Source organism: Temnothorax nylanderi, unplaced genomic scaffold, assembly GCF_030848795.1.
Source record: "Temnothorax nylanderi isolate EJ_2023f unplaced genomic scaffold, tnyl_v1.0 TNYL_tig0543_pilon, whole genome shotgun sequence".
NCBI classification, from domain to species: domain Eukaryota; kingdom Metazoa; phylum Arthropoda; class Insecta; order Hymenoptera; family Formicidae; genus Temnothorax; species Temnothorax nylanderi.
In genome coordinates, this window is record NW_027249605.1 from 28,539 (window position 1) to 100,627 (window position 72,089).

General features: G+C 36.0%; 2 protein-coding genes and 2 long non-coding RNA genes across 4 annotated transcripts; 2 read left to right on the top strand and 2 right to left on the bottom strand.

Annotated features, from left to right (window-relative positions):
* The first annotated feature begins 25,929 nt into the window (after nt 1-25,929).
* On the top strand, nt 25,930-26,345 carry LOC139783800 (uncharacterized). Its single transcript, XR_011721385.1, has 2 exons — nt 25,930-26,073; nt 26,216-26,345. It is a non-coding gene; the product is annotated as an uncharacterized lncRNA (long non-coding RNA).
* A 2,066-nt stretch (nt 26,346-28,411) lies between these two features.
* Nucleotides 28,412-50,150, bottom strand: LOC139783798 (15-hydroxyprostaglandin dehydrogenase [NAD(+)]-like). The gene is made up of 6 exons (XM_071722958.1): nt 49,946-50,150; nt 49,745-49,871; nt 30,819-30,925; nt 30,345-30,518; nt 29,468-29,637; nt 28,412-29,121 (listed from the first exon to the last, which is right to left on the bottom strand). Exons 1-6 carry the CDS (start codon nt 50,039-50,041, stop codon nt 28,998-29,000), a joined length of 798 nt encoding a protein of 265 aa, XP_071579059.1. The 5' UTR covers nt 50,042-50,150; the 3' UTR covers nt 28,412-28,997.
* LOC139783799 (uncharacterized) lies at nt 32,558-35,010 on the top strand. The gene is made up of 4 exons (XR_011721384.1): nt 32,558-32,921; nt 33,394-33,480; nt 33,700-33,803; nt 34,823-35,010. It is a non-coding gene; the product is annotated as an uncharacterized lncRNA (long non-coding RNA).
* Nucleotides 50,151-63,813: 13,663 nt separating the features above from the next.
* Nucleotides 63,814-64,152, bottom strand: LOC139783801 (lectizyme-like). Its single transcript, XM_071722960.1, has one exon. The coding sequence runs from the start codon at nt 64,150-64,152 to the stop codon at nt 63,814-63,816; it is 339 nt and encodes a 112-aa protein (XP_071579061.1).
* Nucleotides 64,153-72,089: the final 7,937 nt, after the last annotated feature.

Consider the following 72,089-nt stretch of genomic DNA (forward strand, 5'->3'; position numbering starts at 1 on the left):
CACCTTCCCCTACTTGTGTTATTTATTTGCCTTCTATTAAATTAACATAAAAATTAGAATGTACAAATTGGGACGTGTAAAATGTGTTAAATTTAAAATTGTTTACTTTATACGAAAGCATATACAGCTTACCTTTTTTAATAGTATTTTTAAGTAGTATTAATAGTATTTTAATAGTGGTTATTATTTGTATCTGTGGGTTCGTTGTTTCCTCCGTTGTTTCTTCCGTTGTTTCCTCCGTTGTTTCCTTCGTTGTTTCCTCCGTTGTTTCCTCCGTTGTTTACTCTGTTGTTTCCTCCGTTGTTTCGTCCGTTGTTTCCTCCGTTGTTTCCTCTGTTGTTTCCTCCGTTGTTTCCTCTGTTGTTTCCTCCGTTGTTTCCTCCGTTGTTTTTTCCGTTGTTTCCTCCGTTGTTTCCTCTGTTATTTCCTCCGTTATTTTCGTTGTTTCCTCTGTTTTCCTTGCCTTTGCAAGTGAATGGATTGTTGCCTTTAGGAAAAAGCACATAAGGCTTAAATTGCTCTGGGTTCTCTAAAATCGAAAAATTTATAAGTAATAATATAAATGCTTTTATGATATAAAATTGCATAAGAAAAAAGAAAGAAAAAAGAGAGGGACGCATTTATTTATATTCTAGAGTAGGGGGGGGGGGAGCAGGGTCAAAAGTAACACGGAATGAACGTAACAAACGCAATTACTTAAAACCTATTATTCTTGTACAAATCTATCCGCTGCTAATCATCGTCTTTTGAATGCCTCTCTCGCCTCAGTAGCGTTCAAAACTCAGTGTTGAAAGATTATGCGTTTATTGCGTCGACGCAAAAAAAAAGAAAAAACACGACCAAAGTAAGTAATTTGTGTTTTTTCAATTTCTCAATATTTTATTGGAAATTTGATTTGTCCCCTTATTTATTGTCTATAAATCAATAATTATTCCTTTAAGTAGTTTGGTACATGAAAACAATATTTGGAAGTTAGTTTTTTAAATAAAAATCAATATTTGACCAATTCTAGCAGTCAGGATAAAAACCCCGACACGAAAGTAATCATTGTTATTGGTGTTGATTTCCATTCATTTATATTATACATATATGTTTTTTTTTTATAAAAATACTCTTATTATTAATTTAGAATGACGAATATACGAAAGAGGTAAACGAACAGAGGTTTAGCAACGCCCGAAATATATAAATTGCGACAAAAGAAGTCCATGATGCTTGAACTAATAACAAATTTTATTATGTATTTGCCATAATTATCTCTCTGAGTAGTGACTTCTTTCTTAATTTTGTAGCAGATACTAAAGTATTCCATACTTTTCTTTTATTAATTTCTAATTTTTTTAGTCTATATTAATATCGATCTCAAGGTCTTAGAAATTTGTTACCTTTCAAATTTTTACTATTTACAGGTATAGGTAATTACCTAATCTTAACTTAAAAATAGTTTATGTTATAAAGAAGAAATTTCTTGTTACGTTAAAAACTTTCTTTAATTTTAGGTTTGTATACTTTTATGTTTGAAATAATTAAAAATGCCCAGACGTATTATAATTATTTGAGAGAAAAGTATTCTTGTCTTGAAGCAATTATCAAGACTGAAATGAAACGTTTTGCTACATTGATTTTGTTTGTTTCTATTTTATTTTACCCTGTTACAATCAACTCTGAGTCTTGTTACAACTGGCCCTAAAGTTAGGGACAATTGTAACAAATCTCGATCTTCATAGAATTTGATTTTTCTACTTAATTATAAAATGTGATTAGATTTTATCCACCCTATAATGTAGGCAAAGAATGTGTTTACCATATGAAAGAGAAAAAGTTTATATGCAAACAAGCAAATGGAAAATATCGATGCAAATAAAACAAAATGTTACTTACCTTTGGTAACTACCCAGGGCTTCGGTTCGGGTTTTGAAGTCATTTTTAAATGTGTACTGTAAACATGATAAACATATCTTATTAGTTAATGTATGCAATAAATATCTGTACAGTTCAACGACTAGTAATAAACAAAACAAAAAACGGACAAGTATACGCGAATAATAAATATTTAACAATGCATTTAACATTTAATGTTTGCCATAGAAATTGCGTTTCGCACACCTCTACTGGTATTTTCAACGAGTGGAAAATCACGGTCGCGACCAAAACCATTCGCGCGAACATGGAGAAAATTTAAAAGGGCACAATATCCGCCCGTCGTTAAGAGTCGCAATTGAAATTTCGTTTTGTTACTACGAAAAATAAAACTGCCCGCAAGGACGATGCAGTATGGATACGTAGAGCGCGAATGTGTATACATACAAATAGATTGATATTTAACATTAGATTCAAGAACAGAAATGTTCAGCATTGTATTTTGTAATTTTACAAGTTTCTGAGTCGTATAAAAAAATATATCGTACAATATTTGTAAAAGAGTTATTATTTTTAAAGTAACAATTTTATTAATATCTCGCCCGCAAATTAATTCATATGTATTGTCAAAGATACACGAGACTTCTCGCTGAATTCACGCGTGGATTCTCTTTTCGCGAGAAATGACACGCCTCAATGAGCCACCACTTTGAATCGCCTTGCGCGCACACACGAAAGGAGGGTACGCGTGGCGAGAAATACACCGACAACCATCAGCGTCCCTTATATCCAGTATAGAACGCGTTAACGAGCTTTTACACGTAAAGTGACACCGACCATTTCGGAACGCCACGTTTTGCGAGAGGAGCGTTCCCGGGGCGAGAATATGTTTCAGGTATTCATAAAGGCGGCTCGTTAATTACGCCCGACGTCTTAAAGTAACTAACTCCAATGGGCCCCCGGATTTGCCCGGGTCGCGACGGTTCCCATGGTCAGTTAATGTAATTTCAGTTTGTCCTCTGATTTTCCCCTTTGCCCCTTGCGCAATTACGAGAGAGCGCTTCTCCTGGCGATTTTCTACCTCTCATGGATTCAACGCGATATTCCTGTTAGCCGAACCCGAACGAGCGGATTGGTTCGAATATAATAAAGATAAGTAAGAGTAATTCAAATGTCTCCCTCGCATATCGGTAAGCACACAACAAAATGTATTTCAATAGAATATTTTACCAGAAGCAGTTTTGTCGCCCTTATAAAAAATGCATAATTCCCGTTGTGCATTTTAGTACGCGATATAGCAAACTCAAATACGCGTAATAGTATTTGCAGAAACACGTACATAAAATCGCTTTTTAATTATATTCCTTGGGATTAACGTCGGAGAATGCCATTAAAAAGTGCTCGTCAACGAGCTTATTGCTCCGAACGTTATTCGCGCGAATAACGTTCGGAGCAATAAGCTCGTTGACGAGCACTTTTTAATGGCATTCTCCGACGTTAATCCCAAGGAATATAATTAAAAAGCGATTTTATTTGTGGAAAGGGGGGAGGTGCTCCAATGCAACTCATACAAACGAAACTGGCGTAATATTTGCAGTACGCAGCAACAAACGAGAATTCCACTGATTGCAAAGCCAATAGAATTTTTTTGAGCAAAAATAAACTGCGACACCGACACTCGAGAGATACCGAGACGCGATATAATACAGTCGAAGAACCTCATAGACTATAGAGCGAAGCGTCGCGTTCTCGAAAAGACGCAACGCATAAAATATTCGATAATCCCTCTTATTAAAACCGAATAAAAACAATTTTATATTTCGCAAAAATTATAAATAAACTCATAAGGGGAAGCCGCGTACTTGGGGTCACCGAATTGAAAAACGTTTTTAGTATAGTACTCTACCAGAAGAGTACTTGATCAAAGGAATAGGGCGCAACGCTCAGCCTTTTCCGAGAAAAAAAATGTAAGTGCACGATTACTATATACGTTGTCGACCCAAGTTCAATTTCTGTCCCTCGCACTTTTATTTAATTTTTTTATGCAATAACTGTTTATTTGTGTAAAATAAAATTAATGTAAGCAACAATTTTGTTTTCTCTTTTAAATTCGCATTTTCAAAGGGCAATTTTTAAAAAATTTAAAAAGAATTGCCTTTCGAAAATGCGAATTTAAAAGAGAAAACAAAATTGTTGGTTACATTATCTTTATTTTACACGAATAAACAGTTATTGCATGAAAAAATTAAAAAAAAGTGCGAGGGACAGAAATTGTGTGTGTGAACTCGGTCGACAACGTAGTAATCGTGCACTTACATTTTTTTTTCTCGGAAATGACTGAGCGTTGCGCCCTACCTTTGCTCAAGTACTCTTCTGGTAGAGTACTATACTATGTAAAAACGTTTTTCAATTCAGTGACCCCAAGTACGCGGCTTCCCCTTGTCAGTAATGACCATTAAGATATTCTATGTCCATTCTATGACACCTATCTTCCAAATATACGTTTGCTTCAAAAATATAAAAATTTATACGTTTAAATATTAATACACTAATTACTATTACTATGGCTCGAATCCGGCGCAGTAGAGTAGAAAATGACCCGGAAAATTATGACAATTAGAACCACCATTTTCTATCCTGCTGACCGTAACGAGAACCTTTCAATGGAATTCTCGTTGTGCTGTAATTAAATATTACACCGGTTTCGTTCGTATGAGTTGCATTGGAGCATTTCCCCATTCCTTTTCACCACACAAATAAAATCGCCTTTTAATTATATTCCTCGGGATTAACGTCGGAGTGCCATTGAAAAGTGATAATATACATACACACACACATGGACATTTTGTAAAAATGTGATTTTTCGACGTTTTAGAACATTCTGAACACATTAACATAGAAAACAAAAAAAATTTTTTTACGAAAACAAAGCTTCCTCTATGAAGAAGCAATAACAATAATAACGCGAATAGTTTATAATGTAGTCGTTTAAATTGTCCACGCAACAATTTTGTCCCGACAAACTTGATACCGGGAATAGTATATATTGTGCACCAAGGGGAGAAAGTAGCGTTTTTCAGACGAGTGTGAAGTTTGCCGCCGAACAATATTTGCACGATATTTTTCACAACATTTTTTTGGAAAGTTCGACTTCCATGCCTAGAGAAGGGCGAGAGTGGCCAATTTCACGCCAGGGCTTACTTTCCTCCCTAAGGCAGAAAGTACCCGAGTCGAAATTTTACTCCTTCTTTCGACCTCTTATTTTCCACATCTAAGGTTCTGGAGGATTTTGATAGGTTCTATATTGTATTGTACTTAGCTCCTACTTTGTGCCTCAAATAGGCAGTAAACGAACTGTTTCCCATTTTGAGGTTTAAAAGAGGAGTTATCGGTAAAACCTTCTAAAACCCTCTAGATCCTACACTGATCCTACACTGATCCTACACTGATAGAAAAATGTAGTAAATTTTAATTAATGTTTTCTCCAATAGTTCTTATAAAGTATTTTTTTTAATTCCGTTAATATTTTTCGAATGAAAAAAATATTCATCCAATTGAAACAAATTTTCTAAACCTAATAAAATATTTACTGAATTCAAAAGAATACTTTATTAGGACTATTGGAGAAAACATTTATTGAAATTTAGTACATTTTACTATCAATGTATTTTATTAAAATAACTAATTGTAATTGTGTAAGAAAGCCATGTAGGTGTAATGGAAACCATTATGTTGTAATGGAAAAAATTGTGACAGATAATCTATTAATGATTCAAGGAAACAATTTTATGTATGATAGCAACACTTTTCTACACAAATGCCATTTAACAAATAATATTGTACTAATTCCTGTAAACAATATTACAACAATTTGTGTTCTTATGAATATTAATAACCAAATGTATGTGGGTATTCCTGTCAACCAACAAGAGCTTGAATAAATAAATACCGGTCCATATTCAATTATCGTAAATTTATTAATATTTAAATATATGAAGATAAGTAATTATAAGAAGTAATAACAAAAATAAAGATGTTTTGTAATAGTTTTGTATATATTTAAAATTTCCTACCTTTAGTTGCACATATACGCATGCGTACACATACATACACACACATTCTTCTCATTTTATTTTGAATTATTAATTTTAATAAATAAAGAAAAAAGAGAGAAAGAGGGAAAAATAGTATAGAAAAATACAATTTTATATAAATAATCATTTATACGTCATATATAAAATTATTTTTTTCAGTTATCAATAATATAACTATTATTAACATAATAAAATTCCTTTTAATTTTGTTTTTACTATTTTTGATTAAATTAATAAGTAGAGAGGACCGTTATTATAAACATTTATTATAAACGTTATTATAAACGTTTAATAATCATATATAATATTTAATCGAAAATATAATAAACCTATAATAATAAAAATAAACTAAATAAAAATAACAGTTCTAGGTTGACATCAAAACAGATTAAGAAAACGTTAGGAACATTAAAGTAGGAGCATGATTTCTTAATTCAAACAGAATTGTCAGATTCTAAATAGGAGCCAGAGGTTGAAGACTTTGAAGAGGTTCAAAATAGGGTGATGTGACTGCTTAAAGTATCAAAGTAGGTGTTAGGTCGAACATTTTGGTCAAAAGTAGGTGTTAGATTGAACATTGAGGTCGAAAATAGGAGAAAAATTTCGACTCGGGCGAGCTTTCGATTGCAACTGTCTGATTAAGATTAGTGCAAGTCAATACTGAGATCTCGAAGTCTCACATGTCAAAAATGTAAATTTTCTCGACGAGATCTCAGCAAGAGTTTCAGATTCAGTCATATGCGCGGATACGCGCGTTTGCACTCACTCACACAAAGCCAGTTTGTCCTTCGAAAAGCGGAGTTTACAATGATAATTTATAGCGTGAAATTTAAGTTTTAAGTCTTAAGAAGCCGTTAGAAATTGATAAATCGCAGTCGAGTATTCTTTTCACATTCGACTGTGAATTGTCAATTTCTTAGGGTCCAAACATTTTTGAAGTGATTTTATACTAAAGGCAAAACACAAGTCTCTTTTGTCAGATACATAAAAGAAATCGAAAGAAAAACAGTAGGCGGGTCTCTTAAGGAACAGTCAATTTTTCATTTATAATTCCCACGGGAATAAAAAAACAAATTGCAACAGTTCCGGCCTATATACACGGAGAAAAAGTTACGGTTGCTACAACAGAATAATAATGTTAATTTTCGCTCATCCATACAAAAGGGTTATGGAAACCATAGTACTCTGGAAGTGACCTATATGGTTGCCCTAACCTTAGTGAGGGTAGCTACTATATGGATGTTGCAACCATAATATATGGATGTTACAACCATAATGATTATGTGTAGGTACTAATGCTAAATATAAAAAAATTATTTATTTCGAAATTTTATTACTATTTTTTAACTAAATTTGTTTCTTAAGATGCAGTCTATGATTATAAATATTTTCTCGTATTTGAAAAAATACACTTACCTTGGTGGGATTCGAACTCGGGACCTCTGGATCGTGAGCCAACTGCCTTACGTGGTAGACTACTTCTTAATTTAATGTAAGTGTTATATATAGTCTACATATGTCATAATCAGCGCAAATATATAATTTTTCAAAAATCATCTTAAGGGGATCCTGCAGTGACAGACGAACTTCCTCGATGTCGATAATGTCAACCTTTCTAATTTTGTTTTCCCTATATCTGTCTTTGTCTAACGAAATGACATCTGTCCTTGTTTGATTGCTCGCCATCTCTTGCAAGATTCGACAACTACTGTTGCTGCTCTTCTTGTCAGTCTGCATCCGTATTTGCAGTACTAAAATAAAATTCACATTTTTCTTTTATTGTACGCATTGAATCTTACTTCTACTTGCACGATATTATTCCTACATGTTTTCCTAAGGCTAGGAGACAAACATTATGTATGTATAAACTGCAGAATTTTTGTTTTAACCAAATATTGTCGTCAGGTGACAGCTGTATGTGCCCAAATAAGTAACATTTTTAATTTTTTGGTGTTTTTTTATATAAAATCGCGTTTGCTAGCCTAGATTTTTGTGCGTACTTTAATTCTGTAAAAGATTTTTGCAATTCTATAAAGCCAATTAAAAGATTTATGTGAAAACGATAATGTCGGTAAATCATACGGCTGCAGGATCCCCTTAAGAAACAAATTCAGTTTAAAAAGAGTAATAAAATTTTGAATTGGATATATGATATAATATTTCTTAATGTCGGGTGAATGTCAGAAACCAGTGTCGGCTCATTACGAAATTTTGTGTTCGTAAATATATTTATGAAAAAAGTATATTTATAAAGTTAAAACATCCTTATCAAATTCTTATCAAATCCACTTTATTCTATGCAGAAATTCTTTTGCGCGCGCAATGGAACTAAACTCTCAATCAGTGATTCAGTGCTGTACCGTGCAGCTATATCTTATGGATCTCTCAACCATAATATTTGTGCTGCAGACTACATAAGAGAGATAGCAATAATCCTTTGGTTGAGGCAACCATATACGAGGGTATTGTAACCGAATGTCACGTATCGTAAGAACTACGGTTATGAAAACTGTATAAATGAGCATATCTTAACAGCTACATTCAATGTAATATCAATTTAACTTGAATTCACATACATTTCTTTTTCAATCATAGAGAATGTTGTTGTAACAACCGTAGCAATTTTCTCCGTGTACACATGTAACTTTACCCCGTGGAAGGCGGTAGGGGGGAAAGAACAAAGAGGGGCAGGGGTGGTACTGAGAATTTAATAATTAACGACGCGTGCAACGATGAAGCGTACTCGCTGCACAACGCAAACGGGCGTCGCACGCGCTCGGCTCCGCAATAAAGCTCGCAATATCATAAAGAGCCAACGTTTATGACGTGCATAATTTTTATGTAAATCCGTGTAATTTACCGGCGATCATATGCGCACTGTAAACTGTACTGTGATGTTTACGGTGATCTTTCAATACGCACGGTCGCGTTTTATCAGCTCCAACTCAAGTTCTCGTCCTCGTCAAATTTATCAAGTCTTTCTGATTCCGTGAATTCGACAATTAATTAAATTAATTGTATCTCTTTTATTGTTATACTATATCAGTAATATTATAACCATTGTGACCATGTTGAAGCTTGTCGTCTCAAGTAATTGTTATGAAATAGTGTTATGCGTTCTCTTTTAAATTCTTATATGTTTCTGTATCTATTCTTATTATTCTTATATTATTTATGAAATATCTGCCATCTGTTAACTATAATTAGAGAATAAAAGATTCGGAATAAGCACTCGATTTGATTTCGTGAAACAGATTCGAGAAAAACAGACCAGAACAGACTCTGAAATTTGCTGCGATAAATAATAGACGTTTCCGAGGGTTTTCTTTCTCACTTATCATTCATACATAAATACATCCTTAAGAACGTACTTGGATATGAATACAGTTTTCTGACTGATCATATATTCACGGGAAGTATCGTTATCCAAATATAAATATAATATATCGTCTCACGATCTGTAAAATCTAACGCTGCGATACTTTTTAAATCAGGGTAATAGATATTTTTACTGCAAATATTTTCTTGAACACACTTGAGCGATTATTGATATTATACTGATAATATTACGCCTTTATATAATTTGATAGTTAAAAATTGCTTTCGCAATTATCACTTTTTAATTTTAAATTCTAAATCATATCTGTTTTGAAGTTTTTCAGTAAATAAAGAAATAAATAAATTAGTTTTCAATAAATAAATAACTTAGGTAATATAAGTAACAAGTTCGACTATAGATAATTAACGATCAGCTTTTTTCTGATGAATCTTTTTTGTTGCAAGCATGTTATATGTTTCACGTTTGAATATAGAAGATATGAGAATTGATGAGAAAATAAAGCAAACATGTAGGTTTTGAAATTATTAATGTCGGTAGTACGACTTATTCTTATATAATATTTGAGGATTCCATGATATTTATTAACAAACATTTCAAGACTTTTGCTGGCGACAAAATAAAGATTCGAGCTTAATTTGAAATTCCCAAAGTAACATGATATAATTTTATATTAATGATATTCAGGAACCCTTCTGTAAGTCACAACATCTCGTTGGCGTGGCTAACGGGTTATTCTCGCCACTTAATATTAGCTTAATCGAACAAGTTTGCCGAGGTAAGTGGAAGGAGCCCCAGTACTATTTTAATTTCTTATTGAAAACAATTGCTCGGATAAGCCGCATGTTTAATCGAGAGAATGTCAAATCGGTCCTCCTTTCCAGTTCCAAATTCTAAATAATTTCCGTCGAATGCGTGGATTTTCTAGCTAATCCACTGCAATTTGAAGAACTATGTGACGCATCATGTGTTTGCGGTACGTACACACATAAAAAAGGCAGAGACCACATGAGCTTCCATCGCGCATCGGTATCAGTAATAAGGAACGTTTATACAACGGCCCTTGTGCTCGAAAACAGAATAGTCGTAATGACTAAAGTTAGTCACGAAAACCGGTCTCTCCCAAAATTGCTGACCGTGTCGAACGCGAAGCGGGATTAAGTCATGATCGGAAGGATAGGTATAGAAAGCCAACAAAGGCATCGGCAGCCTTAAGTATCTGTTGGAAGTTAACTAGTAGATATCTAAAAACTAAACACAAGAAACCAACAAATATATTCTATATCCAATATAATCCAATAAATTGTCCAATGTATTGTTCTAATTCCCATGTGTAATATAGGAACGTAGACTAGAGAAGCCGGTCTGCCGGAAAGAATGAATCGGTATTTAGAGAAAAAAATATTTATTTTTACGAACTTAAGAACACGATAATCTGAACCTTTCGCCTCACAAAACGATCTACATAGAATTGCCTCTCAGAAAGCTAGATATATTGTATATCGTCCAATGAATTGTTCTAATTCCCATGTGCAATATAGGAATGTAGAGCAGTCGAAGCCGGTTTACTGGAAAGAATAAATCGGTATTTAGGAAAAAAAAGATTTATTGTAACGAACTTAAGAAAACTCAGCTCGAGTCAATGAATCGAAAACGCTAACACACTCGATCAATTTACGGCTTATTGTCTTTCTTAGATCTTATTTTAATGCCATCTGGATTATAATTATTAGATCGAACCCCACAGTAATATTTATAAGTTTGTTTATAATTTTTTAAATAGATGTAACGGATACATATTTTTATCCTAATAGTTAGATAATACATAGAGAAAGTTGCCCCAGTACCGGACACTTAAACCTTTCGTCAGTTTCGTGGAAAACCTGTTAATAAACAGTTTTGTGGAAAACTTGTAAAAAAAAAATCCTGAGGATAAAGGACAACATGAGTAATAAGATGGTACAATAATAATATCGAGATAACTTGTTTTTAATAGCATGATTTTAAGTTTTAAAAAGTAGTTGAAATGATGTCGTTCAAAAAACTGTTCCCAGTACTGGACACATTATTTAAAATACAAAAAAATTAGTAAAAGTCAACACACATGCAAAAATTCAATTAAGGGAGATTACTTCATAGTCATTGCTTACAATGTTCACACACAAAGTGAACTATATTGTTGCTGAAAATTCAGGATACCGCTTGATAAATCCGCAATAAAATTTATTTCTTGCAATTTTCTTCCTTTTGTTGAACTGGTGTGGTAATTTAAAGTGCTTAGCAAGATCATAGGCTATAGGGTTAAAAGTTTGATTTTATTCATGGGTAAGAAACAATTGTACAGATATTTGAGATATTTAACGAGTTTATTTTCCAACTCATCGTTGAACGTTTTTTTTTTAATCTATCCATTAAAAATGTCATTTGAATTATTTCTCCCTTTTTAGGAGCATAAATGGTCTGTCAAAGAGCTTTTGAAGACAGAAAAGTGTCCAGCTGCTTTTCTAACACTGAATTTTCGTCTCAGCACACCATCAAGCCTTTTCATACTGTCTGGATCCCATTTTCCTTTTTTGGGTGCTGCTAACAAAGGTAGTGTGTCCGACACTGGGGCCACGTGAGAGATTAAAAAAAAGTTGTTACGTTAATCTCTTATTAACGTTCAAACAGCTATTTTGACATACGCTTCAAGGCTCAAAGGCATTCATTTATCACTTCTAAAATATTTCCCGCAGTTTCCTGGTAAAAAAAAGTATTATTTCCTTCTTCTTTCAACTTCAAATAAGGTAACAAAGCATATTTTAGAGGTTCCCATTGAAGGCAAAAAATGACGATTTTTACACTCCCTCCTTTGTTTAACTCACCTGAAGAGACTCAACAAATAGTATAAAAGTTAACTGCGTAACGCAAATAACAGGTAACGCGCACTTTACAACAAATTTCTTAACAATGGCAAGGACATATCTCAAGTGGAACGAACTACTACACTCTTTTGCGTTTCTCTCACGATGTATACCTAATCATCAGTTGCTATTATCTATAGTAGAAATGTGCAAACATATATCATACTGTCTAGTGGGGACAGTCCGGGGCTGGGGCAACTTCCCCTATAGATATTATATTAAAAAAGTATTCTTAGATCTTTCAACGCATGTTTAGTTCTTCAAATATTAATCAATAAAAATGTGCAAAAAGCTTTTAAGAATGTTCTGGCTATACAATCCCAGGCAAAAGTTACTTTAATTTAAAATTGGGTAAAATTCTATGCTTTTGTGAGTTAAGACGTACACCATATGTGCTCGTATCGTGTAAAGGACTTAAATAATGCTAATGATATTTGGCACTACAAATAAATATATTTGCAAATTTTTCAAATTTTGTGATTTTCAGCAAAAAACTTTTGGACGTAAATTTCACCTGAAGCAAATTGTAAGAAACGACAAAACGTTACGTATATTAATAATAATATTTTATGTATACAGACATTGAATAATACTTAAAAACGCATAAGATGTGTAAAAAAATGTCATTGACATAATATTTATATCTTTCTAGCCCTGTGTATCATAACTTATTTTCGGAATTTTGCATTGCTTTTTCATTAATAACTTGAGAACGCGTTAGTAAATTAATATCAATTTTTTTTAGAAACGTTGCTTAGTATTTTATTTACTCACAAACAAAGTTTCAGAATATTGTCAATGGTGCTTCCTTATAATTTTGTTTATATTTAAGTGAAAATGTGCTGCTATTCCATAAAAACTCATGCAAAATTAAACATTAAATAACTTGTGTGTACCGATTAGAGAATCAATTTTAGGTTTTGCACACATGTTCATGATAATATATAGAAACCTTAATATTAAATTTTCAGGATATTATCAATGTTAGAAAGTTAGTTAGCGCCAGAATATCCTTAAAGCGTCACAGAAAGTTACATGGAATTTAAATTAAAATTGATGAAGTTTCGATATTAATTTATATAAGCTTTGAATCGACTTGTCGAGCGCGATACGATTTCTTCACGAGAGATGTTGTTAGACTTATTTAATAACCTCTTCTGTTCGCTAAGTTTGCATCACGATGTGGTTGATAAATATTAAATTCAAACCATATTCCTCGATCGAAATAACGATTTCCACATAGTGTTCTATTTTCCTGATAAACTTACGGTAGCAAGTGAATGTACATGTAACGCATTATTTCTTTCAAATATTTCATACAAAAAATATTCCAATGTATAATAAGTTTTTCTCTAGAAAAAAATATTTTGTATCTTGTATCTATTGATATCATAAATTTAATACCTACGTAAAAAACGCCTTTTTTAAATTATTTTAGTTGATCTCATATAAATGCTGAAGTTTGATTCGCTATTGTCAGCTGCCTCCTATTGACAGTAATTCGCTATTGTCAGCTGCCTCCTCTTGACAGTAGTCTTGATATTAGTAGATGCATATATCCGTTAGGTACATATTTAATTACTTTATTAAACTACTCTATTCCTGTTTTTGATGAGTCTTTATAATTAAGAAAATTCTGTGTACATATTTCATTCGGCAAACACTTGATAGACGCTTTAATGACCTTACCAATTATTGTTACGCTATGCTAGATACTTATTTTGATACCAAATGTCGTTAGCTTCCGTTCTCGATGATCTCTCGAGGTAGTCGAATCACGATTATACATTTCTAGCACGTGGTGAGGTACATTTACCAAAAATAATTGTTACGAACAATTCCATCTAATCTCTACATAATTCTAATATATAAGGTAAGTCACACTAGAAATAGAATACATCTCCCCAAATATGTCTCGCTTTGAAAATATAGCACATTATAAATTAAAACGAGATTTTAAAGAACGAAAATGACAAATATATACTCCAATACTTATACTCCTCGAATGGTCCCGTATTACATTGCGATTATGGTGTCCAATTTTCCTTCTACTCCTATCGAAAGAATCAATCTTCAATGCAGACAACAAAGCAGTATTGCATTTAAAATATGCAAAAATGGTAACTGAAAATGTCACGCAACATTTGGAATCTCAATGGAGTCAGTGCAACGAGCTTGCAAAAGTGGACCATATCGCAATACCGGATTTTTATCACGAAAGCATAAATAATTTGGGACTTGTCTTTTATAGGTAATACATATAATTACGAAAAGAAGTAGTTTCCATAAACGTTTCTATGCGCGTCAAGTTTCTTTACTTTACTTTGACTTTCAGTCTGTTTTATATGACATAGATTAGAATTTGCGTAAAATCACAATACAGTCACAGAAAAGAAAAATAAAATAGTAAATAATTATTTCTTTATTTTATAGCTATGTTACGTCTCTAATATATCTATTATAAAAACATTTTTGTAATATATATCGAAAATAATTAATTAGACGTATGTAGTTATTTTCAAAATTGTTTCTTTCTCTAATTTAAATTTGTCTTAGTAATACTTGGCTAGTTAAATTAATTCCATATCTATTTTTAAACAGTATAAATTTTATTTTATGCTGTATAAGTGTATCTATACATTTTTAAATAATTTTTATGTATTTGACAAACAATTTATAAGGTAATTTTTTCATCACATTTTCAAATAATTTTTAGAGAAGCAGCTCTAATCTATAATGAAAAATTAGATCCTGTTATACGCAAAATAGATGTGGCGCGATTAGTAGGACGTGAAGTAGCGCATCAATTAATGCTTTAATAATCCGGCCAACTCTTCCTCATTGTCCCACTTTTGGTTGAAGGAGGGCATTTTTACGTTATATGCAGCAGATGCCCTCAACAAGGTAAAGTTCTCAATTATTTTGTATTGGATCTACTAGATAATTATTTTTATTGATACTGCTTAACCTATACATGGAAACTTACGTAAAGCTTAACAATATCCCGAGCACTAAGCGATCAATTTTAATCATGTTTAGTTTCAAATTTTACAGATCCCAGAAGTTTTTAAATCTGTTGAGTTCGATCCTTATTTATTTCTTGCTAAGAGATGTGTGTGTGTGTGTGTGTGTGTGTGTGTGTGTGTGTGTGTGTGTGTGTGTGTGTGTGTGTGAGCTTGGAAATAACTTGAATAACTTTAATTAAATCTATGTACCAATTTTTTTTCCAATCTATCTTAAAAAATATGCTGCACCTTTCGTCTAATACATTTTTCCTCACAGCAATTTCTTCAAAAGTTACAAGCATTTTTGGATTTTTGTATGCTTCAGAATTATAACGCTTTTCAACTTTTTCAAAATGTTAAAATGTTTAAGTTTAAAGTGTTAAGAATGACTTTCCCAATTAGCTATTTCCATTTAAAACAATATATTTAAAAAAAACAAAGATTTTTCCAAGTGATTTCAACGTTGTTTAGTAAATGGAGCTGACAGTACTAACATTAATTCACTTTTATTTTTTTACTACTACATCAAAGGTAAAACTTTGCAAGTGCAATTAAACAATTGTCTATAGATTCTTGAAAACAACTAACAAAAGTAACTGACATAAAAAAATGAGAAAGTATATATAGTAGTTATAAGCATATTTATCTTTGCATCCTTAATTCCAATCCTCAATTAATTTTTCTATAAAAATAGAGAAGAACATATATTCTTATACAGGGTGTTCGATTGATGTATATCATAAAAAATTGCATATTCTACATAAAAAACTGAGTCGAAAAATCCTTCATCATTTTTAGGTATTTTCAATATTAAGAGAAATGTTGCAAGTTGAGGTTTAACTAATTTCTCAAATCATGTACCCAAATTAGGTGCCTGCACTGTAAATCCAAGTGTGTTATTTCTACACGCATAAACGTCTAAAAATGATATTAACTGAAACTTGTTTTACATGTTTTGTTGCGTATTAAGTTAACACGTTGAATCATAATAAATAAATTAAAAGTTAATACGTTCAACCGTATTAAATGACGTGATTTAAAACGGTAAGAAATGTGTAAAAAGAGCTTAGGTTAAAATAACACACTTGGATTTGCAGTGATGTGTCTGCATATTCCGTAAATAAGAAAGATATCGCCTAGAAATCTTAAATAAATATTATACTTTTATACAACTTTGAAGCCAATAGACCACTGCTTAAAATGTGGTAATAAACTGTGATATATAGAATAAATTTTATTACGTTTAAATTTTTTTAAATAAAGCAAATTCTACACAAGTATGTAGGCTTAGGGTAAATAGAGGAATCTACAGTCCTTTTATCGAATTTCTGAGCGCGTGGCGCGTAAACCGTATATAGCGCTTAATTTGAGAAATTATTCAAACTTCAACTTACAATATCTCGCTTAATAATAAAGATATCCAAAAACTGTACATAACTTTTTAATTCAGTTTTTTTTTACGTAGAATATGCGAATTTTATGACATACATATATCTCAATCAAACACCCTTTATAATTCTTCTATAAGTTAAACTTGCAATTTATTTTTATGTAAGAGAAGTTAGCTAATTTATAGACACCGCTATAATAAATTTATTTGAAATATATTTAATCTTTTTTATGACGTGTGCATGCATTATTGTAGCTCCCGCAATATTACGTATGTTGCAACATGCATTGGGTGATGAGGTCTTTTGGAAAGGTATTGAGATATTCCTTAATAATCGAGAATATAAAAAGTAAGTAATATATAATATCTTTCTATAGACATAAATTTAAATAGGTGTTATAATTTAAAATGTTATAATATAAAATATATATTTTCATATTATATTTGGTCCTGTTACTTTATTCTATTGCTCTCTTTATTCCTGAATCTTATATATTATTTGGTTTATTATCCGTTAGTAATATTATCTTTCTTCTGTCATAATCAGTTGATTGCTGCCATTATGTTTATCATCTCTGCTTCTATTTTGAGCTGCCTTCTCAGAAACTTCTTAGTTCATTTTGTTACTATCTTTTTAAATCCAAATTTCTTTTTATACATTAAATTATACATTACAACTACTTTTTAATACATTACAATAAATTTTTCTGCTTTATTTTTTTTTCTCTTTTCTTGTAAGTAAACATTATTCTTATTATTTTTTCTATTTTTATACATATCACTATTTTATGCGTTGTCTTCCGATCTACATATATATGATAATTGTATCTCTATATGTTATCGATATTTTCTTCTTTCTCTGTTGTTATGTAACAGCGATCATCTTTTGAACAATTGTTTTCTTTCTTCTTGTTTTTTTTTATTTCTCGCTTTATTATGTCCACTTCTTGCATAATGTTTATTTTATTTAGTTTATCTTTAATTTTTTTAAACTATATTTTTTACTTCTTTATTTATATATCTTATAATCTGATTATTATAAATAGTTATGATACTTTTTTCAGTTTTTCAAATTTCGATGATTTATGGGCCGATATGCAACTCTCTTTACATGAATCGATTAATAACTTCAAATTTGATATAAAAAGTATGATGAATCCTTGGACACAACTAAAGCATCATCCTGTGCTAAACGTTACACAATTCGAACCCACTTTCGTGAAAATCTCCCTTAAAAGTGCACTGAATGAGACGGAAATACCTTTAACATTTACAACCCAAGATAATTCCAACTTTACTAACACGCGTCCTCATTTTTTCTTGACACACCATACCTCTACCGGCTTTTACACTCTTCTTCCTTTAAAATCAAGTAGTTGGATAATAATGAACATACAACAAGCCGGTTAATGTGATATAAATATAATTAAATTTATTTTCTTAACTTACTCTTGGATTAATTTTTATATGCAAATTAAGCTTAAAGTTCTTGAAACACTATTTAAGTCTTTATTGTCATTTAAAATAATTACACATAGTATTTTAGTTAATAATTTATAATACGTGCGCTATTAATTGAAATATAAACAAGTTCGTTTGATATTATATTTATTTTAAACTTTGAATACTGACTCAGTAAAGACCTTTCTTATTAAAATGCGTTTTATGTAATTAGCATGTAAACAAAACTTATTTAATGTATGGTAGGGTATTATCGTGTCAATTATGACGCTATTAATTGGAACCGGATTGTCCATTATTTAAATACATCAAACGAATATATGTATAAGAATACATGTGCTTAATCGTGCTCAACTTATCGACGATGCATTTTACTTTCTGATGAATGGTAACCTTTCTTTGTCCACTTTCTTGGAACTAACGAAATATCTACAACGAGAAACAGACTTTGTAGTATGGTATCCCATGATCAAAGCTCTTGAATATATGTCTGGTTTCTTCTTATTCGAAAAAACTGCACACCTAAAGGTATATAACAATAAATATTGTAAAAAAATTTTTACGAGACACTACATTTCTTTGCGTTACACAAAAAAATGCAATCTTCTTTAAGAATTAAATATATATAGCAATAATTAGATACACATAAATAAGGACATTTAATTATACTGTCTTTATAATATTAGCTTTAAGAGAATATAAATACACACCTTAGCTTTATTTAAACGTTAAATATTATTTACATGTCATACACACATAATGCTACTAAAATTTGTATTATATAATGTTATTTATTTTTTTCTGCAACATATTGTATAAACATATTGTATAAACAACAAACTGCACATATTTTGTATAAACATACATAAATATTCTACATATTTTATTTACACATATAATGTATACCTATATACACGTTTCATAAATACATACAATATTATGTTCAAATTCCGTTATTAGACACTTTTTGTAAATTAATTATTTTATGATCTTTTTTTAGGTACACATGCGGGACATCTTGCATGAGCTTCTTAGCAATATAACATATACCAAAAAATCTGATGAAGAACCTCATGACCTTGTTAAATGCTTAAGGCAAGAAGCTGCGAAATGGGCATGTGTTTTCAATGATAGCACTTGCAAATTTGCTGCCGCTGTTGAACTGACGCTGCATTTGGATGTTATTGAAAGGTACAACATTTCAATAATTTCAATAATTTCAATAATTTTATAATAATATTTTCTTATATTTACGCGCGCGATGATATATTTGATATAACAAACACGATCACAAACTATGCAACCTTGAAATACGTATTATCTACATTTTATTATTCTTTCTTAGTATTGTGCAGAGCATTTTGCCAGGATTAAAGAAAGGTACATATTATAATGGGTGAATAATGATGTTTGGTGATATTTGATACATGGGTGCCCTTACAAAAATATTTCACCGCTTTTACACCTCATATAGATCGTTTTTAGCCCGTTTTTAGCCCGTTTTATCATTTTTGTGCCCGTTTCTTGCACTCTCAAGCACGCGCAGTCTACTGCGAAAGAACATGATGAGTATACGCGAGTATGCGTATGAGTATTTTTGAGTAGATTGTCCGTTTTTAATACTCGTTTTTCAATCGATGAGTGACAACACGTTAATACGTTCCTTTTTTACTCACAAGGATGAGGACGAAGTAGGTTGTCCGTTTTCAATACTCATTTTTCAGTTGATGAGTGACAATACGTTAGTACGTTCCTTTTTTACTCACAAGAAAATATCCGCGGATTTCGCCCGATTTTAACCCTTATGGTACATACAGGGGGATTTCGAGTCAGCTCGATTTCTATCCATCAAAATTTCTCATAAATTCTGAAAGACTCCCACTCCATATCTCTCCTTATCTCTAAATTGAAGTACATTTATTCTACAAACTTAAAAACCTTTTTAAAGTGTACCGTAAGGCTATTTAATGTTTTAGTACTTACACTATTTATCCTTCACTAATAGATAAGTGGTACGATGTAATATTTAAATATTCGCGAGAAATTTGCATTGAACGTTTCTATAAGTGCAATATCCCGTGTAGAAATTTGTTAGGGATGGCATTACATAACATAAGGCCCCGATCATTAGTTATTAGGGATGCCATAAGAAAGGTTTCCTTATTTTAACCTAATGAGGTCCCGATCATTATTTATTAGGGATTCCATAAGAAAGGTTTCCTTATTTTTATCTAATAAGGCCCTTGTAAGGATTTGATAAGGATGTTTTAACTTTATAAATATATTTACGAACACAAAATTTCGTAATAACCCGGCACTGGTTTCTGACATTCACACGACATTAAGAAATATTATATCATATGTCCAATTCAAAATTTTATTACTCTTTTTAAACTGAATTTGTTTCTTAAGATAATTTTTGAAAAATTATATATTTGCGCTGGTTATGACATATGTAGATTATATATAACACTTACATTAAATTAAGAAGTAGTCTACCACGTAAGGCAGTTGGCTCACGATCCAGAGGTTCCGAGTTCGAATCCCACCAAGGTAAGTGTGTTTTTATATGTGTTTTTAAATACGAGAAAATATTTATAATCATAGACTGCATCTTAAGAAACAAATTTAGTTAAAAAATAGTAATAAAATTTCAAAATAAATAATTTTTTTTATGTCGGGTGAATATCGGAAATCAGTGTCGGGTCGATACTGGCTCGATACTGGCACGTAGCATTGGACCGATGTCGCACACAGCACGTATTTACCACTCAAAAATACTCATAAGAATACGTTATTACTACTCGGATATACTCGTACGCAATCCGCTTTAACCACTCGTTTTTAAGCAAAAGTGCCCCTTTGCGCCCCAAAAACGGGTCGTACTCATTGAACCAAATGCACGTTTTTACTACTCAAACTGACCGTTCTCGCGGTCCAAAAACGGTCCAAAAACGGTGAAAAATTTTTATAAGGGAGATAATAACAAGAGAGAAAGAGAAATTATTATCACTATTAATTTTAACTCTACGTTTGATACTCAAGAGAAGCTGTATAGGGAACTGTGTAGAAGATGAATTTTATGAACTTTTGTACTTGTTTTCTAATTTTTTTTAGATATTCATCTTTGTATGTAACACATATAAATAGTATTTAATTATAATTATTCTATATAATATATATATAGTTGTATTTCGTTAGATTCCAATAGTTTCGATAATTCATTATTATATATATTGTTGATAAATTTGTTTTAGGCACATGTGGCTCTGAATAAATTTCGGGAACATAATGATGTGCCTATATCAATTGTTCAACAAAAAATAGATGCACGCTGGTCTGAAGTTGAGAATCAGCTGAAGCATTTTTCAAAATCTTATTATGAATTAATGGACAATAATAGTGACATATATCTACTTTTATTGCAGATAATATTTCATACGAAAAAATTCTGCCCATTTCAATAAATATTCAGTATAAGAGACATTTATATTATTCTGAAACATTTTTGACAATAAAACGTTATACGTAATTATTAATTAACTCGGACATAAAATTTCACAAATTATCGTGCTTTTAAAAGCACAGTAATGTAAAGTAAACGTATATAAGATTAAAGTAAACTTTATATCAAATTAAATTTCATAGAGATATAATTCATGATTTTCATTAACTGTAATCCTTTGCTTGAGAGAAATGCGTTTATACGTATACACACCTCTCGTGGTTTCCGGAAACAGCCCGTCACGAGGCGAACCAATCTCCTTGGCTACTCTGGACCATGACTGCTTTATTATACTTCTCTCGTCTGTCGAACGATTTTTACCAGCTAGTGTACCAGTGAGTTAATAAAAAATTTACCTTGGTTTTTTATTCAACGCAAAATATATACGTGTTTCTTAAAAAAAGGAAATGTTTCAGAAATACTGTAGAATTAATAGAAAGTAGACACGTTATTGTTCTTTGTGAAATTTAAAATCAAAACATCAAACACCTAAGAATAGATAAAATGTGTCCATAATTAGAGAAACGTAATAAAACGTCACGATTCTAAGAAATGCTGTCATTTAGTAGTAATTACGTAATTATGGTGATTTAACGATTGTACAAAGGGATTATTATAAAGTTTATTTGCTCGATCTCCGAATAATAATTATGACGTATAATTCGTAATCTACGTACCCTATTAATTTTGCTTTTATTGTAATTTAATCTCTCGTTTATTCGAAGCATGCTCCTGTCGCTGACAAGAAGAGACCGGGAAGTCCTCTGTCGGTTTTCGAGGTCGAAGACCCGAAGCAATGTTTTCTCGCGCATTTCATGACGCCACTGGAGCCTCTGGACCCGCTAATGGAGTCTCCAGTGTTTCGTTTGTTGGTCCTACAACTCGACACCACCGCGGAACTAGTCGCCGAGATAGCACCCTCCACGTCGCAAAACATTTTACTTACGAATATGAAGAGGAACGGTACGTAAAATCAAGTTGTGCAGAGACGGCGAGGTAACGACGACGAGTATTTTTAAGATCGTTTAGCCGAGTTTCCGTGTGTTTCAGCGGATTTCCCGTTCATCACGTATTATCTAATAAATAAGCAGAACACGGACCCCGCAGATTTTTACAACGAAGTGCAATGCGCGGCCCTAACGTAAGTTCGATCCCCGAGGTCTCAGATATGCGGCCAGTCACACGTTAGATTTGTTCAACAAGGTAGCGACCGTCGCGAGACCGCCGTTCGAACCACTCGGTGGAAGACCGTCTATTCCGTCCACCGGCTACGTAGTGCCGATTTTTTAAGTTTTCGAGGGCGACAACGGTCTCAAATTCGAACAAAACTGGCTCTATTGGACAGGTAAGCGTCCGTGCATCTATCATTTTTTAGCCCAAGTTTTACTTTGAGATCTTACTGTTAAATAATATCTTATGATACAATTTTTTGTTTTAATTTCTCAACTTTAGTTACGGAATACCGGACCAACATTTGTATTTATTTTCAAAATACTTTCGCTAATTACACAATACATATACATATATAAATACTATAGATATACATTTCATATAAAGAAACTTTCTCTTTTGCTTTTTTTACATCACTTTGTTTCAAAAGATATAAAATTATTGAAAAATATGTATGAATGAAAGAGCTATGAAAAAATTAGATTAAATTGGCACATTGTAAAAATAAATACAACTAGCTTTTTCGCCCGCGCTTTGCGCGGGCTCAAAAGCTCTTCCTTCTTTTCCCCGAATAATAATATTTACCAAAAAAAAAATTTTTTTAAGAGACCTTTTTTAGACAACTTTGTATGAGGGCCCTTTGTCTCCGGGCTCAGAGCCCTTCCCAAAACCCTCTACGATCTAAGTTAGAGTATTATGAGATAGTATACCAAATTTGGTTGTTCTAATTTGAAAACTGTAAGAGTAGAATAATAATATCACAAATTAAATTGATCATCAAATTTTAAACGCATCAATAACTGATGCTAATATACATTCTTTCCCAGCAGACCTTTTCCCCTCGCTTCGACCCTTTCTCAAAACCCTCTATGGGCTAATTTATTAGACAGTAGACGATGGGTTTTCCCCGAATAATAATATTTACCCCGAAAAAAGAGATTTTTTTAAGACAATTTTGTATGAAAGCCCTTTTTTATTTTTTTATATTTGTTTTTATTTTCCTATATTAATTTATTCTTCATCGACATCATCCCCGAAAAATTAGACAAATTTTGATACCGGTTTCCAGAAAATCGGTCCATTAATAAATTAGTAGTTCGCGTTCAGACAGACAGACATTAGAAAAATTTTGGAACCGGTTTCCCAAAACCGATTTCCCAAAATAACATTTTTTTGAAAAATGAAACTTTTTTTTGAAAAAAGGAACCATAAAAATTACGTATATTTCCCGAAAAATTTCGGAACCGATTTCCAAAAAATTGTTAACAAAAAAAATAATACACATTATTGCTATCCCCAGAAAATTCTACCCTCTCTATTATTTTCATGAATGCGGGATATCTTTTTAAACATATATTTACCCTGTTTCATATATAATTCAATTAAGCAAACATATATATGTCGTAGGCAAATGGTTATTTTAGGAAAATAGCTTCTGACTAGGCAAATGCTATCTGCCTGGCCAAATAGCTTTCACTATTTATTCTTGCTATTTTCCTAGTCAAATGCTATTTTCCTAGGCAGATGCTATTTGACTGAACCGCTGTTAGGCAAATGGTATTCCGCGAAGCATGCATTGGTGCACTTCAGTGACGCGCTTTAAATAGTTAAATACTTTTAAAGCGCGTCACTAACCTACATAGGTTAGTGACGCGCTTTAAACAGTTAAATACTGTTAAAGCGCGTCACTAATCTATACGCCGAAGGCGTGTCCTAAAATCAGTGAGAAGTTGTCGCGGGGCATGTTCATGGTCGCTACATCTCGTCGGTATGACAGGAATCATAACCTAATTCCTGTCAACTTTAACGATTAATATCTCGCTTCGCGGGGCAGAGCGACACTTTTTTCTGCCAGATTCTTTTGTTTCGTGCAAAAACGCGTCGAATAAGCCTAATTTCATCGATTTCTGTGCTGGGGTAGCTAAACTGAAGAATTACCCACCAATGCATGCTTCGCGGAATACCATTTGTCTAACAGCGGTTCAGTCAAATAGCATCTGCCTAGGAAAATAGCATTTGACTAGGAAAATAGCAAGAATAAATGATGAAAGCTATTTGGCCAGGCAAATAGCATTTGCCTAGTCAGAAGCTATTTTCCTAAAATAACCATTTGCCTACGACATATATACGAGTTGTCAAAAATAGAATGAAATAAGTCAAGTAATAAAATTGTTACTATTATCTATACTGTTGTTATTATTATCAAACGATATTATTTATTATTTGACAGTGTAAAATTGTAATGCATATATTAAAATTACATTAGGGCTAGAATATAAACCAGACCCACAAGAATGAGAGCAATTCCAAGATCTCAAGACGAGAATTAACCAGATCTTACAGGGCGGAATTAAGGAGTCTGGATTACTGATTGAAATCAAAGTAAGAAAAGAAAAGAAAAAAAAAGAAAAGAAAAGAAAGGGGGGCCTCTGCTTTTGTCTACGAGATCAATTCTAGGGCTAGAATATAAACCAGAGCCACAAGAATGAGAGCAATTCCAGATCTTAAGACGAGAATTAACCTTGCAGAGCCCCTTGTACTACCACGATCAATGTCGATCTTCCAATATGGCGTCCCAAATGAGAATATCGGAAGGGCCCTGCTCGCTGGACCGGACTCCTCGCCTCAATCCTCCCTCAAGCTCTCCTTTTCCTGGCGGTGAGCTCTCCTTGGGAAGTCGAATCTCGCTCGGTTGGTCTCCAGAATACGTGCCGCTTAGCTCAATCAGTTACGAAAGAAGGAAAACGTACTCGTCTCGTCCGAAGAAACGCAGCAAGAGCGGCCATGACTCTGAACAAGAGCGAGGAAGGAGGTGGGGGCGCGTTGAAAGTGGCGACTCACGTGTCGCGCCATCTGAATGAAACGCCCTAAACATCGCTTGGTATTTGGCGTCAATTTGTTCTTAAGTTTTGTTACCAAAATTTGCTCAATATTTGGCATCAATTTGGCGTTAGGTTTAGTCAACAAACTTTAACAGCAATTTGGTGCCAATTTGTTATCAGGTACTACTAAGCTTTGCTCGATATTTGGTATCAATTTGGCGTCAATTGTGTACGCATGTTTTGATACGTATTTGCTAGCAGTTTGTCGACAACATTTGATAAAACAAATTTTGATGCAAATTTGTACCATTTCTGAAACCAAAATTTGTAGCAAGTATTTGGCATTATTTGTTCGAACAGATTTGGCTATCTGGGTATAATACACACTGTGTTACTATTATAGAATAGCTGTTAATCCACCGCTATCAGAAATTGTGTTTTTTATATATCTCGAAACTCGGCTTTGAAACTATAAACTACTGATGATTTCATCTTTTGTACAGTCAATCTTTTTCTAATTGCACAGGTGAGTAAAAGTACATACATCGTATTTACATCAATATATATGCTGTTGAAATTTTATGAGATTACTCATTTTCTTATTCCTAAGAAAATGAGTTTACGGTCGAATGTATTGTATATATATTGTTTAAATAACTGTTTAACAGGACATGAGTGACAATAAAAGAAAACGAAAGCAAGAGCTAACACGACTACGGGTGAAGCGGCATAGAAAACATAAAGCTTATTGTAGTACATCTGAAAATGGAAATAAATCTGACAGTTCATCTGCTTCAATGGCTTCTCCTGCTGCTGCTTCAATCTCAAATGAGCAAGAATTCTTTATGGACATCGAACAATTTGATTCATATGATGAAAACACTGCAGTGAACAATAATAATGAAAATTTAAACTTAACGCAGGATTCCATGAACAATATAAATGATGAGAATATTCTCAGTGACAGTATTGGGGACAATGATCAAGCTGATTTCGAAATGGATGAACACAGTAACACAGATGAAATGGATGAACATAGTAACACAGATGAAATGGATGAACACAGTAACACAGATAAAATGGATGAACACAGTAACACAGATGAAAATATAGATTTATTAGAAGCCAGTATAGATAATGAGGATGAATTCTATGAATATAACGATGAATTTGATGAGATCACAGAGCTACGAACTTGGGCATTGTTTGGAAATCCTACTATACTCACACACGACTTGATGAATTATTGCGTATCCTGAGGACTCGTTTACTTCCAAATTTACCAAAATCTTCTAAAACTTTTTTAAAAACAGCTTTTCTTTATCCTGATAATGTCCTGAATATTATGCCTAAAAGGGTCCTCATGAATTCGGCTGACATGGTCCTTATTAGGTAAATGAAATCCGGTCCTGAACATGCAATGCGTTACACATCTTGTCAGGACCATGTCAGGTGACTTTACCAGGGCCAGATTATGTATTATGGCACACCTGATCCGGACCTGTTCAGACAGTAACTGAAATTTCTACTCGGGTGGTAAAGTCACCTGACCCGGTCCTGACAAGATGTGTAACGCATTGCACGTTCACGACCGGATTTCATTTACCTAATAAGAACCATGTCAGCCGAATTTATGAGGACTCTTTTAGGCATAATATTCAGGACATTATCAGGATAAAGAAAATGGGCCCTTATAGGGCAAGATATAAAGGCACTATCAGGACCTCAAATGACTATTATTAATTGTACTATTTTAATATTATATAATGAAAGAAGACGAATTGTACTTTCTACAATAATAATATTAGTCAAATAAAAAAGGCCCTCGATGTTTTATTATAGATATTATATTAATAATATCAGATTAATTGACCTTTGAAAATTTGTGTATTATGCCCGTATCAGACTACGGATTGGGATTGAGATTGGATTGAATTTGACCAATTAGAGCAAAGTTCACTAAACTTGAAGTTAGTTTTCTTTATTCTGATTGATTAAATTTCAATCCAATCTCAATCCCAATCCGTAGTCTGATACGGGCTTTAGGGGATACTCAAAAAGGTCCTGATTATTGCTTTATCAGGCGCGCCAGGTTAGAATATCTAATTATTTTTTAGGACAAACTGGCAAGGTCCTGACTGGTGCCGTATATATAACCAGGCATGCTTGATACGGCACCAGTCAGGACCTTAGCCAGTTTGCTTTAAAAAAATAATTTACTTTTTAAAATATATATTTTAAGGGCAACATAAAAAGGTCCTATTAAGATACTGATCTGGCATGCCGTAGTCAGGCATGCCTCATTCATATCTGATCAGGGCCGTACATGACAATAGGCACGCCTGTATAAATTTCTACTCGGGTAATTGTGCTGTATCGATTCGAAGCACATCTCACTAAAGGGGCTCTAGTTTCGTCAGTTTTATGAATTCGACGATAACACTTTGGGAATATATTCTTAAAACCTTATACTATTTATTTATGCGCAAGAAAAAAAATCGATTTTTTTACCAATCAAACTGGAATCCCCCCAACAAGGAAAATTTATCGGTGTTGGAAAGTTTATAGTTATGCATATTACAAAACTATAAAGACAAATTATTATTCCCTTTAAGTATAATAGCCATACAATTTTATTAATGCATTCTATATTTATATTACAGTAATTTGTTTAAAGTTAATTTATATTAAGATAATTTTTCAAATTTATTGTTATTGTTGGGAAGAGAAATATAATGTTGTGTAGAATAAACCGCATAATGTTAAAAGCAAATCAAATAATTACTTATCAACATGTATACACGTATATGACATTTGGGTATTTAATAAAAGTATTTGTCTTCTACTAAAAATTTTAAGTAGAATATGTGACATTTTCGTTATTTTATTTTCTTTATGTCATTTTATTTATTTATGCTCAACCTGAATTGCATTTGCAATTATTATATGTATAATAGCATAAAATGTCACCAAACCAAACTATTCTTTGGAAGAATATAATACATACACTTTTTAAGAATTGCGAAATTTATTATAAATTTAGTTATTAATATAGATTAATATCTTATTAATATAGACAGAACGTGTAATAATTGTTACGGTAGAGTTTATTTAAAGCATGTGCTATGTTTTACTATATAACTTTGATTTATTAATTTTATTTTCACACTTTGCTATTATTGTTTTCCGTTATTTAAAGTAAAAATTAATTTCTCTTTTGCGTTGCAAGCAGGAACTAAGGCGTTACAACTTTAATAGAAATGTTACTAAAACAAATTATTACTAGAATTACTATTAGAGTTATTTATTTATTTATTTTATAGTACTGTCATATATTGATGTAGCAGGCGCATTATTTCGTGATTCAACTATAGGTTTCTCTTCTATCTTTCGCATATGTGACTCAAACTGTTCGTATAAAGTTTCCGGCGTGTTTGAAGAATTTCACATCTAAGCGGCATCGTAATGCGGTAATTTGATCGAATATGCTGGCTCATTACGATCAATAACCCAAATCGATCCGTTTTTACCCTTTTGAATCGCCATAACTGTAGACTGTGCCACATGCACAACACTGCAACAAATGCGTTAGGTTCCCGACAAGATTTTGATACAATTTTCTTATTACTATGCTATAATAATATAATAATGATAATGTTAGTCATTTTTGTATCTTTCTCTTATTATAGGTATATAGGATATTCACATGTGCGTGTTTTCAGTGCTAAAGGCAATATTAATAATAAAACAATCAAAAAGTGCATTTGATAAGAAGAACGGCATTCCTGTCAGTCAAAAAGTAATAATTCTAATCTTAATTATAATTACAATTATAATTATAAATTTGTAGCAAACGTGGTTGCTGTGCTAATTATAGGTATCATATGTGACCGTTCTCATTGTGTGTTTTGTATACTTACGATTGAGGGTTATGAATAACTTTGTATCCCTCATCTATATTCTCTAAGAATTTAATATAATCTTCGTCGATAAAATCGAGACATCTGCTTACATCAGGCACGGCTATTGCCGTTTCTGTGAAACCAGGACATATTGTTAGAATGCGAACTCCTGTTTTGACATAAGATTTCTGAAAAAAGATATTAGGGAGTTTTTGCAATACCGTCTTTCAGGTACGGTAAACGTTATCTGAATTGTTCAGATACATTTACTCTGTATCTGAACAATTCAGATACGATTGCCGTATTTGAAAAACGGTATTGCAAAAACTCCCTATTAATTTAATAAGACTTTTTATTATGACAGAGGGCATGTATTATTCTCATGATAAAGTATTTTAGTGGTATGTATAAAGATTATAATTATAAAGCTAAAAGAAAGAATACAACAGTCGTATATAAATATGTCTATAAGATGTTCTTTAATCCTTCGAGGCCACACTGGGTGGCGGACCCAGACAGAAATTCAGGTCCGATATTTTTAAGATAGGCTTTATAATCAGTGTGCCTCCACCTAGGATCCCTAGTTTGAGTCCCTCTCTCGAAGGTCCGTACATACAGTAGAAAGGCTTTAAGCCATGTCAGTTATGTATTCACCCAGTGTGGCCGGGGCGTATTAAAAAAAAGGTGTGGCCTCGGAGGGTTAAATATCCTTTATGGCTTTAACAAAATTAGAATATCTTCGAAACTTCTTTACAATTTTTTCTATTATTTGTACGCATGATTTTTTATGCTTCCTTTTGGAAGAATTAAAAGAAAATATAGTCATTGTAAAAGCCTATCTATATATTAGTAATATTGCAAGAGTGAGGATTCATATTGTATAAATATAAATTACCTCAAGACTGGAGCCAAATCCGACGACAGCATATTTAGAAGAACAGTACACCGGACATGGACAGAAAGGCCCCAACCCAGCAATAGACGCTATATTTACTATGGTACCCCCTTTGCCACCTTTATGTTTGCCCATATAATCTAAGGCCAATAGCGAACCGCGAATTACCGCTATCTATAGAAATAAAATGTGTAAATAATATTTACGCATTATTTAATATATACGAGTACATATATTTGTGATTTAAAAAATTGCATGTCATGTTTATATAAATACGAACAATATATGTATATAATACATGCTAATGTATTTATTTATAATAAATAAATCAGTCACTCTATGAAATATATTATATTCCAAAATTCTTATTTAATGATAATCTATATTTCCGATTAACATTCTTAAGAAGCAAATCTTAATAAAATTGGTAAATAATTCAATTAATCGGTTGAAGTTTAATGTTTTATTACTCACGACATTAACAGCAAACGTTTGCTCGAAACAACGCTCATTACATATTCCAGCATTGTTAACAAGTATGTCAAGACCATTGAAAGCCTTAATAACTTGCTTGAAGGTTTCTGACGATAAAAATAATCGGTTAGTGTATTTAATGCTTTAATTTAATGGATATCTCATGTTCAAAAATGTAAAATAAAAAATGTAGGGGAGACCGGGGCTAGACCGTTAGTTTTTTTTCGGTGCCGATTTTTAACAACAAAATAAATAATTGTAGTTAAATGTGGTATACCACTGTAAAGAGTGAACCTTTAGCTACAAAATTTATACAGGAATTTTTTATCTACGGCGCTTTGTTTAACCGGTATAGAGCAAAAACGACAACGGTGCAAAAATTGAAATCTCAAAAATGCCGGGGTTAATCCGTTACACTGCATTTTAAATACATATACGTACATCTAATCCTGAAAAATGATAGGATACATTTTAATAATTGTTTTTTAAGAGAAAAATATAAAAATTTATTAAAAAATTTTATGCGAAACATTATTAAAAAATAATTGTTTTACCTATTCCATAAAACAATTTAGGCACGTGAATACAGAGGTTAACCAAATCATAAACTCCCCAACGGCACGTCACATTGTCAACGCGGGCAACTACGGGGAACACGCGTGACGGCGCACAGTGCAGTGGGGCCAAATCCTAAAAAGCTGGTCAAAAGTCGAAAACGTTTTTCAATTTGGATGAAACTCAGTACCCGGAAGTTTTTGGGCTCGCTGATTACGAATCCGAAGTCAAAATTTGAAAAATCAAAATGGATGGTTTTAAATATAGACGATTTGTATAGAAAAAACGTTTTATTTAGGCTAAGATTTAAATTCTGTCCTTTTCAATGATCATTAATTAAAACTCGATTTCTAAATAACAATAGAAAAATGAAAGATTAAGAATGCTGTCAAAATTCTAATATCTAAATATAAAATTATTATAAAAAAAATTTTTAATGTTATTTATTACATCAACATTAAATTTCTTATTAAATATGTAATTGTTCATGAAGGAAGAAAGTGAAATAAAAAGTGAGAACTGCAAAATAAATATATCCCACATAGCACGTAATATTACAGAAATATTGCAGTAATATTGCAATATAGTAGAAATATTACGTATTACAATGAAATATTTCAGAAATATTACTGATGTATTATACGTTTTTAAATAATATTGAAATATTACAGTAATATTGCTGCAATATATTGTTGAAATATAATACTTTAAGTAGCAAAATAATGTCAAATGACATTTTAATGACATCTTATTAACGTCATTAAGACGTTATTAAGGTATCACACAATCATACGTACGTATTGCACAGATAATATATACCAGTTAAAGAATTTTGGACTGAAAGAAAGAAAAATCTGAATCAAAAATGTGATGGAATCAAAAGACTGACTTGTACTTTCGGGGAATAAAAGTGATTAAGACAAATTTTATAAGTGGTATTTAATTTTATAACTTGTTATTTGTTTTGTAATAATAAAAGGTAATTATATATACAATTAATTTTTAATTAAGAGCCAGTAAGTAAATTGATAATAAAATAAATGGATAAAATTTAAAATTCATATTTCTTATATAATCAATATTAAACTTTTCAAATTACGAGTTTGTCACACGGATAAACAGAACGTTTCTGTGTGCGTAAGTGGAGGGAAGAACGCTAGTGTGTGTGGCTATGCGCTTGGTCGCAGCACCGACCCCCACCATTCCCGGTCTTCTCTCGCTGTCTCTTGCAGGAGTCGGTTGGCGAGCTCGATCGTGTTCGGACGTGTTTTGTCCGAAAGCAAATTTTTTTCAAAGTATTGCGACTGTTACTGTCTGCATTGTTTAACTATCAGTACCTTGTATCGGCGCCTTTCGAGGCCTACAACCTTTGTAATTACGCCGCTTGCGGCTTATAAGACTAGTGGTTCGCCCTGGCCGTTTTTAGAGCAGCACTACTGCTTGAAGGCCATCATTACATAAGAAGAAGAAGCTGTCTCTTGCATGGCTCCGTGGGACCACGCAATCACGTAGTACGACACCGCACAGAAACAATCGTTTTAATTTCAGGTAATTTTTCTTTATTTAATAAATATTGTTCACACAAATATTTTTAAAAGTATTTTCGTATAATTATTACTAATATGTACATTGTACATATATATTTGGCGATTTGTCGTTAAATCCAAAAATAGAGATTACGTGGCATGGTCTGCAAAAACCAAAAACCACGTTTATATCATAAAAATCATTTCAATGACCATCTTAAAATACATATATTTGCCTTTGTAACCTTATTGAACGAGTTTCTAATGAAATTATTTATTAACGGCTTTATTCTTAAATCTTGATGCTAACTTAACCTCAAAATTTTTAACAGTTTAATCCAACTGGAGCCCTCAGTTGCAGATACGTGATAGAAATATGCCGATCCCAAATCTTCTAAAAAGCAGTTTAATCATTAATTAAGTGATTTAACCATGATTATTTAACCATTTACGTGATTTTATAATAATTATTGTTCTTATACTATATATTACAGTATTGCTTTCCATCAGTGGATGTTCATGCAGTCCAGAGCAGCATCAAGTAGTTTGATAGAAGAGCAAAAGATTTATTTATTAGATACGTAAGTAAGAAAAAGTTAAATTTGATATAAACCATGCTTTCCAATATTAAAATCGTCAATACTGAAAATCCAAAGTATACGTGTAACATTTATAACTACAGATTTTCAGTATACATAGATAGTGAATATCGGAATACAGATTCATACTTAACCTACTTTTATGTTTAAAATATATAATTAGATGTAAATAATAATTACTGTTTTTGTATTATGTTGCAGTGTTACGTTGCTTTCCATCAGTAGAAGTTCACGCAGAGCAGCACCAAGCAGTTTGATTTCTATCAAACTCTTCTGAGCGACAGCTTTATTTATTAGATACATAAGTAAGAAAAATTTAAACTTGGTATAAACTGCGTTCCAATATTTTAATATCCAGTACTGAAAATCTAAAGTGTATGTATAACATTAACCATAGATTTTCAGTATAGACAGTGAATATTGGAACACGTCATACTTAACCCCGTACTCTTATGTTTGAATATGTAATTATGTATGAAATAAACAGGGTGATTTATTTCGTGTGCCAATCATCTCCGCTCTAATTATCTCAGAAAGTATTGATTTATTGGAAAAATGTTTTGGATAAAAGTTGGAGGGTTCAAGGAGGACCAATAGACAATTTTATTAGATTTTGAGTCCGGGACCTGTGTTAAGCCTAATAGGATCCAAGTCAAATTATTTAAATATAAATCCCTTTTTTATTGTATCATCTTTTTCTACTAATTAATATGAACAACTTTTGTTTGAAACATTTTTTTATTTGCCTTATACTTTTTGAGATATTCAAGGAAAACTTGGTTTCAAAAATATACTGTTGCAATAGTATTCTAATTTCTTTAAATAATTGTGTACACATGAAAGCTTCAAGGAAATGTATACACAAATATTTAAAGAAATTGGGGTATTATTGCAATAGCATATTCTTGAGACCATATTAAGTCAAAAAGTCTTGTATCATTTTTCCCTCCGACAAGCATTTATCAAGATATCATAAGCTAAATATTAAAAAAATTACCAAATTTTTCTTGAATATCTCAAAAAGTATAAGACAAATAAAAAATGTTTCAGACAAAAGTTGTTTATATTAATTAGTAGAAAAAGATGATGTAATAAAAAATTGGAGTTTTTATTTAAAAAATTTGACTTGGACCCTACTGGGCTCAACATGGGTTCCAGACTCAAAATCTAAGATCATCCATTATTCCTCTATGAACCTTCCAACTTTTATCTGAAACATTTTTCCAATAAACCAATACTTTAGGAGATAATTGGCACACAAAATAAAACTCACCTTGTATAATCAGATATAAATAATAATTACAGTTATTGTATTATGTTATAGTGTTACGTAACTCTTTATCAGTGGAAATTCATACAGTGCAGAGCAGAGCAGTGCAGAGCATGGAGCAGTTTTGAAGAAGAAAGAGATAGAAAGATAATATCAATATTATTTTCTTAATATTATATGTAATACTATTATTAAAAATAACAATTTGATAAAATTTAATAAAATTTATTAAAATGGTATAATTTTTAGCAATATTAAATAAATATTGTCTAATATTACACAAATAATATTATTGCGTTAACAATATCAATATTATTTTAATATTGTATGTAACAATACTATTAAAAATAATTTAATAAAATTTAATAAAAATTATTAAAATGGTTAAATTCCTAGCAATATTGTATAAATATCACGCAAATATTACAGTAATATTACCGTAATATTACTGATATATATTACAGTAATATTACTGATATTCATTTGCGCGGACATTTTAATATTACCGAGATATCTCAGTAATATTACTGCAATATTTCTGTTATATTTCATTGTAATATTGCAATGGAAAAATAATATTGCTGCAATATTACTGAAATATTATGTGCTATGTGGGATATTTAATAAAACAAGATTAGTCGGTCTGACTGGCAGTAATTTATTAGTATAACGACATTTCAACCCTTACTTTGGGTCCTTATCAAATTAATTTAACAATGCTGAAACAACATAAATTACCGATAATCAACACATGCTACAAGAATGCAAATTAATAGATCGTGATACAAAGTACAATAAATATTAAATTTACATAGATCATTGTACGTCAAAATTATAAAAATATTTGAGTCATACTTAAAAATTGTGTAAACGGGCGGTGAATAAATATATATTTATTAAAATACAGTCAATCAACAACTTTATGCATCGTCATCAGAAGAATAATTTGATTCACAGTCAGTTGATTCAATTGTAAGATTGCTGGAGCTTTCCTCACTCTCTGTAATACTTGGCGCAATTAATAATAAGGCTGTTTCTGGTAGCAACGATTTTAATTTAAAAGTATAATATTTATAGATAAATTGACAATTACACATTCAATCTTATAGTTACTATTATTTATTCCAATATATATATATTTTTAAATTATTTATGAAAGTAAATTGCGTATCTTAAAACTCAATACAATAAAGACCACAAGAAAATAAAAAGAAACATTAATTTAAATTTTTATCCGCACGAATAAACCGGGCTAACTAAGAACCAACGCGGTAAATGATGCGCGTAAGTTTTATTTATATTTTTATTTTACATATTTTCCAACCTTTGACTGCGTGTTGACAAATCTAGTCGGCACGCAGTTAAAGGTCGGAAAATATGTAAAATAAAAATATAAATAAAACTTTCGCTTCAAATTTTAAATTTTTATTTTTAAAATATTCTCCACAGTGACAATGAAAAATTATTAATCCTCATTTTTTATGGATTATAATTCTACGCTTTAAATTAGAAATATTTTAGCAGGTACCTAATTTTTCGCTAAACGCCTTCCTAAAGGCCCAAAATTTTGGGCCTTTTGGAAGGGGCTTAGCAAAAATTGACTTGATACAAAATATTTCTATCTTGAACCGTAGAATCAAAATGCGCAATAAAAAATGGGGATTAATATAATAAAAAATTGACTTGGGCCTGACTGAGCCCATATAGGGCCCCGGGCCCACAATGTGAGTACACTCCTGAATAGATATTTCAAAACCCTACAACTTTTATCAGAAACATTTTTTCAATATTTTGCGTTTTTAATGTTTAAAATTCAATTCAATTCAAAAGAAAATTGTTTTTCATTACAAAAACTTGCACCAATAGCAGGGTAGCAGCTAGTAGCAGCAGTTTTTTGTTGTTTTCATTAAATAATACTTGAATCTACAACATGCAATAGGTCTGGTCGCAGAACTCTACAGAACTCATAAACTTTTCTCTACGTTTCTTAAATTTTCCGTTGCAATTTTACGTTCATTTTCGTAAAACTCATTTGTTTATTAATATTACATAAATTATTACTATAAATTTTGTAATACGTGATAATATTCTACTTACTTCCAGCTGTCGAATCCATTTTGTAGATTTAAAATTGCTTTATTTTTATAGCTTTGGCGTCCTCCTGAATATAACGTTTAAAACTCGGCTCCGAACACGACACGTCTTGTTCGAGCGAGCGTCACTTTTGAACTGACGTGTACGAGCAGGTATAAAGGATAGGACGTTTTCTAGTCTAGAATCCGACCTTCGGACTATTACTCAAACAAACCCACCACTTTAAATCCTCGGAATCGAAACTTTATTTTTCGACTTTTGGCCAGCTTTTTGCGATTTGGCCCCACTGTGCGGCGTTCCGGTGCCATAGGATCAGCGCGGACCCTCGAGCAACCTAACCAAGCCGCGTTTCTCGCGGGTGAGCGATAAATAGCGACAGGGGGGTTAGAAAAGCTTGCGGTGGAGCGCGACCATTTTACCGACTCGATGGCGTCCTCGCGCCGATTCCTCGACGCGCCGACGACGACGACGACGACGGCCACGACCACCACGACGACGACGGCCACGACCACCACCACGACGACGACGACGACGATGACCACCACCGACACCACCACCACTACAACGGCGGCGACAATGACGCCGAGACGATGCGGCGAACGCTGGACGATGCGGTCGCACGCGCGACTGTCACTGACACAACGACCAACAACGACGATCTACCGCGCGCGCGGCATGTCAACTCTCGCGCGGAAATCGCGGGATCTCAGAGCCGTGCCGTGTCTCGCTGTACCTCGCCGACGCACAGTGGGAAATTTCGGTGACTTTTTGGACAAAAATCTTGTTAGAGCTCAATTCTTTATGAAACTGAATGAATTTTTTTTTTAAATACTCGTAAAGACTTATACTTTAGACAGGAACTGCAATAATTTAGTTATAGTTAAACCTACATTTAAAAAAATTATTAAATGCGAGTAAAAGTAAAACTCATGTATGTGTATGTGAAGTTGGCATATCAATTGTCAGCATATAAAAAAAAAGTGGAGTTCTCTTTGCATACAACCGAGTTCTATAGTTTCTGATAAATTTTAACAGTAGATCTGGTCATTTAACATTAATAAACGGAAGTTGAGAAATGATATGCTAACTTTCCACGAAGTCAGCATATCATATAATTTTTTCGAAAATTACTCCAATGAATTTTATAGTTTTTGACGAGTTCTATAGTTCTATAACATAGTTCTGACCATTAACTATCTCTAAATAATTATTAACAATTATTATCAGCATATCACTCGTACTACAGTGATATGCTATGCTTCTGCGATAAGTTCTCGGCTCGTTCGAGGTTTTAAACAATAGTTCTAAACCCCCTGACGATAGTTCCGTACAGTTATTACCACTCTCTACCTTTAAATAATTATTAACAATTATTATCAAGATATCACTCGTATTACAATGATATGCTATGCTTCTGCGACAAGTTCTCGGCTCGTTCGAGGTTTTAAACAATAGTTTTAAACCCCCTGACGATAGTTCCGTACAGTTCTGACCACTGGCTATATTTAAATAATTATTAACAATTATTATCAGCATATCACTCGTGCTACAGTGATATGCTATGCTTCTGCGATAAGTTCTAGGCTCGTTCGAGATTTTAAACAATAGTTCTAAACTTCCTGACGATAGTTCCGTACAGTTCTTACCACTCCCTACCTTTAAATAATTATTAACAATTATTATCAGCATATCACTCGTACTACAATGATATGCTATGCTTCTGCGACAAGTTCTCGGCTCGTTCGAGGTTTTAAACCTCTGCGAAAACTTGTCGCAGAAGCATAGCATATCATTATAATACGAGTGATATGCTGATAATAATTGTTAATAATTATTTAAGGTAGGGAGTGGTAAGAACTGTACGGTACTATCGTCAGGGAGTTTAGAACTATTGTTTAAAATCTCGAACGAGCCTAGAACTTGTCGCAGAAGCATAGCATATCATTGTAATACGAGTGATATGCTGATAATAATTGTTAATAATTATTTAAAGGTAGAGAGTGGTAAGAACTGTACGGAACTATCGTCAGGGGGTTTAGAACTATTGTTTAAAACCTCGAACGAGCCGAGAACTTATCGCAGAAGCATAGCATATCACTGTAGTACGAGTAATATGCTGATAATAATTGTTAATAATTATTTAGAGATAGTTAATGGTCAGAACTATGTTATAGAACTATAGAACTCGTCAAAAACTATAAAATTCATTGGAGTAATTTTCGAAAAAATTATATGATATACTGACTTCGCGGGAAGTTAGCATATCATTTCCCAACTTCCGTTTATTAATGTTAAATGACCAGAACTATTGTTAAAATTTATCAGGAACTATAGAACTCGGTTGTATGCAAAGAGAACTCCACTTTTTTTTGATATGCTGACAATTGATATGCCAACTTCACATACACATATACATGAGTTTTACTTTTACTCGCATTTAATAATTTTTTAAAATGTAGGTTTAACGAAGGTTGGGTAAGTTAACTTTTTTTTTTAACTAAGTTAAGTTAAAGTTAACAGCCTTGAAAATTTAACTTAGTTAAGATACAAGTTAATCCATAATGAAATTAATTGAATTAAAAGTTAAGTTAATAATAATTAGTAATTAAAAAGTTAAAAGTTAAATTTTTTTGTCGCCACGCTGGACCAGAACCGAAACGAAAACGTGATTATAATTGATCATATCATTCAACATATCGACTGATACATTTGCGACGGAAAAAGATTTCCCTTAGGCACTCAAACGTGCTTTTATACAATATAATACCTCGATACCATCTTCAGCTCATTGTTGAACGGTTGTTCAGTGCAGGAGGACTTGTTTCCAGGAGGAAACAGGAGGTGTGCAGGAGGAAACAAGTCCTCCTGCACTGAACAACCGTTCAACATGAGCTGAAGATGGTATCGAGGTATTATATTGTATAAAAGCACGTTTGAGTGCCTGAGGGAAATCTTTTTCCGTCGCAAATGTATCAGTCGATATGTTGAATGATATGATCAATTATAATCACGTTTTCGTTTCGGTTCTGGTCCAGCGTGTTATTAAATATAGCGTTTGTTGTAAAGAGGTGGAAGCCAGTGGCCAGATCGACTATACTGCGTTTAGTGCGTTCACGGAGATAAGTAATAGTGCTGCGACTAGCGTATACGAAATGGGGCATTCTGAGCTTTGTGATTGGTCAATTCTTCTAGAAGCATACAACCAATCACACTACACGGAATATGGCCCCCCATATAGGAGTTGCCAGATGTTACAATGAAACCAACGCTTGGCCAATACTACGGCAGTCAATTGTCGGCCAAGGTTCTATCAGCCAGTGCTGGGCCATCACTGGCAAATAACTGGCTGCCTACCTATATAGAATAATCCGGCATTACAACGAAGACCAATACTTGGCCGATGGTTGGCAGCCGTACGTCGCCCAACATTCTGTCAGACAGTACTGGGCCATCACTGGCAAATAACTGGCTGCCTACCTATATAGAATAATCCGGCATTACAACGAAGACCAACACTTGGCCGATGGTTGGCAGCCGTACGTCGCCCAACATTCTGTCAGACAGTACTGGGCCATCACTGGCAAATAACTGACTGCCTACCTATATAGAATAATCCGGGATTACAACAAAGACCAACACTTGGCCGATGGTTGGCAGCCGTACGTCGCCCAACATTCTGTCAGACAGTACTGGGCCATCACTGGCAAATAACTGACTGCCTACCTATATAGAATAATCTGGCATTACAATGAAGACCAACGCTTGGCCGATGCTACGGCAGTCAATTGCCGGCCAAGGTTCTATCAGCCACCCGTGTAAAAATTTGTTAGGGATGGCCTTACATAACATAAGGCGCCGATCATTAGTTATTAGGGATGCCATAAGAAAGGTTTCCTTATTTTTGTCTAGTAAGACCCTTGTAAAGATTTGATAAGGATATTTTAACTTCATAAATACTTATTTATTAGGGCTCCCTTACGGAAAGAAACTACAGCCAGTAAATATTACACTTGTGTAGTTACTACAGGACCACCTGTAGTTATCACAGAAAGGAACACAATAATCTGTAGTTATTACACGCTGTAATTACTTAGTGCGTGAAATCCCTGTAATATGGAATACACGTCTAATCATGAAGGGTGAAATCCACTACACGTGTAATCCACTATATATGTAATATACTACACGTGTGGTAAGTGATTTGTGTAATAGACTACACGTGTAATCCATTATATGTGTAATATACTACACGTGTGGTAAGTGACTTGTGTAGTAGACTACACATGTAATCTACAAAATGTGTAATACACTACTACACATGTGTATTAAACGTAATGCTACCAGTAATCCATAAAATTTGAAATAGCGAGTCTTATCATATATGGAGGGGTAAAAACCACAGTGGTGTAAGTCAAATTTTTAAAAATATTTTCTCGTGTGCATAGATGCAATTTATATATTGTACAGATTGCATCTATGCACACGAGAAAATATTTTTAAAAATTTGAGTTACACCACTGTGGTTTTTACCCCTCCACCTCCATATATAGTGTACTTTTACTTCAATGCAGCTGTATATATATATAAATTATTTCTATAAATATTGTTTGAAATTTATTAGATTTAATGTATCACTTTTTAACCACATTTTATTATTTTTTAATTTCATATTTTATAAGTAATTTCATAATAAACCGGCACTGGTTTCTGACATTCACCCGACTTTAAGAAATATTATATCATATATCCAATTTAAAATTTTATTACTTTTTTTAAACTGAATTTGTATCTTAAGATGATTTTTGAAAAATTATATATTTGTGCTGGTTATGACATATGTAGACTATATATAACACTTACATCAAATTAAGAAGTAGTCTACCACGTAAGGCAGTTGGCTCACGATCCAGAGGTCCCGAGGTCCCGAGTTCGAATCCCACCAAGGTAAGTGTGTTTTTCAAATACAAGAAAATATTTATAATCATAGACTGCATCTTAAGAAACAAATTTAGTTATAAAAAAGTAATAAAACTAAGAAAAAAATAATTTTTTTTTATGCCGGGTGAATATCGGAAATCAGTGTCCTCTAGTATTAAGAGGACTGCAATCTTGTAGTCCTGTAATCCTGTAATATTTTCCTGTAATCCGAGCGTATAGTACGAAAATATTACAGTATATTACAATACTTCAGTCTGTAATTTTGTGTAATACTTTTATGTAGTTCCTGTAATATAATTTTCTGTAATCCGCTGTAGTTTCTTTCCGTAAGGGCTAACCGGATGAGGTCCCGATCATTATTTATTAAGGATGCCATAAGAAAGGTTTTTCTTATTTTTGTGTAATGAGGCCCTTGTAAGGATTTGATAAGGATGTTTTAACTTTATAAATATATTTACGAACACAAAATTTCGTAATAAGCCGGCACTGGTTTCTGACATTCACCCGACATTAAGAAATATTATATCATATATCCAATTCAAAATTTTATTACTCTTTTTAAACTGAATTTGTTTCTTAAGATAATTTTTGAAAAATTATATATTTGCGCTGGTTATGACATATGTAGATTGTATATAACACTTACATCAAATTAAGAAGTAGTCTACCATGTAAGGCAGTTGGCTCACGATCCAGAGGTCCCGAGGTCCCGAGTTCGAATTCCACCAAGGTAAGTGTGTTTTTCAAATACGAGAAAATATTTATAATCATAGACTGCATCTTAAGAAACAAATTTAGTTAAAAAATAGTAATACAATTTCAAAATAAATAATTTTTTTTATGTCGGGTGAATATCGGAAATCAGTGTCGGCTCGATACTGGCTCGATACTGGCACGTAGCATTGTATCAGAAATCTGGCACCTGGCAACCAGTATTGGCGCAGTACTAAACCGATCATAAATCCTGTACTGGGGCAGTACCAGTAGACAACGGCTGGGCCAGTACTGTCTGCCAGTATTGGGCCCAAGTTATCATCCGGTACTGGCGCCAGTACCGCGCCAGTAGTGTTGCCAGTACTACGCCAGTACCCGAACTGCAACAACCAGTACTGGCGCAGTATTGGGCCGTTTCGTATGTAAACAAATTCACAGTTGAGTTCGAGAATCAAGGTCCTATACTATAAATGTAGAGTTGTAGGCAGGCATCTCGCGACGCCTTTATTTATGGCATGGTTTACTTCAAGAAAGTTAAATTAAAAGTTAATAGTTACCGATAAAATGTAACTAAATTAAGTTAAAAGTTAAAAGTCTAAAATGTAACTAAGTTAAGTTAAAAATATTTAACTTTTTAACTTTTTAACTTAACTTTTATCTTTTTAACTAGACACTACCCAACCTTGCTAAAATGACTTTGCAACCTAATTTTATAGTGTTTTAGCCTATCAAATCCGTCAAATTTATTTCTCTAATGTAAATATTATATTACTCACCTCTTATCGAAACTACCAGCAAAATTGCAACGAGCAAGCAGAGAAGCTTTCAGAGCGCACTGTGTTTACATGAACGGCCGGAACGCATTGACGGCGCATGCGGGTGGGGTATTTCGTGTTACTCTATGATATTAACATCATTGTAGGCGCGTAATACAAATAGTTATTGAGATAAACAATGGCGCGGAATTGTCAACCGCGCGGTAATTGCCAACTCTCCCCTACACACAGCAATAAAAAAAATTTGCATGGGCGTGCTATCGAAAAATGCACGGACTTTTTACTGAAATGTTATCGAGATACATTCCACATTGAATTAATACTTTATTAGGCTTAATTAATTGGGAATGATAATTCTGAGTAATTCTTTTTCGAGCTGCGTTGGTCCGTGATTAATAACACCGTTTCTATGACAAGTGTTTCTTGGAATTACAAGATTTTAATTTGCGCATTTTCCGCAGAACTTTCATCTCGCGTGTTTGTTAAAGAAGAGTACGCTTCAATAAGTTTCAAAAAATATACAATTCTCTTGATACGACTGATAACATGCGGGGGCGCAATAGCAAGATCGAATTCCGACGTAAAACAGCAACGTATGAACATCGACAAGCGAGAACATCGACAGCAAGAACTAAACACTGAGTTTTCTAATTAAATCATTGCCTGTGCGTGGACGTTTGTTGCTTCCTCACATGACGTAAACGCGAAGAACCACTCCATATCAGAAATGTAGGACCATAATGCATGATTTACGTTAATGACAAAATAGGAATGACATAATTGCTAAGAAGGCACACGGAAAATATTAATACATTTTAGTAATATTTTTTCTTTCCATATGACTGGATCAAATTAAAAAATTTATTTGTAAAATGTCAATTACAATTTTATTTTTTACGTTTTAATTTTTTAATTTATAGCTTTGATATTTTACAAATACGCCTACAAGCATTATTTTCGAAATGCACAAAAGAGATAAATATCGTGGAGTGAAAAAAAAAGAAACAAAGTAATCGATGCACGAATGCTACCTTTTATGCAATATACATGCATAAATCATATTGTATATACCGTTAATATGTATAATACATAATATGTATTTCCACGTTCAATATAAAATTATATTATTATCGGATATTTTATTGCCTTTAAATACTTGTATTGCATATCACAGTTGCGGAATTGTGGAATTATTGATTTAATATCATAAATTACTCAGTTTTTAATTATTTACCTTAATAACCAATATGTAATGCATTCGAACTTCGTTTAGTTCGAGCACGTCAATCGCGGTTTTCCTTCAAACACCTAAGGTAGTCAAGCGAGTAATCAAGCATTTCATTGCAGTTTCCTATTTTATTCCTCGTTTGTTAACCATTGAAACATTCAAGTTGTACTACGGAAATCCTTTTCTGATGAGCTTCAAACTTCCACATTTCAAAGTACAAAGCTACGGAGTCCTGTCTACGAACCAGTCTCAAATTATGTTGTGCGAATCGTGTGAATCAAATACCTGCAGACTTATTGATTTAAACACTTCATACATATATCTATACATCGTAAGAACGATTTTTAGATTTTTCGCCAGTGTTTGGCACAATTAAATCGTATTGACAATTAACAACTAAAAATTAAAATTTTAACTGTTAATTGCAATTGGCAATTAAATTAGTTATTTGTGAATATGTATTTGTTTTACAATTAATTAATTGTTAATTGTTTTTACAATTAAAACTAATTATTTAATTATTTATTAATTTTAATTGTCAGTAGATACAATTAACAACTGTTTTTTACCGTGATGACGATTTAATGTGTTACTTATTTTAAAGGGTAGATATTATTCTTACTGGTTGTTTGTACGTCCTTGTGAGAATTTTTTTATATATATAGAATAAGATGGCAAACAAGAAAAGAGGCAAAAAAGTAAGTTCCAATAAAATAGCATGTAATAATTCTGATTTGTAATTTTTTATTAATGTAATGTGATCGTTAAATAATTGAAAGAAATTAAATCTGTACGTAATTAATACACATACTTACAAGCTAAATTAGTTGCAATTAAATTTAATCGCAATTGAAACGCCACAATTAAATATTCAATCAATTGATTAATTGATTAAAGCTTTAATTGATTGTTGCCCAACACTGTTTTTCGCAAAGTGCGCTCTCCAGCAATGGGGAAAAAAGTGAATCTTATCGAGCAGTGTAGCGCTCACCTCGGACGTCACAGCTGAGCAGCGTTAGGGCCAGCGCACGAACATTGCCGTAGCGTCTTACGCCTTACGTGAGAATCTTGCGTTAGGGCCCGGACACACACTTTTTCGTACAGTAACAGTTTCGTAACAGTACTGTTACTGTTACGAAAAAGTGTGTGTCCGGGGCTTTACGCGACACGCAAGCCAATCTTACGGCAACGCACGAAAAAAAGCGTAACGTACGTAACATAAGACTAATTACGTTCTTCTTTGGGCGTTGCCGTAAGATTGACTTGCGTGTCGCATAACGCAAGATTCTCACGTAAGGCGTAAGACGCTACAGCAATGTTCGTACGCTGGCGCTTACGAACAGCAGGAGGACGTGCAGGATCCTTTCGCGCCGATGAGACAATCGATCCACCCATGACGGATCGCGGCTACGTGCGACATCGAACCTTTCACGGCACATCGAGACATTGCATTTTCACCGAGCAGATAGGGCTCGACCCTTTGTGTCACCTGCGAATCATTCTCGACATCCTGCGTAATGGCATTGCTCCGCACGTGTCGCCGCATTGGGGAAGCTGCAACAGCAGCAACAGTAGCAGGTAGTAGCGCGCAACAACAGTAACGGGCATCCAATTACACGGCTCCTCCGTTTTCGCCGACACCGTGGCTGTTGATTAACCGGATTAGCGCGCGCGCGCTTTATGATGTAACCCGTGCAATTCGAGAGACCGCGAATCACCAGCACTATTATCACCGCCGCGTGCCGGCAGTCCCGATCGCCGATGAAACAATTAACACACCCACAACGTAGTTCCTTCATCAACAGCGTCTTCCCGGTCAGATGACGTAAACCGAAAACGCGAACCGATCATTGTTACTCGAATAAAGCCACTCCTGGCACAAAGGACGTTTTCTCGCGTCGAGCCGCGTGGGCTTTGCATTGAATCCGCTGGGATTCAATAATGTAGCTGGCTTTTTGTTTCGCCGCGTATGTATACACGTCACCTCGCTGCGGCTTAATAAATTAATGAGTTGCCTCGAAAGACTAGTTTCCGTTACACGTTTACGGGATTTAATGCGGCTTACGTTATTACACGGTGTTGTTTTACGAATAAATCGCATGCAATAATCCTCGAGCTTCCTGAAACCGTTTGTTATCGCGTCATCGATTATTCGCGTTCCTCGCTCGATCACAAACACGTAGTTAGTTCCGAAAACACTCTTCGGAATTCTGAAACTTCGTCTAAACTGCTCCGCGGTTTACTTTAAAGTTTCATCCCATGCAAGGTCTACGTCGCTTTGTTCAACCGGTATAGAGTAAAAACGACAAAGGTGCAAAAATCGAAAAGTCAAAATTCCCGGGAGTCGTGTCTCCATTCTCGGACTGGATTTTAAATAAAGATACATAATTTTGATCATAAAAAATAATGGAATACACTTTATTCATTGTTTTTTTAGTAGAAAAATGGAAAACGGAAAATAATTTCAAGAAAATCAATTTTTTTTTTCGCTAACAGTTAAAGCATGTAAAAACAAAGTTCAATTGTAACTCTGTCGCCTTCATTTTTTATATATATTGAACAAGTTATAGCTTTTTATATTAAGGAAGATGTAGAGAATGCAAATCTAGGGTCGAAATTTAGTTAGAATTGCCGATAAATTGTTAATTTGCATGGTTGGATACTCGGACGTTTCAACCGTATGGTGTACCAATAGCGAACCAAGTGGCTGGATACTGGTGTACAACCAGGCGATCGGGTAATGTCCCAATTGCCGGACGCAACGAACTCAGCGGCCATAACCTTGATGTAAATTAACACGAACGATCAGCATTGACGCGTGGCATTGTTTACTAGTGTGCTTAAAGTGTGTTTAAAATTACGCTAAACTGAGGCGATTATTCGCAGTAAGTATGATATCTAACATTTTACAAATTTGGCTTCGTCGAACGAGTTCGTTATTGCTATTATGTAGTCAGCAGATTGTTCACATTGGAAAAGTCTTGAACGTAACCTCTAAAAAAAGTTGTCTCTGCTTTCATCTGCGACTGGTTGGTAATAGGGACATCGAGTGGCCGGATATCGGGACATAACAAAAAACTGATGGCCGGGTACTGGGACACATCGAGTGGCCCGGTATCGGGACATAACCAAAAACTGATGGCCGGGTACTGGGACATTTCCTTTTCTCGCATTTTCCGAAAAAATCAAATCAACTATTACCGATGGAACTAATTATTGGATGGTTTCCAGAAACTAGAGAATCCAAGCTTTCGTTTCGTCGTATCCGCTTATAAATAAGATTTGTTAATATATACTAGGTGCGCAACTAAGTTTCCGGGTTTCACACATAGATGGCACCAATAACACATGTACTCGACTTACATGTCTGAAGTTGTCTGAAGTTATAGCTTGAACATCTGTTAACAATAACCAGTCGTTATATAAACACATATCGCAACGCAAAAATATTTTTTCTAACAACGGAGATGTCGAGTTTTGTGCCAAATAAACAGCATTTGCGGGAAGCTTTGCTTTTCTGCTTTAACTTGAAAAAAAATGCAGCTGAAGCACGTCGTTTGCTTGAGAAGGCCTACGGCGAACATGCACCATCGAAAACTACCTGTGAAGATTGGTTTAAACGCTTCAGAAGTGGCGATTTCGACACTGAGGACAAGGAGCGCTCCGGAAGACCAAAAACAATTGAGGACGCCGATCTGCAAGCGTTATTGGATGAAGATGATACGCAAACACAAGATCAACTTGCGGAAGCATTAAACATGACTCACCAAGGTATTTCCAAACGTTTACATGCCATGGGAAAAATTCAAAAGGAAGGAAAATGGGTGCCGCATGAGTTGACTGAGAGACAGATGGAAAATCGAAGAGCCACTTCCGAAATTTTGCTTTTGCGGCATGAAAGAAAGAGTTTTCTTCATCAAATTGTTACTGGCGATGAGAAGTGGATATATTTAGAGAATCCCAAACGCAAAAAATCGTGGCTTTCACCTGGTGAAGAATCAACATCGACGGCACGGCCAAATCGTTTTGGAAAGAAGACAATGCTCTGCGTTTGGTGGGACCAGAAAGGAATCGTGTACTATGAGCTGCTGAAACCGGGCGAAACTGTCAATGGGCATCGCTACCGACAACAACTGATCAATTTAAACCATACATTGCTCGAAAAACGGCCAGAATGGGACACGAGACACGAACGAGTGATATTGCAGCACGACAACGCTCCGTGCCATCGCAGTTCCATCGTCCAGGACACCATCAAAACGCTGAAATGGGATCTGCTACCGCACCCGCCGTATTCGCCAGACCTGGCGCCTTCCGATTATCACTTGTTCCGGTCGATGGCGCATGGCTTGGCTGGGCTACAATTGACCAATTTCGAAGAAGTGCAAAATTGGTTGGATGAATGGTTTCGGTCCAAAGACGCGTCGTTTTATTGTCGCGGTATTCATGTATTGCCAGAGAGATGGCGAAAATGTATAGCTAGCGAGGGACGATACTTTGAATAAACCATTTTTTGTATTTTTCTTGAAATTTTCCATTTTTTATTGATCAAAAAAACCCGGAAACTTAGTTGCGCACCTAGTATAAAAATTCAATTTCAATTTTCAAGGCTTCTTAAATGGTCCGCTATTGGGACGTTTACCTTACCATTTCCCTCCTACACAAACTGACGCACGTGCAAGGGAAGACAGAATCACGCCGCTCGAGGGAAACCTAACCTGAAATCGCCGTGAGCTGAAGTCGTGCGCCCGGCGCGCCACAGTGACGAGACTAGCGGACCAGCCCCGGGTGCTTACTAGCGGATAAGCCCCAAACATAAGTTTCAGGTTTGATCACCCACGAAATATTAGACATTAACGATAATGAAAAAACTACACTGGATTCGTGTTCAGCATGCATTACTCTTTATAATCACGTACCTCGAGATTTGGAGAGCAAATATTATTGCAGATATTACAATATTTCCACGCGCAGAAAATTTCACTTTCACCTTCCGAAAACACGTTTGCCCTCGTAAAAATCATAACACGGCAGGTAACCTGCCGAAACTCCGTTGGTCACATGGGTACCATAAGCAGCGTTTACAATGTTAATAGCGAGTTCGCACAATATACAGGTTCCGAGATATTTGATTTGGCGGATTTACCCCGTTAGCGGTCTAGCCCCGGTCTCCCCTAAATAATAAATAGTTTGATAAAAATTATTTAAGAAATTCGCGGCATTTACCGTTGTACGCTTCCAAGTTTGTTACATCAATTGGAAAGAAGACGACACGTTCTTTTCCAAATTTTTCTTGCAATGTTACTGTTGCGTTGTAACAACGTTCTACCGGCAAATCGAGAATGGCGACTTTCTAGAATTATTATAATAAAGTAGAGAGATAATACACCGTTTTTCTCCATTTTTTAATTTTTGGTTGTAAAATACCTTCGCGCCTTTACGCAACAAATCTTCGGTAATGTGGTAACCAATGCCGGCCCCGGCTCCTGTGACTATCGCCGTTTTACTTTCCACGTTGTCCATTACTTATTGTCAATATTATATTAAGAAGATTAAATATCAAAAAGATTGTGAACAAGAAGAAATGCTCAGCCGTGCGATGCTTTTATATGTCAACAATCAAACTTGCGCGCAGTTAAGTTATAAGGAAGACAAGGCAAACGTTTTAAACTTTTAAATATGTTTCAAACTTTTAAATATGCTATTTCCACACTTATCGCCAAATATTTTGTGATAATTAGAAGCTATATTTAAATAAATGTTTAGGTTTAGCAGAGTTTTGAATTTCAATTATGTTACACACATTACGTTCCATAGTAGAAGCAAAGCGTTCAACACAGATAGAATGCAAATGTAGCAAACATGTATTATGTATTGTGTATTGTATGTATTTTTAGGTTTACAATCACGTTTCTATGATAAAGAAAAAGCAATCGTAAAAGTTCCGAACGTTTTGTTTACTTCGAATCACTTCTAGTAGTAAATAAAAATTATCTTATTTTTTATGTGTATTCGAGTAATTCTATAAACATATAATAATATAAAATAAGATGCAATAAAAGAAATAACAGAAAGAAAGATATTTATAAACTTTAGAAAAACTGTTTGCAATAATCGTAAAAGTGTATACATTAACATTTATTGCAACTCTTGGATCGAAATTCTAATTACCAACAAACAAGTTAAAGATGTTTATCTTTCTTTGTACAGATTCGAGTACAATAAATTATTCTGGCGGAGAGATTTAAACTGATTTACACCTATAATTTATTTCAAATTTTATAATAGATACAATAAACTTCGAATTTGATAAGAGCCTTTAGTTTCAGTGATAAATTATGAAAATCGTCACGGTATGTACATCACATTTTATTTTAGCATTCTATGTATCACATTCATTTTGTAAAAAAAAACTACAATCTGAAAAAGTCGTTATTATTATCGCTATTCTATTTAATCTCATAAAGTAGTAATGGATACATTATTAGCTGCTGTACTTTGCCACTATTAGAAATTTCAATATTTAATTAGTTACTATAAATTTTTACTATTAAATATTTTTCATCTATGGCTAATTCGAATTTCGCGAAAATACAAGCAGTAAGAATCGATTTTGATGTCAACTTTTCAAAAAAATAAATAAAGCCTTTTAGCAGTTCCATGTTTTTTTCTAACACAAGTGCATCGTGTATCACGTTCATCGAAATAAATAATTCAACGTCGTTGTTTCTCAACTTTTTACAAGTAAATATATACATTTTTTATCATGCATAAAATATATAAGTTTAAATAAATAAATTCTAAGTCTAAACGAATTGTAATGCGGTATAAATAAATATTAGATGGTCAGAAATATGCAGCGCTGCAAAACCACAAAATGTATTTTTTTAATTTTGTTTGAACCATATATTTATTTTTAAAGATTGTGGAAATATATAGAGATGCCGGTGTCACATCAGTGTAATAAGAATGACTCGTCATGATTGCAGGCTTTACACTGAAATCTCTAAATCGGTGTAGAACGGTAATTGCACGGCGTAAGCGCTAGGCTAATTGTTTTTGCTGACGAAAATCGCGCCGTTGCCTCTTTTTTCGATCAGTTTCACGATAGCAATTGCCACGTGTTCAGGTCTGTCAAACGAAAGAAACACTATTATGTAAATCTATTAAGGTGTTGCGTGTGTGTGTGTGTGTGTGTATGTGTGTGTGTGTGTGTGTGTGTGTGTGTGTGTGTGTGTTTCGATATTCACTGCCAGTACTGAAAATCTATAGTGTTACGTCCTGCGGACTCCATGATTTCCCTTTTTCGCGGGGATTCTCATGCGCCTAAGAGTAGCCCTTAAGTTTAGAATAAACAAACCGAGCACGGACGGTTATCGATCGGCGAGTGAGCTTAGATCTCCTCACATTCCTTTTTTTTTATGATCAAATAAAACCAACCTTCCAGATGACAAATTACTAACAGACGGGGCATAGGGTGACAAGATTCTCATGAACCTTATCGGGCCCATAACTATAAACCCGGCGACACGACGCGTAAAAGGGGCCTTAATTCCAGACAGGGGTTGATGGGGATCTGTATTATATCACGCGACTAGCTCAAAACTGGGCGCGCGATGTTCCGGCAAACAGAAACGAAATCTAATACGTGGTTTTAAAAATCTTGAGAGCACGTGGCGGAAGTTTCTGTTTGCAATAAAACTGCACTTAAGATTAGAAGGATATGCATCGTCTGTCAACATTGGAACAGGGTCGCGAGATAAATAAGGGACCGTGATAAAAGAGAAATCGGCGATAGTCGATAACAAATGAGTCACTGGAAGAAGCGATGAGTTACACCCCCAACAAGACAGTAGGGGCCTTACGAGGGGACTCACCAATGGAAAACCGGAGAAATCGATAACCGTCTCTAGCTTTCTAGGATAGGCGAAAAACCGAAAATTACGTCACGATCGGAAGAGAACTCCACCAATCGAATCATATTAAAAAATAATTCCGCCTCCTTAATTCTGTATAAAAATCGCGACTTTACGCACTTGGAGACACTTCCGATCCGGCACGAGACAGTTTAGTTCTGAGTCCGTATACTCATTCTAGTTTCGTTTACTATTATATTGAAAACAATTTTCTGTTGTTCGCCACCCTAAAGAATCGCGAGTAAATTCTGTGCGCGCTAAGTGTCACGAACCACCCTCACTAGCGACTCGGCGAGACCTGCGGTCAACACCAGCGCCCGACAGAAATATATATATATATATATATATATATATATAATATACACTGGGCAACAAAATTATCGCAACAAAAATTTACGTAAAAAATTTGCCCAACTTCAAATAAGCATAACTCCGCGAAAAATTGTCATATCTGAAAGATTTTTTTTTCATTTTAAAGGGTGAAGTCTGTATTTTAAGAAACCATTGTTAGATTTTGAATTTAGCCTTCCGCCCTCCCGCCGTTCTTCGAAAAGTAAGGACGTGTTACGTCTCCAAAAAATTGCATACTTTGACACATTCTACGGAGTAGAATGAATTTTTTTCGTAACTATCATGGCAACCATCGTAAAATATGGACTTTTCCCTGCAAATTAAAAAAAAAATTAAGTCCGTACGATTTTTTTTCGCCGAGTTATGGCTTATCAAAGTTACCTATGCATTTTTGTGCATTCAATCACCGCCAACATTAGTATTACCCGATGAACACTTCGGGGAGGTTATTGGTCGGATTTTGCCTATCGTGTATGTGTGTGTGTGTTAGCAGAGATTTGCGCAAACTAATTTTTATTCAAACGAGGCATTGTTACGATTTTGTCTTTTGGTTCCGAATGAGCAATACAATACAGTGACTGCAATACTGTGAAGTTTTGTAATACTGAAGTAAGTAACTTCACAGTACATTACTTCTGTAAGTATAACTTCACAGTATTGCAATCACTGTATTGTATCGTTCATTCGAAAACAAACGACAAAATCGTAACAATTCCTCGTTTGAATGAAAATCAGTGTGCCCAAATCTCTGCTAACACACACACACACACACACACACACACATACATACACGATAGGCAAAATCCGACCAATAATGTCCCCGTAGTGTTCATCGGGTAATACTAATGTTGGCGGTGATTGAATGCACAAAAATGAATAGGTAACTTTGATAAGCCATAACTCGGTGAAAAAAAATTGTACGGACTTAATTTTTTTTTTAATTTGCAGGGAAAAGTCCATATTTTACGATGGTTGCCATGATAGTTACGAAAAAAATTCATTCTACTCCGTAGAATGTGTCAAAGTATGCAATTTTTTGGAGATGTAACACGTCCTTACTTTTGGAAGAACGGCGGGAAGGCGGGAGGCTAAATTCAAAATCTAACAATGGTTCTTTAAAATACAGACTTCACCCTTTAAAATAAAAAAAAAATCTTTCAGATATGACAATTTTTCGCGGAGTTATGCTTATTTAAAGTTGGGCAAATTTTTTACGTAAATTTTTGTTGCGATAATTTTGTTGCCCAGTGTATATATTTTACGTATACATATATATTCCAACAAATAGTAAGTCTTAAATATTCGTTTACTCTAACTTTCAATTCCCTGCGCACATATAAATGTACATAAGTCGTATCATAATAGCCATACTATTCCTGTCTCAAATAATCTTAGCGTTCTCCGCTCAAGGTTATTATAATTCCTCTCGAAATTGCTCTAGCATTACTTGCTCAGAGTAAGTATCGAATCCTTTACCTTAGCGACAACACGCTCAAGGCACTCTTCTACCGGCCCGTAATTCTGCTTCTCACGACTCAGCTGTAATCCCCCAAGCATTATCTGCTCAGAGGATTTTCAGTTTCCTTGTTCTAGCGATATTCGCTCAGAACCTCTCAATACTCCCGTTTAATTGCTTTAGCGTTACTCGCTCAAAGTAATTAAGAATCCCTTGTCTTAGCGCTATTCGCTCAGGACCTCCCGTTAATTCTAAATTCTCCTGGCTTAATTACCTTAGCGTTACTCGCTCAAGATAATTAAGAATCCTTACTCCTAGCGATATTCGCTCAGGATCTCCCATCAATCCGCTGTTCCTTCTTAAAATAATTCTCCCGCCTAGTTGCTTTAGCGATTATCCGCTCGGAGTAATTAAAAGGCCTTTTCCTATATAGATGGTATGGAAACATAGAGCAGGCAGGAAGCGGAGAGAAAGCATTCTGCAACATCGAAACCGGCAGAATTGTTTTCCGGTAATAACATCCGTCCTCTCCGGGAGATTTATCTCCGAGCACGCCCTAGCCGAACTGCGCCGGCTTAACACACTACACTCTGCGCTGACGACACAGAACAAAAATTTACCCGCTCCGCAAGTAATCGACTTGACTGCGCCTACACCGGTCATCGATTTGACCACCGAAAATCCACCCGCGTCAGATATTGATGAGATCACCGCGCGTTTCGCCTCGATAGAGAATTTCATTAAATGTACCTACGCAAATCGTCCAGAATCCGCATAATGTACAACTGGTTACACAAACTCTTCTTTGTTTTATTATATACATACATATACACATTTTACACTAACGCCTAGTTTATAATTATTTTTTTTATACTAAATAATATTTTTTTTTATGTCAAATAAATATAACTACTTATGTTAAAGACATCTCCATTCTTTCTTTAATTTAAGACCTCAACCACCACTCATCTCCCTCTCGAAATTGCACGAGGTCCGATCCTGAGTTACAGGGATTAAATTCCTTGACTCGAAAGAGGACCAACGATCGCACCGCTCACGGAAGGCGTCTTAGCGCCCCTACGGACGTTGACCCTTCCTGAGTCATAAAAGTGCGTTCGGCTCGTGCCACGCGCCTCAGAGCGCGTACCTGCGAGCAGTACTCTTAAGCGTCTAGTTGCGTCCTTCCTTACCCCGACCCCTCTGGTTAGCCTTTCCTTCGCTTCCCAGATTTTCTTATCCTAATCCCGGGGTTGGACGTAACAATAGTATACGTGACGTAAACTATAGCTTTTCAGCACTGGTAGTGAATATCGAAACGCAGCCTAAAAATCCTTTTTGCGTATCAATAATTTCTTTGATTAATATATAATCAAATCATAATATTAAAAAGCACAGATTTTATTTATAATTTATTTTAAATATGGTTTATGAGAAGATGTATACATTAATTTATAATTTAATTTATAATTTAGATTTAATTTTTTTAATTTATAATAATTAATTTTGATAGCAGGTGAGCGCGGGAAGGGCAATTGAACGTACACGTCGCAATTATAATAGCACACGTTTATTAGCACCTCGTGCTCAGTACGTAATACGAGGCACGACTGACTAGATACAGTGACGAGAAACCCGTGATAAGTTTTATGTAGCGCCTCTAGTGAGTTAGCCCCCTGGTGGGCACGGCGTGGCGCTCCTAGTATCCATCCATGGATCGCTAGTGGAAACCGGGCATGCGGATTACCAACACTTCCCCTCGATACGTGGTTGGAAGGAACGTTCAGAATGATCCTAAGCCCATGAGATCAAAACATCGCCAGTGCTTAGGCCTCGGAAGTCCCTTGGTCATCACGTCTGTTATCATGTTGTCAGTAGATACGTAATCAACCTGAAACATATACTCACGAATCGCGTCACGGATAAAGTGGTGCTTCAAATCGATATGTTTGCTTCTGGCGTGAAAGGTGGGATTCTCAGCCAGTTTGAGAGCACCCATGTTGTCATTGAAGAGCTTGATCGACGCGAGTTCTTCAAATCCCAACTGAGTGAGGAATTCCCGTAGGTACATGGCCTCCTTCGCAGCTTCAGTCATCCCCATGTAAAGGTATAGCCAGAGTATGAGCGCCGATCTATTGGGCAACCAGCCCAATCGGCGTCCACGTAGCCCGTTAACGGTTCCTCGGAAGGTTCGTAGATTAGCCCGACGTCAGCAGTCCCTTTGAGGTAACGGAGGACGCGCTTTGCAGAAGTCCAATGACACTGCCCGTAGTCGTTGTTGAATTGACTCAATGAGCTTACGGCGTAGGCTATGTCCGGTCTGGTAGAGACAGCTAGGTACATCAGAGCTCCCACAAGTTCGCGGTAAGGAACCCTTTTCTCGTCGTCACTAGGAACTTCCGTTAGTCTTGATAATTTCGTATTAACGTCCATAGGAGTGCTTATCGGCTTGCAATCGCTCATTCCGAATCCCTCAAGAATGTCGATAATGTATCCTTTTTGATGTAAGCCAATCTTGTCTCCATGTCGCGTGAACTCGATACCAAGACAATATTTCGGTTCTCCAAGGTCTCTGATCTCGAATTCACCGGCGAGGTAATTTTTCATCTTCTCAAATTTTCCTGGGTCTCGAGATGCCAGTATAATATCATCAACGTAGACGGCCATCAGAAGTAGATCTTCCCCTTTTCCAACACGGTAGACACACGGATCCGACTCGGAAGGGACGGCGCCGAACTTGCGAAATGCATCGTCCAGCTTTTCATGCCAATTTCTACCGGCCTGCCGCAGACCGTACAATGATTTTTTCAACAGGCAAACGCAGTCCCTTTTACTCAAATCTTCCAGCATAGTAGCAGCCTTAGATCTGATGTCCTCACTGTAACAATCGGACAGAACAATAATCTTAAGAGAATTAATCAGTCCTTGTGGCGGTTCATGAGAACTTCTTCTTCGATCGAACCATTTAAATAGGCGGTAGCTACGTCAAGCTGGCTCAAAGTCATTCCGTAATTAGAGGCAAGAGCTACCAGGAGTCGAATCGAACTGAGACGAGCACTGGAGCAAATGTTTGATTGAAGTGGATCCCGGGACGCTGGGCGAATCCTTGAGCTACTATCCGCGCTTTTCTTCTCTCCAACGTTCCATCAGGATTATATTTATTACGAAGTACCATGCGGCTACCAATAACTTCCCGGTCGTCTGGACGCTTGACAATTTCCCAAGTATCATTCTTCAGAATTGATGCAACTTCATCTGCCATGGCGCGATACCATTCATCGGCGTCTGGACCTGAAATGGCTTTCTTAACAGGGACTTCGGCAAGATGAACATACTCAACATCCGCAACATTCGTCTTTTCACGTGGTACAGAGAATAACTTTCTAGGCCTGCCCCTCATTCCGGTACGCAATATTCTAGGCCTGCCTGGTCCTCTCCTCGGCGTTGCCTCCGCGTCCGCGTTGTCATCTGGAGCTTCATCTTCTTGGGGTGCCTCTCGATTGTTTTCTATCGGCTTTATTTCGATTTCGGCTTCTTCGTCGGTGGTACCGATATTGTCCGGATTCTCATGTCCTTCAACTATGGCATCTTCCGGAGTGAAATCTTCATAGACGAAATCTGATAAGTCCTCGCGATTCCGCAAGAATCTCGCGTCTCTGGTAATCTCGATTTTGTTTTCCTCGGGTAACCATACGCGATATCCCTTTGAGTTTGTGGCATATCCAAGAAAGATCCCCTTTCTAGCTCGATCCTCGAACTTCCCCTTGCCAGGAATCCTGTCGAGACAATACATATTACAACCGAATTCTTTAAAGTAACTTACATCGGAAGCGCTTCCGGTCCAGAATTCGAATAAGGTTCGACCCTTAAGAGTTTTAGTAGGACATCGGTTTCTGATGTAATTGGCTGTGGACACAGCCTCAGCCCAAAACGATGGAGGAAGGCCAGATTGTATGAGCAGGCAGCGAGCCATATCCAGAAGTGTTCGGTTCTTCCTCTCGGCTGTACCGTTTTGCTCAGGATTATATGCAATCGAGAGTCTTCGCTGAATTCCGGACTTCTTTAAGAAATCATCAAACTCTTTGCTGAGATATTCTCCCCCGTTATCGGATTGCAATAGTTTAATCCTTCTTCCCGTCTGGTTCTCGACCAACGCTTTAAATTCCTTGAATGCGTTGTAAACGTCGCTCTTCTTGTGAGAAATCGCACCTCACACCATCTCGAATGGTCGTCGATGAATGTGACGAAGTACTTAGCGCCACTTTTGGATTCCACACGTATCGGACCACAGACGTCGGAGTGAACAATCTCCAGGAGTTCTTTCGTACGATTTTCCGAAGTCGTTGGGAATGGCGCCCTGGTCATCTTCCCTCGAAGACAGATTTCGCATTCCAGATTTTCTTCGCATTTTCCGAGGTTAAGTCCTCGCATTGTCGCGTTTCGTTCAGCTTTTATTAGATCCGGTATGTTTAAGTGTGTAACGATGCGCCCCTTACGACAAGGCATCGTCCCCGGCCACCACCCGCCGGACGCCGCCCGACCGATCCTCCGTCGGGCGAGGACAGGGCGCGGTGCGCCCACCTTTTTTTAAACCTTTGAAACGCACCGTGTGCGCGGGAAACCCGCCGCACCGGTGCCTTCCCGCACGACGCCGACGAGCGCCGACGGGAGCCGATCCCCGCCGAAGACGAACGCGCGGGATCGCGCCGCTCCCACCACCACGCGGCACGCCTGACGATCGGCCTCCCTCCTGCCGGACTCGCCGCGCCGAGCGGTATATAAGCCGGCACGCGCGGCGAGACGGCACTTCGTCTATGCCACGGCATTCCGCCTGTTCCTGACGAAGCCTACCTACCAGTTCCCAGGGCGACGCGCTAAACGAGGTCCAGAGTGTGGGCCTCGAATGAGTGTTCTCAAGCGTCCCCGAACTCCAGCCCACTTGCTCCCGACGGCCACGGCCCAACGAGGTCGAGCGTGCTCAGCCTCGTCGCGAGGGTTCTCACCGCCGTGACCCCGGGACTCCGCACTCCTTCGCTATCCATATCGCGCTCCGTACTATTTCACCGCACCGAGTGCATATGCACGACCGCCCGGTGTAACATACCGCGTTCGCTAGTCTCCGTAAAGCCGCGTCCAGTCTTATCCCGCATAACGTACCGAGCGCACAGGCACCGCCGACCGCTGTAACCTACCGCGTTCCGCGCTTGTCTGTGAAGCCGCGGCCCGTCTTAAACATACCGCGTCCCGTCGTACTCCGCCTTGTAATATACCGCGTTCCGTACCGACCGTTGTGTACCGCGTCCCGCGATTAGCTGTAAGCCGCGTCCCGTCGTACCCCGCCTTGTAACATACCGCGTTCCGCCATTCATTGTAATATCTGTAAGCCGCGTCCCGTCGTACTCCGCCTTGTAATATACCGCGTTCCGTACCGACCGTTGTCGTGTACCGCGTCCCGCGATTATCCGTAAGCCGCGTCCCGTCGTACTCCGCCTTGTAATATACCGCGTTCCGCCATTCATGTAATCTTACAATAAATAACCCGTGTGAAATACCAACTGATTATTGTCTCTGGGCCTGTCATCGAACTCCCGATCCGACGAACCAGTCCGCGTTCGATCTAAAGTCAGGCCGTTACAAGTGACCTAATCGATGATGCCATGTCTTTAGAATTCTCGTAGCATCCGCGCCATCTGATATTCTGTTGCACTCGGCCCGTTCGCGACTCGATAAGAAGTACAAGTTCCCGATTCTATTCGCGCGTAGTTTCACGTTACCATCGCGATCGACCACAATGGCGTGATCCTTTTTAAAAGTAACTTCGAGATTTTTGTCCGTTATCTTGGCTACCGACAGTAGATTCTCGCGGAGATCGGGCACGTGAAGTACGTTACTCAGACTCACGTTTCTTTTGTTTCCATCGAAATCGGCCGTAAGTGAGACCGTTCCCACTGCATTTATTTTTGTCGAGGCGTGATTGGCTAGTTTTAATTCACCGCGTTTCGAATCATCAACTCTCGCGAATTCATGTAAATGTCCACACAGATGTGACGTTTCCCCGCTGTCGAGACACCACTTCGCGCCGCGTATAACCTCTTCCGTGCCGAATGCTTCCTGCGTAGATGCTTCTTCCACAGCACATAAAAGCACGTCGTCGTCGGTGCATTTCGCCGTCGGTTGCGAATCTTCTTGTTTCTTATTTTTGCAGTCGATGGCTTTGTGTCCCTTTTCTTTACATCGGTGGCATCTAAACTTGAAATCTTCTTTGTTTCCTGATTTCGCTTTTCTCGCTTTGTCCTTACTCGAGTGTCCTCCTCTCTTTACCATCAAAGCGTTTTGAACTGTACCGAGCGTGTCATTCTTTCGAGCGTCGCTCTCTTCTATGATCTTGATTTGAAGAACTTCCGGTGACGGTAATTCGTCGCGTGACTCGATGGCACATCGAAAGTTCTCGAACGAGGGCGGCAAACTGTATAACAGCATAATCGCGAGTAATTCCGGATTGATATCGATGTTCATCTCAGCCAATTTATTGACGGTGTCATGAAATTTTCGGACATGTTCCCGCACGTCGTCACCTTCTTCCATACGTTGAAGTGTGAGCTGCTTTAACAGCGTGGCCTTCCGAGCCGGCCCCTTCGACTGATACGTGCTTTCTAGCTTAAGCCATATTTCGCGAGACGTCGCACATCCTTTGATAAGCTTTAACTCGGATGGCTTTATCGCTAATATTATGTCTGACTTTGCCTTGTCGTCGTTCTTTGTCCATGCTTTAACCGCCTCTTCCGATAACGCGTTGCCGGCTTCCAACGTTGGTTTAACGCACTCGCCGTTCACGTATTCCCATGCGTCATTCTTCATAAGTACGGCTTGCATCTGAAGTTTCCATGTGTCGTAATTGTCTCTATGGAGAGTCTCGATTCGTGCGAAACTTGATGCACTCATTTTCGCGACACACACGGGGTTATGGCGTTCTCGATATACACGTGGTTCTTTTCAACTTTACAACGTTTCGCGTTCTTCCAATGCTTATTCCGTTCCGTTTCAATCTGGGCCCATAACCTGATAGCAGGTGAGCGCGGGAAAGGAAGGGCAATTGAACGTACACGTCGCAATTATAATAACACACGTTTATTAGCACCTCGTGCTCAGTACGTGATACGAGGCACGACTGACTAGATACAGTGACGAGAAACCCGTGATAAGTTTTATGTAGCGCCTCTAGTGAGTTAGCCCCCTGGTGGGCACAGCGTGGCGCTCCTAGTATCCAACCATGGATCGCTAGTGGAAACCGGGCATGCGGATTACCAACAAATTTCTATGCAGATAATATATTAGTTTTGTATTATTTTAAGATTTATTTTAGTTTATTCTATTTCTTTAATTATCTAGTACAAAAATAATTTCTATTTGTTACAAAACAAAATAGTATTTGCAACTTAATATGTGCAATGTTTAGGAAAGCGATAACACTATCACATTATCCATCCTTTGTGACGGCGGGGAAGGAGGCCTAGTTAAAAAAAATACCTCGTCATTCATGGGCGGTCGCCGTTGGTCGTAGAATAAACATCTCTTATCACACATAATATTAGTATTTATATAATTGAACTAAAAAAGAACATGAACTAATTACAAATTTACGACACATAATTTTTAATGTTCTTAATTAGTGTCGGATGCTGAAGATGGTCCAAATAGGAACTGAAACGTACGAAAAACATTAAACAAACGAATAAAATTTACGCACCCATGTGCGAATGTCGGACTTCTGCCAGAGTTGTCCGCATGGCCCAGAAGTGGCACAATATTAGCTGCCAAGACTTGATGGGTAGTGCTGCCCCAGTACGGATAAACCGCTAGATCAGTATTGTGCCAGTACCCCCATGCAACCATATTCTGTTCTGAGCCGAGTCTCGTCTCAGTACTGACCGTGTATAAGACCAGAAATGATATTGATCTACGGCCGAGAGTCGGCTCAGTACTGGGCATGTATTGGGTCGACTTAGAAAATTTTCGCTCGGGCAGCGCCGGAGGTAACAACCGCACAAAAGCAACACGCCGCGAGGAGATTTAGAAAGCTTTTTGTTCGAGCGACGCCGGAAGTAACGACCGCGGCACGAAAGCAACACGCCGCGAGTATGATATGGCAATCAGTGTTATCCCCGTACTAGTACTCTGTGTCGGGCCAAAGTTGGCGCCAAGAGTTGGCCCAATACTGGCAAGCAGTGTTGTCCCCGTACTAGTACTCTGTGTCGGGCCAAAGTTGGCGCCAAGACTGGGACCCGTGTTATCATTCCGACATTGCCCCAGTAATGACCCCGATCTTAGCTTGTACTGGCCCAGAATCGTCAGCCAGTACTGGTAACTCTGGCACCAGTACCAAGCCAGCACTGAGCCTTTATGAAATTCGCACATGGGTTCGATCGTTTTCTATGTTACCTTTATCTGTCCTTGATAGACAAGGATATAGACAAAGATAGACAAAGGTTATAGTAGCAATACATTGCACAAAAATAACTTTCTACGCATAACTCTCTTGTTAGAGATCTAAGCCTAATTCTAAAAACGGTATGGTATTTTTTTATGTAATCAACGACGGTCTCATTTTGTAACAACAAATTGTAGAACTTTTATATGAAACAAATGTTATCATCACGAGTTGACGTCTTATTATCTGCATTTCTGAAATTATTTTCATTCTCGGTACAAATTCGACGTTCGTGGAAAGCATTAATGCATATATACTTTAACTCTTTGGAGAAGGATTTTTAAATCCATAAAGCCAATAAAAAGATTATGCGTATTTTTAAAATGTCGGTATTACAGGACGGCTTTAGGATCCACTTAAAATGATTTAAGATAATTTATATTGCGCATTAGAATATTGCACTTTATATATTTGTAATTATTTTTTACCTCACAAGCGTCTTGTACCAATCCTGCGGTCGTGCAAATGTGCTTGTCGCTGATGAGCCAGCCCAGATAGCACAGCTGATCTTTATGAATTCAAAAAGATCTGAATCTGATCTTTATGAATTCATAAAGATCAGCTGTGCTATCTGGGAGGATTGCTTGCATACATTATTTTCTATAATCGGCACCGTGGCGTACTTAAGTTTTATCTCATCTTTGCCATCCGTATTATCTTTTCTCCAATCGATCACTCTTGAGCATCTCTTTTTGCAAAACTTTCGTCATAATACCACGCGAATTTTATTGGCTAGCTGAATAGCTTCTAAAATAGGACAATATTATATTTAACTAGAAGTTTCTTAAAATAAATATTGACGCGTGATATACGTTAGTAATATTTTTTTAGCAATAGTTTGTGGTATTTTTTTAGTACGTATCAAAGATGATAAAAGGACTGCTGTACATAGATACACATTACGATTTTTGATTAATGAGTCTCTTTTCCACATGCATTTATAAGATTATTTGTTATTCAAATCATTATTAACTTTCCGCATATTTTCCATAGAATAATTAAATAATGCCGACATATAAATATAAGCGCAAAAAGAAAAAGGAAAAGAAATATCAATTTAAATGTACTTACTAAAAAAGGAAATATCTTATGGCATGTAGAGTAAGGCAATATCATTCTGGCCCATTGCGTATTGCGGATGTATAAACGCTTGAGTCGCAATCATCGACATACCGAAAGGTGGAAGAATAAGGTGTCCCATGCCAAACTTCTCAATAATATCGAATACTACGAAAAATTTTTGCGGGCAGTCTACTACGCAATGGCCGGCTGTGAGAACCCATCTTCTGGATAAGACCGTCCCACCGCAGGCGCCGAAACGCCTGATTGTTCCGTTGCCCACGAGTTGATGTATCATTGCCATGTATGGAAAGTATCCGTGCTCCGCATAATGTCCGTTCACCATTCTATCCAAGTCTTCATCCATCGTTTAAGAAAAATGTCAGTGTAGAGAGAAGACTAAAAAAGGCCGATATTCATAGTCGGTTCTTATATTTAAGACCGTCTTAAGTACAATCTTAAGATGTCATAAACCAATCACAGAGCAGTATTAGCATCTTAAGACATTATACTTAAGACGGTCTTCAAATAAGAACCGACTATGAATACCGGCCTTAGACGCTCATTGTCATTTCGGTGGAAATACTAAGAACTATGTACGAAAGTCATACGTGAAATTACAAATCTTATTGAAAGTGAATTATATAAATATTACATTATCGTAATCATTAAGTTGCAAGTTTACAATACTACAACTCTATTCAGATTTTATTACAAAAAAACTTACATTTGATATAGAAAAAATAATATAAACTTGCAGCAAGTAATCATCAAATCGTATATGCATGTTGATAAAATTAACTAAAAATTTTTTGAAGTGAAACTTCTTTAGGCACGGTAGTGAGTTCGATTCGCGACACGAAATCACGAATTTCGCGACACGAAAAGTGTAACGAAAATTTGACCAATAGGCGTACGGCGTTGGCGAGACGACTCCTTCTTTTGGTACGGTAGTAAGTTCGATTTTGCGACACGGAAAAGCGACACGAAAAGTGTAACGAAAATTCGACCAATAGGTGTACGGCATTGGCGAGACGGCTCCTTCTTTTGGCACGGTAGTAAGTTCGATTTTGCGACACGGAAAAGCGACACGAATTTCGCGACACGAAAAGTGTAACGAAAATTCGACCAATAGACGTACGGCATTGGCGAGACGGTTCCTTCTTTTGGCACGGTAGTAAGTTCGATTTTGCGACACGAAACTCAAAAGTGTAACAAAAATTCGACCAATAGGCGTACGAAATGAAACTCTTTTTGGATCGGTAAGTAAATTCGATTTTGCGACTTGAAAACGCGTCACGAAAATTCGATCAGGCGTACGGCACTGGCGAGACGGATATAGTGAGAACTGCGTGTAACACTACATTTTCGAGTTGCGGGCGGCTTGGAGTGACTAATTCCGTTGTACTGTTTTTGTATTAATTTCAGAAAAGTTATGGCAAAGCCTTGCCTTCAGAAGTTTCACTTCTAACGCGCGTGGCGACCACGCGTTCATTTTTTTTTAATTTCTATTTTTGCTCACCATCATAATTCACTGCAGGAAGAGTAGCATTGCTGGAATTTTCGTGTACGATGTACTGACTTTGAGTATATTGACACACTATCTGTTCCAATATTTTGCGTGTTCCGAGGATGATCCACGAAAAGGATCGATGGCGCCATCCTAATGCTACCCCTCGAACCGTTCCTAATCTGCACCGCGCCGCGTACTTACGATTCAGAGCGGAGCCGATCACGCATCGAACAGGTGACTCCGCCAACACCTGCCAATCACCAATCGCGGAATTCGGCGACAATCCACGATTGGCGTAAACATCGGCTGATCGCGAGCCGCTCCGATCATCCTCGTCGTAATGCTCGACAGACAGAACGAATACAACAGTGACTCGAGCCGGTCGATATTGTGTTCTCCGCGTTGCCAAACCGGAGCGATAAAGCCTCAGTTTAAGAATCAGCATAAGACCGTGAGCCGACAGTCAAGTTAATCGCGCTCGTGCGTTTCCATACCGGAGCAATTGCCGGGACGGCCCATCCACGCGATCATCACGTGGACCGCGACGCGTTGTTCTCATTCGTAATCGAGTGTACAAATAAAGACAAACACTTGTGACGGCGATACCTGTGCCTATATTATTCACGTCCGATCCTTGCATTCCGTATCCCTCTCGGGATAATACCAGCTGAATATATTCAAACACTATCAAACTGATTACAACGCACAGAAATGTCTTCGTACTTAGCAGGCTCATGATAGAATGTTCCGCGTGTCGTCCCTGCAAATTTCCTATTTATGCAATTGCGCCGATATTTAGGCAATAATGATGACAACTAACGAGATTATTAACGCTTGACAACGGTTTTGTAAGATGTATTAGAAGTAAAAGTTCCGGAAAAAACTGCTTAAAAATACATGTACTGTATTATTGCATGAAAGACACTACCCCACCAGCACACGCACGCCGAGAAAACGTCCGGGTAACGTTCGAACCCGCACCGTTCGTAAACAGTTCGGAAGTGCCACCACAAGAACGTTCATTTGACGTTCCAACGTTCACAGAACGTTCCTTTTTAACGTTTAGAGAACGTGCAAGTAAACGTTCGCCGAACATTCGATTAAAACTGTTATCGGCCGATATCGAGTTAAAAGAAATTAATAAAAATAATTTTTTAAGGTTTCACGACTTTATTTTGTTTTTTTTATGTACCATATACATGTGAAATAGAAAATTAAGCTACCAAAACAATTTATTTTATAAGCCACTAATAATATTGTTCTTCCTAAAACATCTTTCTTTTAACCACTCCTTTATCCCATCTTCTGCTTTTCCTGTGTCTAGCTTGTCTCCTCTCAATTTTTTAACTGCCGCTGAAATAACAAAATAAAAGAAGTGTCAAAATCCCAACCAAAAGTATCAGTGAAAAAAATAATGTAAAAGAACATAAATTTCACAATTTCACTTACTGATCACTGTTTCTTTTAAATTCCAGCTCCCAAACGGCTGCTTTCCTTTTCCGCCTTTCCAATTAAAAAACGTTCCTGTGTGATTTGTCATAAGAAGAGCCATAACTTTCTTTGAGCAATCCTTCTCACATTTCCCAGAGCTTGCAAACATTAATTTTTTTACCTGAGATTTAAAGAAATAATGTAATATTTCAAATAACAAAACATATAATGAATATGTTACGTCCAACCCCGGGATTAGGATAAGAAAATCTGGGAAGCGAAGGAAAGGCTAACCAGAGGGGTCGGGGTAAGGAAGGACACAACTAGACGCTTAAGAATAGTGCTCGCAGGTACGCGCTCTGAGGCGCGTGGCGCGAGCCGAACGCACTTTTATGACTCAGGAAGGGTCAGCGTCCGTAGGGACCCTAGGACGCCTTCCGTGAGCGGTGCGATCGTCGGTCCTCTTTTAAATCAAGGAATTTAATCCCTTTAACTTAGGATCGGACCTCGTGCGATTTCGAGTGGGAGATGGGTGGTGGTTGAGGTCTTAAATTAAAGAAAGAATGGAGATGTCTTTAACATAAGTAGTTATATTTATTTGACATAAAAAAAAAATGTTATTTAGTATAAAAAAATATAATTATAAACTAGGCGTTAGTGTAAAATGTGTATATGTATATAATGGAGAGTTAGTGTGCGCATTTTTCGCGGGTATCACAAAAGTGCGGGGGCGATCGGGCAGGACCTTTTGAGGGGAAATCTATTTGGAAGTGGACATCCTGCCCGCTATTTTTACATCGAGATCGGCATTGAATAGCATAATGATTTATATGATTTATTTTATTTTTTATATGAGTACTTGAAACTAATTTAAGTCGACATTAAGAACTAAATATAAAGAAAAGTTTGGGGAGTGAAAACAGAGGGACAAGAATTTATGGATAAAAAAAAGTGATTGTTAATCTAGGGTGACTATTTCGGGACCGACCATTTCCTCGTGGGTGTCAAGGGTCGAGGCGGTCGACGGAGTCGGGGATGGTCCTCGGGAAGAGGAGGGGGAATCGGGAGGTTCAAGCAAGGTGGCGGGATCGGGGTTGACGGGGACCACGCGAAACGGGGCCACCCGACAAACAGGGCGATAAGGTGCGGAAACAAGGCGAGAGGGTAGGACAACGCGACGGGGTGCGGCAACGGGGCGATTCTCCCGTGATGAACAACAGGGCTTCTCCGTAAACGCTGGTGGAGGCGGTGGAATGGCGAGATGCGGAGGACCGGGGTTATCTTGTTCCTGGGGAAATTCCGATCCTTGGGTTTCGACCTCCTTTCGCGCCCGCTTATGTTGACGACGTCCTTCGTGTCTCGCGGCGTTTTGCGACTTCTCATGGGTGGGACCGGCCGAATCCACTACAAGTTAGCGGATTGTTAATTATTAAAATCCGCCAACTGCGGGGAAGTCACCTCAGGTTTTGAAGATCCAAGAGACTGGCAGGGGCCATGGTCGAGCACGGACGTGTCCCTATGTGCTCCGTATATAGTACGATTATAAGTCATTTTTAGACTGTGTTTTTCGAAAAGATTTATATGTGTGGTGATTCGCGCTGTGATTCCGCGTCGAATAATATAAAATTTATGTTGGATATTCTCAGATTTACGAAACTATTAACAATTATATATCCCACACGGACATGTCTAAGAGTGCTGTGCCTCGTGGCAATTATAAATTGCGAATATACTGACAATCCTTTGCATATCGTTATAAATAACACTTTGTCGTGCTTTTAGATGTATTTATGCATCTCGCCATATAATATTAGTTGGAATTTACAGGAATTTTCCAGCTAAATTCAACAATTATTGCTCGTGCCACGTCCGTACGACATTCTCTATGTGCTCCGTATATAGTACGATTATAAGTCATTTTTAGACTGTGTTTTTCGAAAAGATTTATATGTGTGGTGATTCGCGCTATGATTTTGCGTCGAATAATATAAAATTTATGTTGGATATTCTCAGATTCACGAAACTATTAACAATTATATATCCCACACGGACATGTCTAAGAGTGCTGTGCCTCGTGGCAATTATAAACTGCGAATATATTGACAATCCTTTGCATATCGTTATATATAACCCTTTGTCGTGCTTTTAGATGTATTTATGCATCTCGCCATATAATATTAGTTGGAATTTACAGGAATTTCCCAGCTAAATTCAACAATTATTGCTCGTGCCACGCCCGTACGACATGATGGATGTCTTGTCCATATCGAGAATATTGTCTGATTATGATGTCTATTGAGAGTGTTGAGAATCACTTGGGCCTTATTTCAATTTAAGAAGGACGTATTTTACTGCCAGTGATGTTTTTTGCATCGATTTTTGGCCGAAATTGATGATTTTCGAAGGATGATGAACTGTGTGCCATGTGCGACCATATATGCGATAGTCATAAATTATTGAAGGAAGTCTACCAGAGGATTGACCTTTATACTTGTTTAATGGCCTCTATATTATCAAAAGAGGGACGCTTTACATGACTGTGATAAATCTCTGGTGAGTCTGACTATTCGTGTGTGAGAAATGTATGTTCGATTTCATGTTTCTCTGTATAAGCTGTTATACGGCCATTTTGGAAATATCAAAATGGATTGATCTCGTGTATTAAGTAGAGCTCGTGAAATGGCCGGTTTGGAAATAAAACGTGTTGGATATGGCTATGGGAGAAGTGAATGGCTACGTATCGCGTCGTCTTTGTTGGCTCGATGCCCTGCCGGTTCCGCGACGGGCTTGTGCTGGCCGTCATGCCCTCCGCTCGGTCACTTGTTCGTGTGTGGGGATTCTCCGCCGGGCTGACTTCCTATTGTGCCGGTAGTATAACGCTGGACATGCTAAGCCGGTGTTTCTCTCGGAATCGCGCTCGGTCGGCCGTTGGACGGGTCGTATCTGCTAGTTGTCGTGACGGCTGGAGAGGCGTCCTTGAACCCGGTTTCTCTGAGTGCTTGGGGGACATCGTGCATATCTGAACTTTTTATCGAGCATAAAACTGTCCTGCACAGGGTTGCTTCGCTTGATATACATTCTGAACATCGAATCTGCTGGATCTCTAGTGATCAGATGCGTGCCCGCGGGCGGACGGTGTGATTGCTCGTGATAACTTTTGTGTAGTGAGCCCTGGCTCTTTCGAGAGCGAGGCTCTGCTTAATACGTTAATACGTTAATTTATAGGACGACGTACAAATACTTGTATAATGTACAATCGTAGACTTAAATATTGCGTACTCGCTTGTTTTCTACTGTATAAGATCTTTCTAACCTAAAAGATATTATCATGTGTAGCCCTGGCTTAAATGATTTATAAAATTGTGTTAGATACGATACGCGTGTTTTGGAGTGTTTAAGCTAATTTGATATAAAGGCGCTGTAATTATCTGTGTTAACACTGCGATGAATAGGCACACAATTATGCCTCTACCTCATATGATACCGTAGGACAGCACAGGCTGTCGTTGATTCTTTCGTTCGCATTAGTACATTATACCGTTAGTATTGTTTAGTACAATGTTTATGTTGTGAACTCGTTTGAGTGTTGTTTCTTGTAATGTTTTTTACATGTTGCAATAAAATTCTGTAAGTCGACTATGAGACTATACGTGGTTATGTTACTCTTTATTTATAAATAGTGGACAAAAATGGTAAGTGAGACAGTTCACAAGGAAAGCATAGCTGCAGATACATCCCTGTAGTATTGCGAAGCTGAAAATTCTTTAGAAACTCTGATGTGTATAAAGTGCCCAAGTACTTTACTCGCAAAGGACTGACTCATTTAATTTAACCTAGTTAACTCTTTTGCAACATGTATTATTGTTGTATCGTCTGTTTTCTTGTGTATAAACGTTGAGGTCCGTACACATGCTCAGCGTATATTTATTAATTAATGCAAAATTTGAACATAAATATAAGACAATGCACATAACCTATCTTTGTGTATTTTGAATGTATGCGCTGAGACATGCATTATGCATAGTGTTTTACAATGTCTTGCTTTCAGGATTAATAAGGAGAAGAAATAACAAACAATGAATAAATCTGACTTTTTCTTTTATTGTTAAACACTGTGATACAACTTGGACCTTTTCGTTTTCTAATGTTATGTCAAATGTCTTTTATCATATCTCGCACTGCGCGGGGCACTTAACTTAAGTTTACACACTCCTACACATTTTCCACTTATATCCTAATTATGTACGGTGAGTGGATATTATTACTATTGCTGACGTTTTATTTCTCCGTGAGCGCGAGGTTAGAAAGATCGGTGCGCTCGCGTGAAATCTTGTGTCTGCGACTATGATATGATTATAGATGGAAGACCCCATTAGATCTAGGGACTTTCCCTGGGGTCGATTCACATGTATGCGAACTGCTTTCAGGAGGAACTTAACAAGTCAGGATAATACTTAATAAATTTGTACAATTGTCGATCTGACTATGTCCAAAATATTATTTTGGACAAATCCATTGTATAGAATTCGATTTTTACCAAATAGTTATTCATCATGAAAGAAGTTAAATATATCTGGTTTGACCTGACCTCGGCCCCTGACCCAAATGATTGGTTAGGTCGAGTGAGGATATATGTTGGAACAAATTAGAGCTATCATTTGTTAATGTGGTTTCTTTGAATGTTTTGCGGTAATTACATATATTTTACACTTATTCAACTTTGTACATTGCCTGATATCTGAATTTTCAAACAAAATTAAAACAAATACAAAATAAATAAACAAAACAAAACAAAACAAAAAGAATAAAATAAAACAAAATAAAATAAAATAAAATAAAAATAAAAATAAAAATAAAAATAAAAATAAACAAAATAAATAAATAGTTAAAGATATATCAGGCAATTTTTTGCAATATATGATTTGTTAAACCACTGTTGAATTCTGGTATCGATTGGTTTTTGTTTTTCTCTTAAAACCAAATCTGTTTAGACATAATCTCTATGTCTTGAGACATGTCTTTCTATACAATATGCTGGGGAAACACTACCGGGCTGAAAACTTGGAGTGCTTCTCATAACTATCGTTGGGCTCGTTCCTTGAGCAAAAATAAACTTGCCCACGTTTCCCACATCTTGCGAAAGTTTAGTTTTTTAAAATAATTTACAACAACTGTAATAATTTCAAGAGTGCACTTCGGGCAGGGTGCACCTCTTGTGGGTTATGTCCTAGGGGAAGGACACCCCGAGAAAAAACCAAATTATATAAAAATGGCAAATGAACAAGGAAAAAGATAAACCACCGATGGGGTCGGATCTCATCGACCGGCGCTCTCCTACCCCGAAGGAGACGTCGTCAACG

Excerpts from the sequence above, each read along its gene's own strand:
- LOC139783798 (XM_071722958.1), bottom strand. The coding sequence starts at position 50,041 with ATGGACAACGTGGAAAGTAAAACGGCGATAGTCACAGGAGCCGGGGCC. Across the intron at positions 49,872-49,945 it reads TGTTGCGTAAAGGCGCGAAG|AAAGTCGCCATTCTCGATTT; the intron begins GTATTTTACAAC and ends TAATAATTCTAG. Across the intron at positions 30,926-49,744 it reads AAACTTGGAAGCGTACAACG|AAACCTTCAAGCAAGTTATT; the intron begins GTAAATGCCGCG and ends TTTTATCGTCAG.
- LOC139783801 (XM_071722960.1), bottom strand. The coding sequence starts at position 64,152 with ATGGATGAAGACTTGGATAGAATGGTGAACGGACATTATGCGGAGCAC.